This window comes from Ceratotherium simum, chromosome 22 (assembly GCF_057802395.1).
Source record: "Ceratotherium simum simum isolate JZ-2026a chromosome 22, ASM5780239v1, whole genome shotgun sequence".
Taxonomy (NCBI): Eukaryota; Metazoa; Chordata; class Mammalia; order Perissodactyla; family Rhinocerotidae; genus Ceratotherium; species Ceratotherium simum.
In genome coordinates, this window is record NC_141921.1 from 1,004,528 (window position 1) to 1,076,616 (window position 72,089).

The 72,089-nt window shown below is 46.3% G+C and overlaps 1 protein-coding gene across 1 annotated transcript; it reads left to right on the forward strand.

Moving 5' to 3' along the window:
• The first annotated feature begins 29,269 nt into the window (after nt 1-29,269).
• Nucleotides 29,270-31,234, forward strand: JUN (Jun proto-oncogene, AP-1 transcription factor subunit). The gene has a single exon (XM_004438616.3). It carries the CDS (start codon nt 29,484-29,486, stop codon nt 30,486-30,488), a length of 1,005 nt encoding a protein of 334 aa, XP_004438673.1. The 5' UTR covers nt 29,270-29,483; the 3' UTR covers nt 30,489-31,234.
• The last annotated feature ends 40,855 nt before the right edge of the window (nt 31,235-72,089 follow it).

A 72,089-nucleotide genomic window follows, 5' to 3' on the forward strand; every position in this document is an offset into this window, starting at 1 on the left:
TCCAGCTCTTTTCTTTAGACCCGTTGACCAAGAGGAAAGCTTGAGCAGGAAATCCAGGCCAGCAACAGAAGAAATTTATTCACAAATATTTATTAAGTGCCAGGCATTGTACTAGGCCCTGGAGATACCACCATGACCCAGACCCAGTCCCTGCCGTCACCAGCCCCAGTCTAATTGTTACCAGGTGGGCTGGCTGGATTTTTCAGGTTCTTGTTCGGTGTCACAAAGGAATTTGTGAGCTAACACAAGCAGGAAAGTTTTAAGCAGGAGTTTAATAACATAATGAGGAGTCAGACAGGTAACAGGTCATTTTAATATGAGGCGAGGAGCCGTTTCCCAGAGTGCATCACAGAGGAGACTCTTAAGTTGGGCGGGGGTGGGGTCGGAAGGCATTAGGAAAGACTTTCTCAGACTGCAATCACTGCCCCTTCCCTTCCTTCTTCCACCGTTCTCTACGTATTTCTGGAGTACCAGCATTGTGCTAAGAGCTCAGGGTGCCATTGGTGGTTTTCAAGGGAGAGCGGGTCACGGTGTCATGGTGCAGTGGTTGAAAGGTCAGGGTTACAGCACTTACTCTGTGCCCCTGGGTGATTCATAGAATTTCTCTGAACTTCCGTTTCTTTATCTGTAAAGTAGGGATAATAATAATATCTGCTTCATAGAACAGGGCCTGGCCCAGGGTAGGCATTAATGAATGGAACCCATCGTATTGTTTAGTTGTGGTTCACACTCTTCTTCTGATCCTCGCAACAACCCCCCATGTGGTTGGCAGCGTGGGTAACTTCATACCCATGTTACAAATGAGGAAGCTGACTCGGACAAAACAGCAGGATCGGCCATGTCTGGTACATGTTCAAGATCAGGCCCCTGGGGAGGAGTGGCCTCTTGAAATAGGGGAGATAGTGTGACCTTCACCTGCCCTCCCTGAAACCCCAGATGACTGACAGAGACTGAACTGTCTGGGGAACTTCCTTTGACCTAAATCCTTTTGCTGTACGGGAGCAGCAGCCAGAAAATACAAACAGCCACACCCTCAGCATTTTTGCCTCAACTTGCCTTTCATGTCGGGGGATTTCTCTTTCAAGGACTACGTTCAAAAAAGGGAAAAATATATGCTAATTGGACACCTACTAGTGCCAGACAGTACCCCAGGCATGCTCACGTGGGTCATTTCACCCCATGTGAGCCACCCTATGTGTTCAGGGAAAGGGAGAAAGGCAGCAGGAAGAGGAGGAGGCAAGAATCAGCTTACCCCACCTGCTCTACGTAATCTGACTTGACACATGTGCACATACCTGAGTGTTCCTTCTAAAACACACATGTGCTGATGTTACTCCAACCCCCCTGCTTAACATCTCTCAGTAGTCTTTGTACCAAGTCCACACTGTGGAGAGGCGCACTCAGCTGGCTACTAACCACATCTGTGGTGCCCACGTATCTCCTGCCCTGTGCACACGATGCCTTTTTCCTGGAATGCCCTTCCCAGCTCCTCCCTTTCTTTCCTACTTTTACTTGGTTAAATACTGTTAATCCTCAGCTCTCAGCTTTAGATGTCCCCTCCTCCAGGAAGCCTTCCTTGTCCACTCTGACAGGACTAGCCCTGTCTACACTCTATTGTAAGAACACTATTATCTGCGGGGGGTATGTTCCAAAACCCCCAGTGGATGCCTGAAACCACAGATAGTACTGAACCCTACATATACTATGTTTTTTCCTAAAAAGTACATCGAGGATACACTGGACAAAGGGATGATTCACATCCCAGGTGGGACGGAGTTGGACGGTGAGAAATTTCATCATGCTCCTCAGAACAGCATGCAGTTTAAAACTTATGAATTGTTTATTTCTGGAATTTTCCATTTAATATCTCAGACTGTGATTGACCACAGGTTACTGAAACCACAGAAAGTGAAACTGTGGATGGGGGGACTACTGTATCTGTCTAAAGATCTGTCCCACTAGATGGTGAGCTCCTTAGGGACAGGGACTGTGTTCTGTTCCTGTGTCCTCAGCACCAAGCATGGTGTGGGTCATAATAGTCATTCAATAAATGTTTACTGGATGGATGAGAAAAGGTTGAGCATGAAAATTATCCCCATTTAACAGAGGAGAAAACGAAGTCTCAAAGAGGGCAAAATGCCTATCTGAAGTCAGACAGCTGGTGAGTGGGCAAGTCACCCTACAGCTAAATCCCTCTCGATCCACTCAGTCCTGTTTCACTATTACACTTATATTGAATATAGTACAGCCTCCTTCTAAGTTTTCTCAGCAAAGTTGTTCCTAGCACTGTCTTTCAATATTGCAGAGAAACAGGACTTGGGTCCTGATTATGTAATAATTATAAATACCAGTTATCACGTCAATGGTTAGTCCCAGGTGCAGACTTTATTATATTATAAAGACATATTATACCTCGTGATATCTTAGAGAGGCCAACACCATGATGTCTATTTAAAAGAAGAGGAAGCTGTTTCAGAGAGGTTAAGTGATTTGCCCAAGATTCCACAGCCTTCAAACCCAAGTCAGTCTCTAACTCCTAAGCCCAGGTTCTCGCCACCCCCCAGGCAGCCTTCTGACCATGGCTGTGGCGCCACCTCTCATGAGGCCTTCCGCCCCAGCGGGGCCGCAGTTCTCCCCTGGTGGATACAGAGGAGACTCCACCCACTCTCAGGGTCCTCTGGGCTTGGCATTTTTCTCTGGCCACTCTTCTCTTCTCTTGGGTTCCAGCATCTGCACTGGCTCTGCCTCTGGGGAAAAGACAGGGCATGGGAAGCCGTTGTTCTTCCTTGTTCCCAGTAAACGGCCCCCTTGAGAACCGGGCAGGTAGGGGCAGAGCTTCCCATACTCAGGTGTCTCAACAAACAATTTAGCAATTACACACGCCCTTGGCCAGAGCTCCCACAGCCTTTCCTGACTCCTAGGAACTGCTCCCCAACTCTAGGGTCACCCCAAGAGCTTTCTCAAGGTGCTGGCATTGATTTATTTGTTCAATGAATATTTGAGCATTTATTACATGCCCGACATAGCTCTTTTAGCTGACAGTGTTCCCCTTGGAGCCCTGGCACTTCCTCAGCTCTCTGAGATAAGGACATTCCCCAAACCATCTAGACTAGACAAGTCATAAGGGCAGGGGCTGCATCTGGTTTGTTTGTCACTCTGTACCACCCCCGAGAGCTGTGCCTGACACATGGGAGCCCCTTATTAAATATTTGTTGAATGACTGAATAGCTAAATATTAAAGATCCATTCATCTCTCTTTTTCTTTTTTTTTTTCTGTGAGGAAGATTGGCCCTGAGCTAACATCTGTTGCCAATCTTCCTCTTTTTGCTTGAGAAAGATTGTCACTGAGCTAAAATCTGTGCCAATCTTCCACTATTTTGTATGTGGGTTGCTGCCACAGCATGGGTTGATGAGCAATGTGTAGGTCTGTGCCTGGGATGCCAAAGCAGAGCATGCGAACTTAACCATTATGCCACTGGCCCGGCCCCCCATTCATCTCTTAAAAGTTGCTTCCAGTCATCCACTTAGAGATAGGAATCATGGCGTGTTAGAGTCAAAGGGGACCATAGAGGAAAGAAACCTACTTTAATTCCCTCATTTTACAGAAAGGGACAGCTTTCTGACGGCAGAGTCTGAAGTACAACTCAGGCCTCCTGACTTTTGCCTAAGCACCGTCTCTGTATTGGGACCCTGCTCCAAACCCATACACACTTCTCATTTAATTCTCCCAGCAGCCATCTGGGGCCCGGAGCAGGGGGGATGTGGGGGCGGTGGGGGGAAGCATTGCCATTGCCAGATAGCAGAAGAGAAAGCTGGGGCTCAGAGAGGGGAAATGGAGTATGCCCGAGGTCACACAGCCAAAATCTCGGGCTTTCTCACCACAGCCCATGCTAAGAGCTCATTCTCCACCAGTCCCTCCCTACTGCTCCCTCCTTTTATGAGGTTTCAAAGAGATTTGAAAAGACAGGCAGGCTCTACGGTTGCAAAGACCTTCATCTTTATATTCATTCCGCTTCTGGAATTTTTGGTCAATCTGTCTGCCCAGTGCAAAAAATTAATACCATTCAGGTATTGAACATTGTCATTTACTCTTAAAGGGGGCTAGTGGCCCAAACGCTTGTCTCAGAGGTCAAATGTTCTCACATGACACTGAGGACATCTTGTACTTTTTATGGTGGCACAGGGTGAGTGGGGACCAGGGGTCTTTGGAAGACTGTTAGAGCCCATCTCAAAGGGACTCCATGCACACCAGGTCTCTCTGACCACAGGTTTGTCCAGGCCACAGGTCCTGCCTTCCCTGTCATAGCTGGTGCCACCTCAGCGGCCACCTGCTACGGTAATGGTGGGGGAAGGTCTTAAAAGGAGGCCAGGCACTTTAGGAAAAAAAGAAGAAAAAAGGCCAAATGAGCAAGGGTGGCATGTTGTCCCCTCCGGGCATCACACTCAAGTGACCTAGAGTGAAGATTTTTATCTCTGGGGCAAAGCAGCTCAGTTACTCAGGAATGAACAGATAGAGCATTTCTTTTTCTAAAAGAGCAGGGGCAGAGTCAGTATGCCAGTCTCCTGGTCCGCGAATTAGAGATAATTAACAACTTTCTTGAAAAATGAAATGTCCCACCCATAACTTTAAAATGCCAGTTTTAGCCTGTTGTGTGGACAGGAGCCCCTGCCGGGCTCCACCCCAGCTGAGTGGTCTTGAGCAAAGAGCCCCACCTTCCTGAATCTGCCTCCTGGTCTGAACAGTGGTGCTAATGGGGGCAGGGCCTGTGGGATTAAATGATGTCATGGACGTAAAGCACCGAGCACCAGCCCTGGCACACAATGGGTGCTAAACAAATATTAGTTCCTTTTTTTTTAAAGAATGGGGAATGAATTGTGCTTGGAAGTGGAAAAGTCATCGAAAAGCCAGGGGCCCTCCAGTGAAGTCAGTTTCCACCAGGGCCAACCAGAGCCATCTCCCAATCATTGGTTCAGGAGCAGCCCTCCCCGTGTGACTGGCCTCGCACACAGTGGCTTTGTATGCTTCCTCTCCTGGGCTCCTGGAGCCAGGCCTTGCCAGCAAAAATGCATTTAGCCACTCAAAAACACAATCATGCCTACTCACGCAGCAGGCACGTCAACATGCCTGTTGACATGTGCACACAAATGCTAAAAATGCAGGCAGTGCGATGCAGCCTGATAAGGCATGGCTCCCTTCCACACACACTCAGTGGAACCGTAGAGCAGAGTGGAAGGAGCAGGCACTTTGGAGCTGGATGAATGTGGGTTCAAAGCTGTTTCCTTCTCTTAATAGTGGTATGATCCGGAGCAAGTCGCTGGAAATCTCAGTTCCTCATCTGAAAGATGGTCACTACAATACCTAGCTTTTGGTCTTGTTGTGAGGATCGTATAAGACAATATATGTAAAAGAACGGTCTGATATGCTATAGACAATTCAAGATATTTATTGCAGAAATGCCAAGAATCTGAAATGGGAGGAGAGCAGGAGAGTTGAGTGCTGGGTTCACCTTCTTTATGGTGTTTTACCCAAAGAACTGGTCTCGTGTTTCTCAACGCCTTTGGGGCTTTTTGCCTGTGAACAGTAAGACCTTAACCGTAGCTGGCTTTGCTCTATTATGGACCTCAACAAACGAGCCAGCAGACTATCTGAGTGTGAATGCCATGTTTCCCTTCTGTGTCTCCCCACACCTCCCCGCCATGACCCCCAAATGCCCATGCAGAGCTGGGATAGCAGGACTTCAGTGAAGGCTGGGAGAGGAGGATTGGAGTTCTCTTCCCCTGGACCTCTTTCTGTGGCCCTAACTCCCTGCCCTCCTTCCTCTTCCTCTTTGAGCCTGGTTGGGTGAGGTGGCCAGCAGTGAGCAGGAAGGGCAGGGACAAAGAGGAGTACAGGAGCGACACTCCAGATCTGGTACAGATATTTTGGAATAGGAAACAAACAAAAAACTTGCAGAAAGAGACACTCTCCCTCTTTCTCCTCCTCATTATCTGAAACACTGTCAGGTAGAGAAGGAAGAAAGTAAAGCAAAGCAGTCCAGACCCAAGACAGGTGAGAATTGGAGAAGCATATTAGCAACCATTTCCATAACACAGAGAGCTTCTCCCAGCTTTGTCCTATTCCACCTTCCCACCATCATCATGAGGCAGATACTGTTAGCCCATTCTACAGATGGTAAAACTGAGGATAAGAGAAGTATAGCCATTTCCCTGAGATCACACAGCAGGGAAATACCACCTATGGGGTTCAAAACTGAGTCTTCCTACTCCAGATCCCCAGTTCTTTCTGTTGTGGGGGTCATTTCTCTGTAAGACAAAGAAGAGAAATCTGAGTCATTGGCCCACCTTGAACGCTCCTCTGTTCTGCCTTCACTCTGACAAGCCGTGTGCCCAACCAACCCACGTGGTGCACACGCAGGACTGTTCACCTGTTCATCAAGCTGCACTCTTAGGATTTGTGTACTTTTCTATGTATATGTTATACTTATTTTTAAAAAACATAAACAGAATTTTTAAATCTATGGGAAAATCACTTTTCACTAGAGGCTTTCTCTAGTTTTTATTTTTAATATGCAGATCTGGTCATGTCACTCCCCCCTAAAGTCTTCTTGTGGCTCTCCACTGCTCTCTAGATGGCTTACAGTGCCCTGGACTGCCTGACCCCTTGCCTGCCTCTCCAGTCCACCACCCCCTACTTTGTGCAGGACGCATAGAGGCAAGGCTTTCTTTCCTCTGTTCCTTCTTCCTAGAACTCTTCCCCCTTTTGGTGTGGCCCCTTCCTGCTCCCTTATGCTTCAGGCCTCAGTTGAGATGATCCTTCCTCCAGGAAGCCTTCTCTGACCACCACCCTTCCAGGGCCATAACCCAGACCTTCTGCTAAGCCCCACAGCTTTGGGCTCACGTCCACCACAGCCTACCATGCTGAGCTGGAAATGCCTGTTTCTCTGTGCCCCCACCAGTCTGTGAACTCCTTGAAGGCAGGGACTGTACCTTGTCATTTCTACTTCCCAGTACCCCGCTCAGCAGGGCTCAGCAAATGTTTCTGGGTCAAAGGATGAATGAATCAGCCCCACCACATTACAGGAGGGTTTATTTTACTCTTTACTTGAAACTCTGGTTATTCAGCTGTGTGTGCTCTAATCTGTGTTTGCCTAATCTGAATTCCCTGGAGGACACTGTAGTGGGTTGAATTGTGTCCTCCCAAAAGACACGTCCAACCCCAGGACTTGGGAATGTGATCCTACTCAGAAATAGGGTCTTTGCAGATATAATTAAGGATCTCAAGATGAGATCATTTTGGATTTAGGGTGGGCCCTAAATCTGATGACTAGTGTCCTTATAACAGAAAGGAGAGGGGCATCTGAGACACAGAGACACCCAGAGAGGAAGGCCGTGTGAAGACAGAGACAGAAATTGGAGTGATGCTGCCACAAGCCAAGGAACGCCAGGAGTGACCAGAAGCTGGAAGAGGCAAAGAATGGGTTCTCTTTTAGAGCCTTCAGAGGGAGTGCAGCCCTGCTGACACCTTGATTTCAGATTTTTCGGCCTCCAGAACTGCAAGAGAATAAATTTCTATTGTTTGAAGTCACCAAGCTTGTGACATTTGTTACAGAAGCCCTAGGAATCTAATCTGAGCAGGAACGGAGCCTCTCACTGCCTTGATAGCCTGCCAACCCGCCTGCCCCAAGATCTTCAACCTCACCATGCACACAGTAGGACCTCCATGAAAGCCTCAGAAGGCCTTGTATCTATTTTTAGCTGGCTTGCCTACCCAAAAAGTTGACCAAAGCTAAAGAAAGGTTATCAAAACACCACAGTCACATGAAACAGTCAGCATGGAAGGTACCAGCAGATACTCGTGCTCACTACCAGCTAGCCACTCTACCCACTGTCTCATGGAGTCATCTCTCATTCAACACAGTATTGGGTACCTATTCTCAAGGCCCATTTCACAGAGGAGGACACTGAGGTGCCGGGAGGTGAGGTAACCTGCTTGAGATCTCACAGTGAATGGTGGTATCAGGACTGGAACCCTGGACTCCCTGTGTTATTTTTCCCTTCACTAAGCTACCCAGCTTTATGACAGGGAGGGTGAAGGGAAGGAGAGGCCGGGTGGAGGAGAGTGATTCAGAGCTAGCAGACTTTGTGTTTTTGTTTTCATAGTCTGGGAATAATTAGGTATCACACCTCTAACTTTCAATTTGTCGTGGTAGTACTAAATTTAAACCTTGAGTGACCTTTATTTGTGATCAAGACATATCCATATGAGCAAAATCAATCATATTGTAAAGTTGCCACAGAATTCTGGACAACCTGCAACTACAGCACAAGACACAGGTGTGAGAGCAGGCATGTCACTCTCTGCCGCAAATGAAACAGCATTGGTCCCGAAGGCGCATGTGTGAAGGGAACGGGCCCCTAATGACCCCCTAATTCTCCTCCTCACCACTTGTCACCCTGGTTTGGGTAAGAGAAATGCTGGTCAGTGAGCCATCCAGGCCTGAATCACCTGGGACATCTATGCAGGCTCTTCCCTGCCATCTCAGAGAGAGCTCACACATATTCATGTATTCAGCAAACACTTATTGAGCACCTACTGTGTGTGGGGCTCTGGGGATACAACAGAAAACAAAGTCTGTTCTTATAGAGCTTACATCTCCTCTGGGGAGAGAGGCAATAAAAAGAAAATGAATAAATATATAATATGTGAGTGATGAGTGAGAAGAAAAATAAAATGGAGGACTGAGAGTGATTGGGGGCTATTTCATGTAAGGTCATCAAGGAAGGCCTTTCTGATGAGGTGAGGTATGAGCAGAGGCCTGAGGACATGAGAAAGGAGTCTGAGGATGTTTGGAGGGAGAGGGGTCTACAAGTGCAAAAGACCAAAGCTAGACCGTGCTTGAGAAGGTCCCGCAACAGCCTGGAGGCCTTGGAGGCTGCAGTAGAGTGAGTTAGAGATAGAGCACTAGGAAACCAGCCAGACGATTTGCCTGCAGGCCACGGGGAGGGCCACAGGCTGCTCTGAGTGCTAAGAGGAGCCACTGGGGGGAGTGGCACAGTGGAATAGCAGGTCTGGCTCAGGTGAGGGAAGGATACCCTGTGTGGAGAACAAAACAGAGGCTGGATGGAGGCGAGCAGGCCAGAGAGAAGGCTGCTGCCAACAATGCGGCGGACAGATGATCCTGGATGAAGAGGTGGAGTCACAGTAGAAGGGAGCTGACCAAAAAAGAGAAAGAAAGGGAAGGGAAGGGGAGGGAAAGAAAGAAAGGGAAGGGAAGGGGAGGGAAAGAAAGAAAAAGGGTGAGAAGGAGAAAATAAAAATGGAGTGTGAGGGCCGTCCTGGTGGCGTAGCAGTTAAGTTTGCGCGCTCCACTTCTGCAGCCCGGGCTTCGTAGGTTTGGATCCCAGGTGTGGACCTACGCGCCGCTCATCAAGCCACGCTGTGGCAGCATCATATATAAAGTAGAGGAAGATAGGCATGGATGTTAGCCCAGGGCCAATCTTTCTCAGCAAAAAGAGGAGGATTGACAACAGATGTTAGCTCAGGGCCGATCTTCCTCAAAAACAAAAACAAAAACAAAAAACATGAAGTGTGAGAGAAAAGAATGTGTTTTACATATCAAACAAGAACTCAATCATCAATCATTGAATGTAAGACTCTGGGATGGGGAAAAGGGAAATAGATACTTCTTCTGTGCTAACCGCCACACTAGGTTTTCATATGTCCCACCTCATCATACAACAATCATTTGAGGTAGGAATTAAGAGCCTCTATTTTATAGATGAGGAAGCCGAGGCCCAGAAAAGGTAAGCAATTTCTCCAAGGTCACACAGCCATTATGAGAGTGCCAGAATCAGTGTCAAGGGATTATCTAAGTCCAAAGCCTGCTCTTCCAAACCTCATTCTGGCTGGGTGCAGAGAAGCACATAGACGCAGTCCCTGCCCTCAACAATCTCCCTCACTTACAACAACCCCAGGAGGTCAGAACTCTTATTATCCCTATTTTTAGACATGAGAAAATTGACACCCAGAGATGTTAAGTGACTTGCCCAAGTCACAACAGCTAGTAAGTGGCAGAGCCAAGATCAAATGGTCTTGCTCCAAATACCTTAACCACTACTCTGTGTCATTATATAATGTAGTTGTTTTGAACTTGAGTAAAATATATTTTTAAACCTCATTTTACAGATAGATGGTAGAAAGGAACCAAGTCATCTAAGTCCACCAGACTCCAAGACTTCCTGAAGAACGCACACACACAATATGTTTATTGACATGTATACATAGACGTATAGCTATGGACACACCCAGAAAGTGCACGCATACACAACATTCCAAAGTCAATTACTTCCTAACTTAGCCTCTGTTATCTGGGTCTCTGGAGAAGGTAAGTAATTTACCCAATTATGATGAATTGCCATCTTGTCCATTCCCAAGAAGTACACAGATGTAGTCTTCAAATTACTCTTACAAAGTCAACTGGAACACTCTGTGAACATTTCCTTGAGAAGCTCAGGGAAGGAGTGGGAGTTGGAAGGTTGAAATGTCAAATATTCATCCCTTAGCAATAGAGTACTCCACAAAACACCAATTCCCAAAGACTTGCTTCTCTAGAAATAGACTCAGCCCCACTGGTGTGTAATTCAGTTCCAAGCATCAGAAGGAAAAAGTCTCCTGTTGAGAGGCGCTGTGCTGCAGGGAAATGTGTGGAGACTAACACTGTCCTCTGCCAGTGCTGAGTTCTAAGCCTGTTTCCACCCTTTTCTGGCTATGTGACCCCAAGCAGGTGACAGGGTTCCCTTATAAACAAAGTAAGGATAATATAATACCTACTTCTGAACTATCATGAGGATTATAAAAGATCCCTTAAATAAAGGGTAAAGTTCAGAGTCTTGACCTTTCCACTACAAGGTAGAGAGTCACTAACTTCCAACCAATAGAACCTATAATTACTATCTTTGGCCACCACAAGAAGGAGTTTAACAAAAAAAAAGCAGTCAGATGTTTTCACGCAGAGAGGCAGGCCCAGGCATCATTACCATGTTGCTAGGTGTTGTTAAGCCACCCACCTAGCCGCAGAGTGGGCAGCAATTAATGTAATTAGCGCAGTGGTGAGTGTCCTCTGCAAACAATAAACAGCTCAGCCCTGCAGAACTTGACAGACCTGCTGCTCCCACAAGCCTCCTGACCCCAACGTCCACTGGGGGAGTGGTGCAGTGTAGCTTAGTGGAAAGAGACTGGCTTTGAGTAAGAGAGAACCAGACGTAAATCCTGCCTTTGCTAACTCCCAGCTGTGTAACTGAAGACAAACTGTGTCACCTCTCTAAGCCTTCGTTTCCTTATCTCTAAAATGGGGTTAAATATTTTCGCAGGGTTGTTATAGTTATCTTTCTCATCATCATCATCATTATCATCACCATCATTGCAGAAAACTCCAAACCAGGCTGGTGTTGAACGGGCAAAAGGGTGGGCCCAAACATAGCAGGTACCTAGAGCTGGAGCAGCCCGTTTCTTTTTCTCTGTTTAAATTCAGGGCATGCAGCACAGACCTGAGCGGTTTAGGGAAACTACTGGAGTTTGGGATGCAAAGAATATTGATACCCAGAAAAAAAGGGAGAGGAAGTACTCCTTGATTTGGTTAATTATTTAAGATAATGTTATAAATAATCACCACAAGTGTTATCAGCAATGCTACTGCTTACATAAAACGGAAGCACCACTGCAATCTGGCAGTTGGTAAGAAAAGCATGAAATCTGCTTATAACTTGGATCTAGCAATTCCATCTTAAGAATTAATACCCTCACAAGAGAAGTCAAGTAATGCAAAGGTTACTACGTGTGTGTATGTGTATGGTGAGGTTCTTGATAATCATTAAGAATTCACTAATTCGCCCAACAGTGGCTGAGTGCTTACCGGTTCCAGGGATAAAGACCTTGAGTGTGGGGAGACACACACACACAATTAGGATTCATTGAAATGAAGGTTCTCAGAAGGTCTGGATAGTGAACCAAGAGGGAGAGATCAATAGGTAAAACTGCTAAGCAAAACTGAAGCATAATCCCTGAGACTGATAAGGGAGAGAACCACGTGGATTCCTGGAAACATGCATATGAAATGGTGTTACGTGAAAAGAAATAAAGAAAAAAGAAAACTAATCACAGGACTCAGAGAATGTCAGAGCTGGAAAGGACCTCCAAGAACATCTCATTCAGCAGTTCTCAACTCTTTCCATGGAGACCTTGTGACAAGTGAGGCTCACATATCCTAACAATCTAGGCAGAGAAAAACTAAGTTCTGGGTAATAATTACAAAAATTCCCACTGCTAGCTGACCCTCCACTGTTTTCTCTCCCACTTGAGAAAGCTTTTCAGTATACCAGGGAGTGAGGCTGAAGCTACTGAAGGAATAACCTCGAATCGATTCCAATTTGTTTAAAAATTGGGGGTTGGGAGTCAACACTGCTGTTGAGAACCAGTGATCTGGACCAGGCACTCATGCTGTTGATGGAGAAGCCCAAGGGACCTATCTACCCCATCGTGCTAGTGCATACTTCTTGCCCAGTTGGTATTTGTTGGATGAGTATTGGTGAATGAATAGGCAAATGAGATGACATGACCAAAATTCCCAACTGTGTGTGGCTGAGAACATACACTGATTGAAACTCAGGGGTTGGGAGGCATAGTGGAGTGCAACGTTGTACAATACTGGAGTACACACAAATGCTGTTCATTATGTTTTCCTTAATCTGCTCAAGTGTAACCTAAGAAATAAAACAATGGCCCAGCAGACACGACGGTGTAGGGGGGTTCCCAGTAATAGCCTGAAGAGACATGGAGTTCTAGAATCTTCAGGATATGTACCAGTGTCCAGTCTTCCCTGCTTGAAAGCCACAGCTGAGGGCTCCCCCGTACAGTGACACTTTAACTGACCATCTGGGAACAAAGGATCTTTTAACAAAATTGGCCAAGTGCAGAGCCCGCAGGGGAAGGTCCTCAACACCTGATCACTGATGACGGCTCTTTCCTCCGCTGGCATGCCCCTCCCACACCACCTTCCTCCTGCCACTGTCAGCATCTACATCTTCTCTCTTCAGAGAGGCCCTGCTGATCATCCTCTGGAAGAAGGTCCCACTGTGACTCTTCTTCAAAACCAGAAGGGTAAGGAGGCTAGGTCCACAGGCTCCATGGCCTCCCCACTCCCCTGTCAGATAATGTTTGCATATTCTACTAGCTACCCCACAGAGAATAGTTCCAGGTACAGCCAATTCCCACCCAATTCTTTTCACTCATAATGCTTATTGCTTATTGTGATTTTATATTAATTTGTTTATTATCTCTATATAGCAACCATGACAGTAGTAATTACAGTTAGTATTTATTGGGCACTTACTGGTCAGGCACTCTTCTAAGTACTTTACATATCATTCATTTAATATTTATAACAACCCTCTGAAATAGGTTCTATTAGGAGCCTCATTTTACAGATGAGGAAACAGATCAGAGACGAATCTGGCCGAGTTCATACGCGAGTAAAGGACAGGGCAGTATCAGATCCAGGCGACGTGGCTCCCAAGTTAAGCACTTAACCTCTAGGCAATACAGAAGTGCCATGAGGGCCGAGTTCATGCCTTTTTGCTCACCGTTTCATCCCTGTGACCTTGTATAGTGCCTGATATGGAATAGGGGCTCAATAAATACGTGTAGAAAGAAAGAAGGGAGGGAGGGAGGGTGGGAGGAAGGCATAGGAGGAAGATGTGCTCTTAGCCCCATCATGGCCTTCTCGTGGGTAAAGTAGGGCTGGGACCCACTGATGAGTCCCTGCCTCACTTGGGAGCAACAGAGATGCTGGAGATAGAGCTGAATAAGACACTGTCTCTGTTCTGGAGGTGTGCCTCCACCCTTACCTCAAGGTGGCCCAGTGGTTCCGATGCCCTCAGGTGAACCTGCGAACCCCCTCAGTGGATCCAAGGCTCTTCACCGCCTACAAAAGAAGCTTCAGCCATAATGCAGCCATTCTGCCCCAGAGCCCCTGTGTGGGCCTCGGAGCACACCGATGAATATGACAGCGCCCTCTCTCAAGGAGCTCCCAGGCTAGTGAGGAAGAGGAACCCAGAGACCAAGGAGAGGAGGGGAAAGTAAACGGATCAGACTAGGGAGGGAGGGAAGGAGGAACAGAGGAGGAGATCACATCTCTGAATGAATTCTCCCTCTGAGAGTCTCTGCTCGGTCTGCCCACGAAGCCTGGGACTGGGGCATCGATCTTGGCTGAAAGCTGCAAACCTCAGCCCCATCTGCATATGTGGACTGCTCGCTGTAAACATGACACCGTGACGCACGCTACTGGAAGACAAGGTAAGACTGATAACTAGAGGGATGAGAGCAGGATAACATGCAAGTTGCTTTATTTCACATTGATTTTTCCCAGGACGTTAACATTTTTTTCCACCGAGGGCAGCAGCTGAGCAGAAACTACACTAACACAGTTGAATGCGGTTGCCACCAAAGGATACAGTTCTGAGGGTATTGGACTTAATGCCCTTTCACCCTCCAACCACCTGCTGGGCCTTTGCCTACATGCTCTTTCCAGAAAGAGCTTATTGCGTGGCGTGGCCCATTCTCGGAGTGTTTGCCCTGGCCTCCGTAACTCAGCAGGCTCACTCCTCCTTATGCCTTCCATCAAGCTACCTTCACCAGTTTTAAGATCAAGTCCTATATTTGCTTCAGTCTGCCCCAGCCCTATTCTTGCAAAAAGCCCTGCTATTGTTAACGTGTAACTCAGAACACAAAGTGTTTCAGGAACATATATGTCACATTATAGCAGAATTGCCTGTATCAGTTCACCAAAGGCTTCTCTATTAGTTATTATGCATTCCTTACATCAGTTCTTTGCAGCGGCATAAATGGCAATCACCACACTCACTTTCAGATGAGGAAACTGAGGCTCAGGGACGTTAAATGACTTATTCAAAGGAGATGAAATAGGAGTTGAATCCCAGTCTTCAACTCTGAGTCCATTTACCCAGTCTTCATTGTACCCACAACACTTAGCACATTTCCTAGCACATAGCCAGCAATCGATCAGTAAGTTATTCTGGGAACAATTAATACTGCCCCCAGATCATTCATCTGTCTAACAATATAGTTCATGACTGCCATTTTGAAAAAAAAAAATTGAGGAAAGGAAGAAAATAATTAAATTTTTTGAGTTCCTACTAAGAGCTAAGAATGAGACTAGATGATTTGTGAACACACACACACACACAGAAGCTGTGAGATAGCTTTTGTTCTATTTTACAGATGAGAAACTGATGCTCAGCAATTAAAGGAAATTGCGTCAAATCACACTACTAGGAAGGAAGTGAGTTGAGATTTGAATTCAAGTCTTCCTGATGCCAAAGCCCTTGCTTTTCCACCCTATCAGTGGAGAACGCCTACCACTTGCAGGGTGAGAGACAACTTTCAGCGGTACATGGACAAATCTGTTTATTTTAATGGCTACATATTCACTTTTTATAGTTGTCTAAATATTTATGGCAAGAAATAGTTGTTATCCATTTATAACAGTAATGTATCATGTCCTATAAAAATATCTGTAAAAAAGTGAATTGATTTAAAGAAAAATATTAAGTAAATTGATTTTAAAGATATAAAGGACATAGCAAAATGGAAAAAGTGATGGGTAAATGACTGCAACTTGAGGAATACCACTCTTAATCCTAACAAATAAATTCCTTAATAAAATATTATCTTTTTGCAGATTAATTCCCATGAGCTATATCAGTAGATGCTTTCTAAACCGCCTAGAATACAAAGGAAACTAAAGCAGGCCTGATGCCCTGGCCAGTGTTTTAAGGAATTTAACATGCTACTCTTTATTTCAGCATCTGTGCTATTTGGTATTTCTTTGCAGGACTCAGAAGTAGTTGGTCTAAGAAGTGCTTGGGTTCTCCTAAGACAGAGGAAGCAGTAGAAGGAGACTTAATACATTTTTTAAAGAGAGCAATGGAATTTTCAGGGCCTGGTGAATATTCCCAAATGATCCATATGCTTGATGTTTGTGTTTTGCAGAAAAATAAAGTAAAAGGCCCTAGACCCATCGAGACACCTGTGTTTCCATCTCATCTTTGGCCACTAACTTACTGTATTACTCAGGTAAGTAACAGCTGGGGGCTCACTGTCCCCGTTGGCTAAATGAAGTCATTTTGATTTCCATAACCATTTTCCAGCAATGTGAGACACACCCAATCAAGAATGACTAATTGGCCAAAGCAGCTGTCCATGGAAATTAGGAGGCACCCACGGTAGGTGGGTCCTTCCAGGTCTGCGAGTCTGTGATTTCATGATTTAAATTCCTTGGATTGCAGATGGCCACACAAGTAGCAGTAATGTATACAGAAGGCCACTAAACAGTCTCTAGGTTATGCTTAGAATGCCACACCACAATGTAAACTCCTACCTGCCCTACTAGGCAATGAGTACTCTGGTTCATTAAACGTCCATGCTAATATCACTGTGCTCATTATAATTGTAGATATGGAGTTTGAATTTTTAAGAAATGCATAATGTGACTTTGGAATATATTGAACACAATTTAAACTATCCCTGGTAAGTATTCTCTTTTCCTCACTTTGTTATTTTTTTTAACTAAGAAAGCAATTAATGCTTATTGTAGTAGATTACTGTAAACTCCATCCTTCCACAACCTCCCGTGACTTCCCAACCTCACTGATGCTGGCCTCGGGCATGTGACTTGCTTCAACCAATAGAATGTGGGCAAAATGACAACATACCAGTTCAAAGCCTAGGCCTTGAAAAGCTTCCTGCGTTTCCATTTGCCCCAATCTCTGCCATGAGAGGAACAGATCCCTGGTAGATTCTGCCTCTCTAGGATGATTCTAGAATGAGACACATGGAGCAGATCTGAATTTGACCCTCAGCCCTATTTCTCCAGGTTGCACATGAATACATGCAACTCTGCACAACAGTCAGCAGTTCCAGGACAAACCATCACCACTACTTAGAAAACTGCAGCGGGGCAGGCACAGGGGAGAGGAAAGAAGACTGAATGGGCCCTTAGGAAGGCTGTGCCACCTCAGCTGACCTGCAGACCGACGAGTGGAAAATAAAATACTTAACACTGTATAGCACTCAGATTTTGTGGTAGTTTGTTTCACGACAAAAGCTGATTAATCCACCAATTGCGACAAGTAAATATTTATAGAAATCATATACTTTTAAAAGTGAATAAAATTCCTCTAATCCCACCCCCAACCCCAAGTAAGGTAGCTGATAATAACCATTTGATATATAACTTTCTATTCCTTTCTCTGAGTTTTCCAAGAATTAAATGAGCAAATGCATGTAAAAAGCGCTTAGCACAGTAATGAATATAAGATGTAAGCACTCATTAAACATTGTTTTTATTAATATTCTCATGCAAACAAATATACTCAGATATAGGGTTTTTTAATTTATGCAAAAATGAGACCATACTATACACATTACTCTGCAACTTGCTTTCTTCATGTAATGCTATACCATGGGCTTTTTTTCAGGTCAACTCATCTTTTTAAGGGTAATTATCTCATCTTTTAAAATGACTACATGATAGTCCACGGTTTAAATATACCATAATGTATTTTACCTATTTCCATTTTGTAGATAAAGAAACTGAGACTCAGTTTGCTGAAAAGGCGTTTGTCAAACTATTTGCCGCCCTTCCCTATCAAGCCCTGCGACACACTTTGGCCAATCAAAGGTAAGTGGAAGTGCCAGGTGAGCAAAGCTTTAAGAGCGATCCCGTGGTATGGCCTCTCTCTCCTCCCTGTGACACACAGCAATATCTCAGACAGGGGCGGCTCCTTCAGCCTGGGTCTCAGAGTAAAGAGTTAAGGCCTACATCAGGATGGAAATGTAACATGCACATGAAATAAACTCATGTTGTTTTAAGCCTCTGAGATTTGGGGGGGTGGTTTGTTGCCACAACATAGTTTAGAAAATGCTAATACGGTGTTTCAAGACTTTCGAGTGTTTGGATGTTCAATGCAAATATTCATCATCACTGGTTTGGCGAAGCACCAACATGCAAGTCAGTCAAGATGTGGGTTGACAGAATAACAGGAAACAATCTCCTCCCTAACTGCATTTTTAAAAATTATCAGTAACCCTCTCCCCTACTGCCAATGACAGAACATGACAGCATCACAGAGAAGATAAGGCTGGGGCTACTGATGTAGCCCAGTAGGTTGAGGACCACCCTTGTTATGTGGGAAGCCTCCTGGATAGGTCAGGATCATAAGAACGCTGGCCCAGTTTCTCCAGGTTGCAAACGACATGCACCCGAACTAACTACATGCACACTAACACCACACTAGAGTCGGCAGTTCCAGGAAAGCCATTGTCACTACTTAGAAAACTGCAACGGAGGCAGGTACAGTGGAGAGCAAGTGGACTGAATGGGGCCTGAGGAAGGCTGATTCTAGCTTCCCTGTATGTCAGCTCTGGACCTCAGTTTGCTCAGAGGACTTTTGTGAGGATCCAATGAGGGACAGCAGGTACAGTTATAACTAATAAGAAAAAAAATTTATTTTGATTTTTATTATTACAAGTGTAATACATGTTTATTGTAGAAAGTTTTAAAATAAACAGAAAAGCATAAGGAGGAAAATGGAAATTACCCAAATATCACAACTGTTGATATCTTGATGGTTAATTGGCCATATTTCCTCCTAGGTAAATGCAAACACATATTACAGTCCAAGGCATTCTGTATGCATTTATTAAGTATGTATACTACATACTTAATTAATATGTATATGTATAAGTATACATATATGTATACTTATTAGTACTTATAGTATACATACTTAATCAGTATGTATACACATTACTCTGCACATTACTGTATGTAATGTATACACATTACTCTTAATCAGTATGTATACTATATAGCCCTCCTCTCGTGCTCATCCTCTCCATTCTTCCTTTCCAGGTTACCTTTTGGTCCCTCTAAACATGCCCCATATTCAGGACTTTGTACATGCATGCCCTCTTCCTAGAACACTCTTTCTCCCTCCACTGTCTCCTCTTCTTCTGGGTACTCCTACTAATCCTTGAGGTCTCAGTTTATTCATCACCTCCTTAGAGGACAATTCTCTGACTACCACCCTTGTCAGATGTCCCTTTGTGTGCACCCAGAGCATCCTGTCCTTCTTCCTCATAGCATTATCATTCTGGACTAGTCTTGCCTCTTTATTATCTATTTTCCTTGTTATACCCCAACTTATGGGAAGGTACTGTAGCTTTTGTTCATCAATGTTTACCAGTGGCTGGCCCATAGTAAATGCTCAAAAATGGCTGAATAAATGAATAAAATATTTAAAAATATGTGCTACCTATATTTCTTCTGAAATCCCTAAAGCACCTGTCATTTCTCAATAAATATCCACTGAAAGATGAAGCATAGAAGAGGATACAAGACATGGCAACATGTCTCATTAGAATTTATAAATTAGATGGGAAGAAAACATTAACAATAGGAAGGCTCAGTATGTAATTAAGTGCTATGTTCTTTGCTTTTGCCTCCTCTACTAATTCTCTTCAAACTGGAAAAGGCAGAACAAAATCCCTAACCTCAGTTCCACATTTTTTTCTCTCATTGAGGGTATCCTGCAGTACCAGGTGGAATAAGAAGACACTAGCAGGGGCCGGCCCCGTGGTGTAGTGGTTAAGTTCGGCGTGTTCCACTTCGGCGGCCTCCGGCGGGTTCGCAGGTTGGGTTCCTGGGTGTGGACCTACACCACTTATCAGCCATGCTGAGGCGGTGACCCATATACAAAATAGAGGAGGACTGGCACAGATGTTAGCTCAGCACAAATCTAAGATACTAGCACCTTAACACATATACTCCAAAATCTCAGTGCTTCAACACAGTAAAGTTGATTTCTCATTCAGGCAAAGTCCAATGTGAATATTCCTGGTCAGTGGGCAATCTTCCATGTGGTCATTCAGAGATCCAGGCTCCTTCCATCTATGGCTCTGCCTTTCTCTATGTCCCTTATATTTAAACAGGAGATGGGAAGAGATAGTTTTATGAGCCAGGCTTATAAGTAGCACACATTACATTCATCCCCTTTGCGTTGGCTAAAACCCAGCCACATGGCCACACTTAATTACAAAGGAGGCTGGGAAATTTAGTTTATCTGCATGCACAGGAGGAAAAGGAAAAAGAGTTAGGTAAACACTTTGTAGTTCTTCTACCACAAATGGTAAGGGAGTATGTAGTCTTAAGTGATCCCAAGTACAGGTAATTTTGATTTATGGATACTGAAAACACTTGTTATTTTGATAGAAGAATGTCCATCTAACTTAACACTGGACATAAGAAAATATCATCCCAGGTTTTCAAATTTTGAGAGTAAAAAAAGGGTCAATTCCAAATTTGAGAAACCACTAATGTTGGTGACCACCCCCAGACAAATTCTAAAAGGGAATATCTAAAGATGGCTTTTATGAACTTTGAAAATAAAGTGATGATTACAACAAGTTACTATGGGCTCACTAGGAATTATCATAAACTAACCCAGCATAGTGTCTGGCACAGAGTAGACAATAACTATGTATTGAATGGATGAACTTCAATTCTACTTTTAAGGCAACTATCCCATTGATAAATAACTGTAACTTCAGAAAGTTCTTCCTTAAGTATAGCAGAATTTTCTTCTCTAACTTCTAACCATTATTTCCTCTCTAATGTCTAACCATTCTGACCTCAAAACCTACAGAATAAGTCAGCTCTCCCATGTGACAGTTGCACAACTACCTGGAGACTTCTATATGTGCTCTCATGGTCTTTTAGTTTTCCCCCTGGGTAAATATTCCCAGTTCCTTCAATTCTTCTCCATGGGACATAGTTTCAGGCTTCTCACCATTTGGCTAACCTTCTCTGAGATCTCTGATTGGTCAAAACTGCTTTCCACAGTTTCATGTCCACAGTGTTCCCAATGAGGTCCAACCAGCAGCATTCAGTAGAATTATCACTCCCCAGCTCTGAGTATCACTAGAAGTATTTAAATAGTGAGGATGCTGCCAAAGGGATCCTGCATTGGGAAAATGGCAGGACTTGGAAGACAACCTCTAAGGACTCTTGCCACTTTATGACCCCTTAAGTTTTGTGGAAGTTTGAGTGCTGAAAAGACATCACCACAAGGGTGATGGTGTGTACAACAGATACACATTCCTCCTTGACAAAAACCTAGTCCACACATACTCTCCAACAACTCAATTCACTTACATATTTGTATTTCAATTTTCTTCACTTCTGCCTCTTTACTCCAATTGTAATGTGGATGTATATATCCAAGCTGACAGCCTGAAAAAAAAAGTGGGTGGGGGGTGGGGAAGAGAATGGAACAGTCCAAAATTGGAAACCAGTCTCAAGCAAATGAGAACTAATCTTGTGGAGAGTTGATCCGAGAGAAGGACTTCCACAGGGGCTCTGATGTATAACAAAGATTTATTGAGCACTGTCTGTGTGCCAAGCACCGTGCTAAATGCTGTGGATACAGTGAATACCAAGAGATATTACTATCCTCCCTCTTGAAGCTTGGCCTCTAATTAAACGATGGTAGGCAATTAAACGAAGAAATATGGAATAACAAATTAAGATAAATTCTATCGTTACGAGGATCAGGTTTCCATCTGGGGACATTTGCTAGAGTAACACTCTTGTCCACTTTCTCCCCACGAGAAGTGAGTTATCTGATTGCTGAGTTCAGAAGAAAGACCCAGCATGCCCATCTCAGCCATTTGATCTCTCTTTTCAAATCAATCTGACCACAGGATATATACACTCACTGTCCATGTGGAAGAGGCCTGCCACTGCCCACCTTTGCCAGGGACCAGTGGGGGTAAGTTTAATTCAAGGTGAAGCACTAGGAAATCCACATGACCTCATGTCTGCCATGCCCTCGCACCTGTCCTATATCAGCTATCAAGTTGACATTTCCATTCATCTGACTCCTGTATCTAGTTTTCATCTGGTACTGAACTCAAGAGGGAAAGAAAGGGGTGTTATCTATCACCCTCCTGAAATTCCAACAGCTATAAAGAAAAAACATAGGGCCTTATGAGAAAGTATAAGATGGGAATCTAATTTAGATGGGGGGAAGGGTGCAATATGAAAGAAAGCCTCTGTGTCATTTAAGCTAACATCCAAAGGAAACAGAAATTGACCAAGGAACAAGGAAGAGGTGAGAGGGCTCGTATCAAGGTTCTTAGGCAAGAAACAGTTCATCTTGTTTGAGGAACTGAAGAAGTCCAGTGTGGGAGTCATTAGGGCTGGTCACCTAATATTTGCAGCTCTCTGCCTTCCAGGCAAATTGGATTGCACTTCCTGGTCTCCTTGGTCCCCTGGTCTCCTGGTGGGGCCATGAGAATAGTTTAGCCAATGAATTGTCAGAAGTGACATGTGACATTCTCTGGTAAAGGTACTTAATTGCCTGGCTAAGGCCCTTCAAAGCTCACTCTCCCTCTACCACAAGATCTGTAATGTTCCTGAAAGAGGGTCTCCATGAGGCAGTGTCCCAGAGGAAAGCAATGTGACCAAAGACCCTGCCAACCCTTGATGGACACAGAACAGGAGCAAGAAATAAAACTTTGCTGTCTTAAGTCACTGAGATTGGGAATTGTTTTGTACTGTAGCATAACCTAGGCTATCCTGACCGATACAGTCATAGCCAGTGCGGCTGCAGAACGGTAAGTAGGGGAGAAGTACTAGACACTCCAGGCCGGTGAGGCAGGAGAGCTCGGATCATGGGAGATCTCGTAGGCAAGGTAAAGAATTTGAGTTTCATCCCAAATCCAACAGGATGTGCTTAAGGTTTTAGCAGGAGAGTTTGACATGTTCCAACTTTTGTGTATTATAACAAGGTACTGTTGCTATTTGACTATTAAAACCCCTAATTTCACTATAGAAAAGGATATTTAAAAAAAATCCATCCACAAGCATTTACTGAGCACCTTCTATCCTTCCTTGTGCCAGGCACACCATTAAGCACTGGAGATACAAAAATGAATACGACATAGTTCCTGAATTTGGAGTCAAGGGATGTAAGAAGACATTTACAAGAATACGTGATAGACATTCTCTGCCTCAGGTATGTACCCACTGTGGTGAGAGCCAAAGAAAATCATAACTATTTGAGGGTAGGGTGGGAGATGGGGTAACAAAAAACTTAGAGGGGGCAATTATTTGAGCTGGGTCTTGAACGCTGAGTAGGAGTTTGCTGGGTGGCATTTTGATTAAGGATAAAAGTAAATGGAAAGACAGGAAAATGCTAGAGGAATGGGAAATGTTTAGGGTAGCTGAGACTCCTAGGAATGGGGGGAATGTATAGTGCAGGATGTGGCAGACTACACTACTATTGGCAAATACTTGCTGCCCCTCCCCCTGACATCAGGTTTGGCCATGTGAACTGCCCTCAGCAGAAGCTTTCAGTGCCATGCTCTTTGCTCTCTGCCATAACAATCAGCAATGTTTCAGAAAGGGTCCTAGAGCAAAGATCAGGTGTGTGAAGCAGACACAGCCAACCCATAACGACCCTGCAGTATGAGTGAGAAATAATTCTGTGGTTGTCATCCAGTAAGATTTTCAGATTGCTACCACAGCGTAACCTAGCCTATAGAGATGTGCATTTCAAGCTCTTGACTTCCAGGCACATAGTAGGATTGCACTTTAAGTAAGACATGGACATGTGACTAGTTTTTGACCAATAATATGTAAAACAAGTAATGTATGTCATTTCTGAGGAAGCTTTAATGCCAGTGTGAATTCACCATGCTCTCTGTCCCCTGCTGGAGTGATTGGGATGATTGTGGAAGCATCTATCAAGATGAAACCTTCTTCAGACTCGGTCTCAGAGTGAGTACATTAAGCAGAGCCCCTCTGACCTTGAACATGTAGTATCAGCAAGAAATAAAGTTTTTTTGTTAAGCCACTGAGATTTTGAGATTGTTTGGTATGGTGGCAAACCCAGCCTATCTTGACTGATATAAAAATTGATACCCAGACATGGTTAATGTAATAACAACAATAACATAAGTAAACATCTGTTTAGAGGGCAGTAACTAAGTACACTGCTATCAGATGGCGATCTATTTGGTGAACATATCACCTGTGACAATCTAGAAGGCATATCATGAACCTAATGAACTAACGCACGAAGCTGTGAAACAAAATGTTAGTGGCATGTGTTGGTGGCTGTTAGATGCATTTGGAAATTTATCACAAAAAAGAGATGAGCTCAGAGAAGATCTGGCCAGTTTGCAGGCAGGAATGAAAGAGAGTAGGGACAATCTCTAAACTCAGAGATTTGTAGGGTTAGAAGAGGCTATTGTTTCTCAATCTCAACTAGTAAAATATAAAATTAAGAAATGTTTTCAGGGCCGGCCCCGTGGCTTAGCGGTTAAGTGCGCGCACTCTGCTGCTGGCGGCCTGGGTTCGGATCCCGGGCCCACACCGACGCACCGCTTCTCCGGCCATGCTGAGGCCGCGTCCCACATACAGCAACTAGAAGGATGTGCAGCTATGACATACAACAATCTACTGGGGCTTTGGGGGGAAAAAATAAATAAATAAAATCTTTAAAAAAAAAATGTTTTCAGCAAAAATCAGCCTTGAAGTTTGGATCAGGTCAAGGGTATGGCCTCAAACCTATTGTTAAATGGATCAAGTCAAGGGTACGGACTCAAACTTATTGTTAAATCCTGTGGATAAATTAGGATGTCACCAGCATATGCTTTCCATTGGACAAAATGGCTCTGGAAAATGGAAGAAAAGTGTGACTCTCTCACCAAACCCCAAAGCACTCAAAACCAAGTCAGGAGAGAGAGAGGGAATGAACAAGAGAGAGATCAGCAGGCATGAGAGCAAGACAGCAAAGAAATATGGCAAACCATAGAAGTATATATAAAAAAGAACTGGTTCTTGGCACATGGAATGCCTAGAATCAAATAGATAGAAGCCTACATTTTTGGGAGAATTGTCCTGCCAAAAGAACATCAGCTTGGACTAAAGGAGACTGCATTTGAGACTGAATATCACTCTATACCCCTCCCCCAATTTTTAAAAGCTTATTTAAAAAAGTATTTCCCTATGCCTGTTTTAGATGTAGAAAAAGACGACTCTCAGAGGGCAGAGCCAGGGGTCATGGAAAACAATGGATAGGGCAGCTACACTCAGGGAGCAGAATCAGGGTCTAATCAGGGTGTTGGGTAGGGGTCCTCCACATGTCTGCTCAGTGGACTAGTGTCTACTGTGGTCTCCCATTCCTTCACTTTCCAAACCGTGTGTCCATTGCATTATCCTGTCTCTCTCCCACCATCACATATTGAGGGCGTGCAGGGTGGATATCTTGCCTTTAGATGTAGAGTCTACTACGCATCACACGGACCTGAAAAGTCCTCAATACCCTGTGACTAAATGAGTCTTTAGAGTTTTTAGGGTAGATGAGTCTAGATGAGTCTTTAGTGTCCCCCTTGAGGAAAGAATGAGGGAACTTGCCTGTGGGAGGATGGTAAGCCAAACATTTGGTGAACAGAAAGGGGACTGCTAAGAGTCATCTGTGTTGTTCCCCAAATATTCCTGGCTCTCTCCCTTTGAGATACTTGGCAGGATTACAGAGGGGTAAAGTTAGGCATGGCCACCTGACTTGCTCTGGCCAGTGATACATGAGCAAAAGTGTAGTGTGTCACTTCCAGGTGGATGCTTTAAGAGCCCTTGAAGGATCTGCCACCCTTCTCTCCCCCAAGCCAAGACAGTAATGAGAACCGTGCGTCAGGAGGCAGCCTTCTTCAGCCGGAGCCCTCGAGGGACCACAGCGAGCAGAACTCCTCTGCAGACCCACAGTGGGCATGCAGCATGAGCAAGAAATAAACTTCCCTGGGGTAAGCCACTGAGATGTGAGGCCTGCTTGTTAGGGCAGCATAACCCAGCCTTTCCTGACATACTGGAAGCCAGAAATGAGGCTGGAGAGCAGGAGCCGGACTGCGAAAGGCCCCTTCTCCCAGGCAAAGGCATCTGAACTCTCTCCTGGTTGTATGGGGAAGCCAGTGGAGGCTTCCAAGCAGGGGCGTTAACATGAACAGATCCGTTATTTTTTGGAATGAAATATGCTATTTCTCAACATAAGGAGAAAATCAGCCTACTAAACCACATAAGGCAGAGAGGAACACACAGAACCCTTAGGCAAAAGATATATATTTATACAAAGCCTAAATCCTGAAGTTTCTAAATACAGGAGCTCTGAAAGGAGGCCCTGAAAGGAGTTACGGAGGTTCAGGCAAGACAATTTCTTCTATCCTACCATCTAAGCGCCATTTCTTCTGCAGACAACTAATACTTTACAAGAAAATCTCCCAGAGCAGAGAAGATACAACAAGGGAAGGTAACAGACCCGACTTCAATTTCCAGCTCCCTGTGTGACCTGAGCAAGATACTTAACCTCTCTGGGCCTACTTCCTCATATGTTAACTCCAAGACAGTTGTGGGGAGAAATGGCATAAATTGCAGCCGAATGCCTGGCTGATAGTAGGTGTTTAATACATGAAATGTATTTTTATTACTGCTATCATAAAAGTTATTAAGAACATCAGCTCCCTGATTACAAAAGAAAACGATTCAGGGCAACAGTATACAGAATGTTCCCTCTTTGAGGGAAGTAACTGGATCTTGTCATCACTGTATCCCGTCCCCGCCCTCACCCCCACCCCAGCTCAGGGCCTGGCTCACAGGAGCCACTAGGGTTTTCCTCTGCTGTCCCTGGCGAGAGGGGAGCGCCTGGAGTGAAGAAAAGTGCTCAAGACTTCCCTAACGCTGCTGCTGCTGCTGTAGGGCTGCTGATTCTCAACTCTCAAAGCCTTAAGGCTTGCGGCTATGAATCCAAGGATTGCCCCACGTTCTGAAGGGGAAAAGCAGCACTAGAACTTAGGGACGTAAGCTGCTCCAAGTCCAGCTTCAAGCCGCAGTCCTCGACGGAAAGCCCAGGAAAGAGCTGACTTCTGCCCCTTTCCTCCTCCCAGGAGGAAGTACACCTGGTCCTTCCAGATCACACTCGCACGTCCTGGCATTTCACTGAGGCTCTGGGAAACTCCGAGGGTGGGCAGGGAAGGGGCGGTCTGTGGACCACCGGCTAGCCCGGGAGGCGATACTACACTAGCTCAGCCCAGTGAGGTGGAGCTCACCGGCCCCCCCGCAGAGGAAGGAAGTGAAGCTCCCAGAAGTTCGGGGATTTGCTCCCTTCACACCGTGGCAGCACGGGCCGCGACAGAATCCACGACTCCCGGCCTCGGGATGCTTTCCACTATACACTTCTGTCCCTATGGGGTGCGGGGTGGGGGAGGATAAAGTAACAAGCACAGAAGAGGAACCACTTCCATGTGTCTAGCGCTTCCTAGAGGCTACACAGCATACGGGCCCACCTCCGGGCCGGAACGGGGAGACTCTCAATCCTGGTTCTACCCCGGCCCTGGCGGGACTCTGGCGGGCGTCCGCCGCCCTCGGAGTTGTTTTCCCGGAAGCAAATCTGGGCGTGAGGAGCGTGTGTGCGTGTGTGCGTGTGTGCGCGCTGTGCGGGGGAAGGGAGCAGATGCTCGCCGGGGTTCCCCGAGTTTCGGATTCCCTCAACTCTCATTCCCAGCTGAACGCAGAGGTGCCCCTAATTCCACCCCCATGACAAGCCTGCTCTGGAGGCAACGCCGCGACCACGCACCCTCTCCCCGCAGTCGGGGGTGCGGCGGGACTGCGCCGGCACCCAGTTTCGAGCCGTGCACACCGCCGGCTCCCGGGCGCAGCCGGACGGCCGCCCGTGAACTTGACCGGGGGACAAACTCCCGGGCGTCTCAACGCGGGGGGCCGCCCTCGCGAGGCCGCCCGGAACGGGAGCCCGCCTTCTCGCGCCCATCCCCACCGGGACTGAAGAGACCCCTTAAGGGCGTGCTCCCGCCCCGGAAGTGCGGGGGGCGGGCCCGGGCCTCAGCCTCCCGGCCCGCGCGGCGCCCAGGTGCTGATGGGTGACACCAGGGCCCCGACACCTGGCCCGTCCCCAGCCTTCGGGTCCCCGCACCCCCGGCACCCCCGCCCGTAGCCCTGAACTTGAGCCCGCCTCCATCCGAGGCTGCGAGCGCCGCGTCCGCCCCTCGCGCGGCGGCCACCATCACAGTCAGTCAAACCCCAAGACGTCAGCCCACAATGCACCGGGCGGGCCGGGAAAGACGCGCCGGGGGAGGGGCACCGGGGAGGGGGGAGAGGGCGCGAGCCGCCGGGAGGGGGAGGGGGAGGAGGAGAAAGAAGGGCCCAACTGTAGGAGGGCAGCGGAGCATTACCTCATCCCGTGAGCCTCCGCGGGCCAGAGAAGAATCTTCTAGGGTGGGGTCTCCATGGCGACGGGCGGGCCCGCCCCCCTGAGAGCGACGCGAGCCAATGGGAAGGCCTTGGGGTGACATCATGGGCTATTTTTAGGGGTTGACTGGTAGCAGATAAGTGTTGAGCTGGGGCTGGTTAAGGGCTCAGAGTTGCACTGAGTGTGGCTGAACCAGGGCGGCGGGAGTGGCGTGCGCGGACTCGGCGAGACGGGCAGTCGGGACGGCGCTGGTGTCCGCCCCGCACATCTCACTTTCTTCTCCATTTCCTCACCAACTGCCCAGAGCTAGCGCCTGTGGCTCCCGGGCTGGTGTTTTGGGGAGCGCCCAGAGAGCCCCTTCTCCAGCCGCCCCCAGGAGGAGAGCCCCGCTGCCTGGGCGCTGCTGACAGCGCGGAGAGCGGCGACTGTCGCCCGGGAAGTCCAGAGAGGGGCTGCAGCGGCAAAGAACTTTCCTGGCCAGGAGGACAGGGGACAACTGGCCCCCGGGTCCCGGAGCGAACTTTTGCAAAGCTTTCCTCCGCCTGAAGCGGCCGCGGCGGCGGAGAGGAGAGAGGGGCGACGCGCGCTCCGCCTCGCTCGCACCGGTTGCTGAACTTGGACGAGCGCGAGCCGCGGCTGCCGGGCGCCCCCTCCCCCTCGCAGCGGAGGAGGGCACGGTCGTCGGAGTTGGGCGGCGGAGACCCGCCGCCGGCCGGCCGCTGCGAGGTCCGCGCTGATCGGCGCCGCCAGGAGCGCCGCTGTCGCCGGGCAGCGAGTTCGTCCGCGGGCCCGAGGCACCGCTGCGCCGGAGCGCGCTCCGTGAGTGACCGCGACTTTTCAAAGGCGGGCAGCGCGCGCGAGCCGGCGAGTGAGAGTGCGGGCGGCGTCTTCACCCTGCGTTCCCTGGAGCGAGCCGGGGAGGCGGGCGCAGCGGCGCGGGCGGCCGGCGGGTGCGCGCGCTCCTAGAGAAACTTTCCTCGCCCAAGGCCCGGGAGGCGCGGGTGTCCCCGCTTGCCAGCGCACTGTTGCGGCCCCGAAACTTCTGCGCGCAGCCCAGACTAACCCTACGTGAAGTGACGGGCTGTTCTATGACTGCAAAGATGGAAACGACCTTCTACGACGATGCCCTCAACGCCTCGTTCCTCCAGTCCGAGAGCGGCGCCTACGGCTACAGTAACCCCAAGATCCTGAAGCAGAGCATGACCCTGAATCTGGCCGACCCGGTGGGCAGCCTGAAGCCGCACCTCCGGGCCAAGAACTCGGACCTCCTCACCTCGCCCGACGTGGGGCTGCTCAAGCTGGCGTCGCCCGAGCTGGAGCGCCTGATAATCCAGTCCAGCAACGGGCACATCACCACCACGCCGACTCCCACCCAGTTCCTGTGCCCCAAGAATGTGACCGATGAGCAGGAGGGCTTCGCCGAGGGCTTCGTGCGCGCCTTGGCCGAACTGCACAGCCAGAACACACTGCCCAGCGTCACGTCGGCGGCGCAGCCCGTCAGCGGGGCGGGCATGGTGGCTCCCGCGGTGGCTTCGGTGGCGGGCGGCAGCGGCAGCGGCGGCTTCAGCGCCAGCCTGCACAGCGAGCCGCCTGTCTACGCCAACCTCAGCAACTTCAACCCGGGCGCGCTGAGCAGCGGCGGCGGGGCGCCCTCCTACGGCGCGGCCGGCCTGGCCTTTCCCGCGCAGCCCCAGCCGCAGCAGCAGCCGCCGCAGCCGCCGCACCACCTGCCCCAGCAGATCCCCGTGCAGCACCCGCGGCTGCAGGCCCTGAAGGAGGAGCCGCAGACGGTGCCCGAGATGCCCGGCGAGACGCCGCCCCTGTCCCCCATCGACATGGAGTCCCAGGAGCGGATCAAGGCGGAGAGGAAGCGCATGAGGAACCGCATCGCTGCCTCCAAGTGCCGGAAAAGGAAGCTGGAGAGGATCGCCCGGCTGGAGGAAAAAGTGAAAACCTTGAAAGCGCAGAACTCGGAGCTGGCGTCCACGGCTAACATGCTCAGGGAACAGGTGGCACAGCTTAAGCAGAAAGTCATGAACCACGTTAACAGTGGGTGCCAACTCATGCTAACGCAGCAGTTGCAAACGTTTTGAGGAGAGACTGTCGGGGGCTGAGGGGCAACGGAGAAAAAACAATAACACAGCGAGACAGACTTGAGAACTTGACAAGTTGCGAGAGAGAGAGAGAAAAGAAGTGTCCGAGGACTAAAGCCAAGGGTATCCAAGTTGGACTGGGTTGCGTCCTGACGGCGCCCCCAGTGTGCACGAGTGGGAAGGACTTGGCGCGCCCTCCCTTGGCGCGGAGCCAGGGAGCGGCCGCCTGCGGGCTACCCCGCTTTGCGAACGGGCTGTCCCCGCGCGAACAGACGGTAGACTTCTCTTTAACATTGACCAAGAACTGCATGGACCTAACATTCGATCTCATTCAGTATTAAAAGGGGGGAGGGGGAGGGGCTTACAAACCGCAATAGAGACAGTAGATTGCTTCTGTAGTACTCCGTAAGAACACAAAGGGGGGTGGGGGGCGGGAGGGAGGTTTGTGAGAGCGAGGCTGAGCCTGCAAATGAACTCTTTCTGGCCTGCCTTCCTTAACTGTGTATGTACATATATATATTTTTTAATTTGATGAAAGCTGATTACTGTCAATAAACAGCTTCATGCCTTTGTAAGTTATTTCATGTTTGTTTGTTTGGGTGTCCTGCCCAGTGTTGTTTGTAAATAAGAGATTTGGAGCACTCTGAGTTTACCATTTGTAATAAAGTATATAATTTTTTTATGTTTTGTTTCTGAAAATTCCAGAAAGGATATTTAAGAAAATACAATAAAATATTGAAAAAGTACCCCTCCCCCAACCTCTTTTCTGCATTATCTGTAGATTAGCTATCTAGGCCGAGTTGAAAGAGTTAAGAATGTCAATTAAAATCACTCTCAGTGCTTCTTACTATCAAGCAGTAAAAACTATTCTCTACTGGACTTGAGAAATAACTGTAGCTAATGCTGTTATCAAGTTATACTCTTCCCTCCCCCAAGCGTCTATATAGAGCTGCTTACAAAGGGTAGTGTGGTTTCAGGAGGCTGAGGGAAGGGAGGTTGTGGTGAAGAGGGACAGCCCGCTGGGGAGTCAGACACTTTAAAGATTATATCATGTGGCATGTGCTGTGACCATTTTTGACATTAGAAATTTAACAATAGATTCTTATTTTCAAAGCAGGAACGGTGGCAGAGTTTTACAAAAGATGTGTCTTTCCAATTTGGACTCTTCACTTTAACAATTCCTAGATAAAAGAGATGGTCTTTGCTTATGAATATTTATAACAGCATCCTTGTCACAATAAACGTATTCAAATACCAATAACAGATCTTGAATTTTTTTCCCCTCACTACTTTTTTCTTCCCAAACTCTATACTGAGGCTTTTCTTTTCAGTTGCTAGGGTTAACATTACTGCCATCTGAAGTTACTTGGCAATTAAGAAGCAAAGAATTTAGAAAGAGTGAACACAAATTGCAATCTGGATGAAACATTCTCCCAGTTTCATTAGTTCATATTCTCAGTCTCTCTCTCCCCCTCTCCCTCTCCCTCCCTCCCTCCCTCTCTCTCTGAAATAAACACCTATGGCTAGGCAAATTGCCAGTATAGCAGTTTACCATTTTGGATCCTTCTGTAGTTTATTTCTTAATTTGTTTCTAAAATAATCAACCTTATTTAAGTAATTGTTATAGACTCATTCTCAAAAGATGATAATCTAGATACTATGGAAAAGATTCACAAGAGAAATGATGAACATAATCATTACCTGTGTACATCAAACCTTAGCACTGGGGAAATGGCAAACTTACATTCTCTCCACAGATTTAACTAGGAGATCAACAAGGCAGGATTCGACAAGGAGCAATTTTTGCTTGGTTGCTTTTCATCCCAAGAGCTGGTGTGATTATCAAGCAGCAAAAGCAATTTGATATCCAGGAATATTTCACAAACCACTAATTGAGGCAGGGCTCTTTGCTCATTAGCAGTGCTCTCCTACCCAACAGGTCTGAGAGTGCTAATATCCTGCCTGTGGCTGTAAATCCAAAGACAAGGAATTTCTCCTTAGGAGGATGTCCAGGAGTGGAAGAGACTGGGCAGGCTTGTTAGCTGTCAGATCCACTCGTTGAAATAACACTTCTTTAACAAAGGGTTACTGGGAGCAGAACAGAGTTTGCCAAACAGTGAATTTGCCGATGTCAGCAACCCGGAAGGTAAGTTGATTTTGACCATATGTAGGAATAGTCAGCAGAGGGACAATAAAGCACTTTGGGGTGGGGCTCTGTGGAAGCTAAACAAGAGCCAACTAGAAAAAATAAGCAGGCTGGGGAATTAATTACCTGCAAAGGTAGACTAAGCCCAGACAACAGTGCAGCCCAGGAAAGCCACACCACTCCCCAGGTTGTTCTAGACTTCAGTGTCAACAAAAAAGCCTGAAACTCAGCCCTAAACCCCGCTTGTTTGTTTCGACTAACATTCTAAACTATATCCCTGAAATTCTAACCATTTTAACCAAAGGGGTAGAAAAAACAACTGTGGTAGAGGAAATTAACCAATGACTTCCTGTAAACTTTGGAGACAGGAAATCTGCTAATTATTTGTAGACGCTCAAAGGTTAATTTTATTATGGATATTCAATGAGTTATTCTTTGGGTAACACTCATAGTTGGAGAAAATGGTGCTAGTGGCACATAAAGCCATTAATCTTTTAATTTGTTATTTATGTACATATATATATAATAATTCAATCAGAGATTCTTAACCCTTTGTGTCCATTGGGGCAGAGAGTTCGTGAACTCAATGAAAATGCCTGCAAAATTGTGTGTGTGGGTGTGTGTGGGTGTGTATGTGCATGTACACACACACTCCCCTGGGGAGAGAGATCATTAGCTTTTATTTGGTTCCCACAGAGTTCCGTGACTGAAAAAGGTTAATAATTCCTGACTGCATGGCTACATACTCATTACGAGAAACCTATCTTTTTGTGAATCTGAATCCCAGGCCTTTTACCCCTCCATGCTTCTGCTTGTGCTCATCCCTCTGCCTGGAATACCTTTCCTTCTGGCTCAACAGATGAATCCTACTCATTCTTCAAGGCTTGACATAAGCGGCACCTCCTCCATGAAGCCTTCCTTGCTAACTCCATCTTCAAGTGGAATGAATATTCCCCAATGAGCATCCATAACATTTTATCAAAACTTCTATAATAGCACTCATCAAAGTATTATCATTGTGAACCTCTGTGTCTCCTGGTCAGAGTGCTATCCTACTCATCTGTGGACCCAGACTCCTTGTACATGCCTGCCTGGCACATAGGAGATGTTCCATAAAATAAATGTGTGATGATTGAATGAACAACTGAACTGAAACCCTCCTCCAAAACAATTCCAGGTCTCAATTTCTTCTAGTGAAGTACACCGCATCCATTTCCAGGTGCACAACTCCAGGGGGATTGAAGACCTCCAGAAAAGTCAAACCCGGCCAATCACCAAGTTTGAAAGCCTAGTTCTCAATGAGTGCTCTTAAAATAATTAATGTGTTAGCACATTCATGCTTCTAGCCGCACAGAACGTCCCTTCCCTCTTGCACTAATGCAAGTGGGCATCCTCTTCTGTCAAATGGCTCTGCCTGAAACATTAGGCTTGGAGGTGGAGATAGGGAAGAATAATATGCGATCATGAGGCAGGCACAAAAAATAGTTCCAGATGTGGCTTTGTTAAAAATAACCACTTCATTGGTATGGGGACTTTCCGTTTGTAAAGTTAATGTATTTCAGGGGTCCAGAAGTTAATACCCAATATTTGCTTGACAGAGACAAGGATCATGCTAATGTATCTATTCCCTCATGTCTTTGTATTGTTAGGGAAGATGTTGAACTAAGGAAAAGACAATGCCTTTTAGTCTGCCCTGCCCCTTGCCTCCACCACCCACTTCTGTGTGGGTCAAGTGGAATCTCACAGAAGAGAAGAGAGTAAGAAGCTGGGTAGCCCCAGAAAGTGACTCTATCCCTTCCTAACTCTGGAATCTGGCTCCAGTTTTTTCATTTTGGGCTTTTGACATCCCAAAGAAGGGTGCGCCCCTGAGCCTGGGTCTCTTTGAGGCCCTATGCTAAGCATGGGGATTCAATGATGAGCAAGACACAATCCCTATTCTCAAGGAAGTCTCAGTCTGATGAGGAGGAGTGTGGAGATGAAGCAGAAAGAGGTGCTGGATGTGGGGAGGAAGAGCCATTATCAGGGAAGACTTCATGGGAGAGGCGACATCTGAGCTGACCCAGTGGAACTCACCAGGCAGAAAACGTTGGAGGAGGAACACGTGTGCAGAGGCACAGGGGCATAAGAAAACATGGTGTATTTGGGGACTTGTGAGCTGCTTAGGGAGGCTGGGAATGAGGGTGTGAGAAGAAAAGTGAAGGGAGACGAAGCAGGCAAGTTCAAGATCAGGTTGTAAAGTCATATCTGTTCATGCTGAGACTTTGGTTGTTATCCTGTAGGTGACAGGGACATGTAGAAAGATTTGAAGCAGAGTAGAGACATGGACTCTCTCCACTGAAGAAAGGTTCATGCTGGCCACAGTTTGGCTGATGGACTGGTGGGAGGAGGCTAGGTAAGGAGAGCAGAGGGTTTTAATTTAATTTAGAATGCCTGTGTATTTAAAGTAGTCCTAGAGTTAAGGGAGAAATGGGAAGAAGATGGCTTGGTCCAAGCTCCATCATGCCACCTTTCTCCTTGCACAACTTTCTGGCAAGTCAGGCCTAAGAAGGGATATCAGGAAGTTCACCCTTCACCTGTGCTACCTGTCCCATACTTAAGTGTTCTCTCCACCATGTCAATTCGACATCTGAAGGTAAGTCATCCTACAAAATGGTCCAGAGCCCACCTGCTCAGTGTGAGGATGCTCAAATAAACAGATGTGAAAGAAAGAGCCTTCTGACCTCCCAGGGTCACAGTACAGAGCTGGTCCTCACTGCTGTGGTGCCCAGACCTGGTGTTATCTAGTCACCCAGAACTCACTAAGCTCAGTGGGACTAATTGACCCAAACTATACAAACTCTTTGATGCAAACAAAGAGGCCAATGTTTTTATTTATGTTGGGGGAATTGAATAATAACACTACATTCATATAACACTCATTTTATTCAGCAAGCAATATTAAATTCCTGTTTTGTACCAGGCACCAGGAACGCATAGAAAGTGAAATCCACAGGATGCCTCCCCTCATGGAGTTTATAATCTGGTAAGAGACACAGTAAATAAGGAAACACACCCAAGATGTATGATTCTACACTTTGACATGTACAGTGAGAAAGAACTGGGCACGATGAAAGAGAAAAGCAATCTACATTGGATTGGGGCGAAGAAGGCCTTTCTGGAGAGATACTTGAACTGAGACTTATTAGATGACTAAGAGTTCATCAGGTGACGAGCAGAAGAGAAGGGGAGAGTCAGTGTGAGGGGAAGCTTGGGAAAGACTTTGGGGTCCCCTAGGAGTGACGAGAAGGCCTGCATATTCCTGGAGTGGAGGGAGGGAAGGGGACAGTGATGAGCAATGCGCTTTGTACTCCCCAGTTCATACTCGTGTCATTTCCAACGTGCTTTCATCTCTCCTGTCTCCTTGCATTTTCACCACCACCCCGAGTATGTCATTGTTAGTAGCTGTGTTGCACAAGAACGGAAGCTAGGGCTCCCACTGAGCTTTAAGAGCTTTAGTCGAGGTCCCTCACCCAGTGACTGGTGAGGCCACAATTAGGTCCTCAGGCATCGAGAGCCATATTCTTCTCCTATATTGTTGTGGGAACCAGAGGCCCTGATGATCCTGGCTTCCTCACCCAGAGCACGCCCCTGCTTCTACGTCAAGGACCCTGAGGAACTGAATTAGTCATCAGAAGGGTCTTTGATGTGCACAACATCTGAGCAAAGGTAATCAGATAGTCTCCTGGGATATTTCATCCATGCCACAGCAACGTCTAATGAACTCTCTTTGCCCTGCTGCATACTCCGCCTCTCTGGAGGGGCCAGAATACTTAGTTAGTGCTGAGAGGCCCTGGCAGTTTCTTGCTGTACAAACCTCCTTCATGTACACCCGCTAAAAAACATCATCTGATGGTTGCCTCATTATTGCTTCAGAAAATTGGGTTATCAGATCATTAAGTGATTGTCTTTTTAGGTTATAGGCACTTGCTGAATACCTGGACAAAATGTGGGTATTTCCCAGATCTCCTCTGCTGATGGCTAATCTCTTCCAGGGTGTATTGATTTATCGTAGGTTCACGCTCAGAGGGAGGAACTTTGCCTAACCTTATCGCAAGCCTTGGGAAAAGGTGAGGAGGCAGCTGGGCTGTTACATAATTGACCACTCTACAAGTTAGGGTGCTTACAGGGGCCAGAAACAGAGATACAACTTAAACAAGAAGTCCAGTCATGAAACAGGTCCAGGGCAAATATAGTAGCTCAATGACATCATGATGGCCCAGGGGCTTTCCACCTTTTCATTTCACATCCTCAGTGTGTCAAGGAAGTTCCTTGTGGGGACTCAAGACATCTTCAGCAGTTCCTGGCATCATAGGTAAACAAAATAATCACTAGCAATGCAAGGATGTTTACTCTATTCTTTCTCTTTTTATTAGCAAAAGAAAGCTTTCCTAGAAGCTCCCCACCTCCACCCCAGTAGACTTCCCCTTGGGTCCCCCAGGCCAGGAGCAGGTCACATGCCTCTACCCAAACTCATCCCTGGCAAGGGAGTGAGGCCACCATGATTGGACTATAGTCGTGAGTCACTCCTTGGGATCATCTTTTTCTAAGCATGGAGGAGAGTGAACACCAAAAGTAAATTTTAAAAATAAATAAAATCAAGGCTCCGATAGCAAGAAAGAAATGAGAGGGAGGATGGCTTTCAGGTTGGTGGAAATTCATTAGTGCTCTACACCAAATATTTCCAGTTCTCCTCTTGGATACAAGGTAGGGTTGTACTTCCCTATCTCCTATCTCCTTGAAATTGGGTGAGAGGACTTGTGACCTGTGTCAGCCAATGAAATGTGAGCAGTGGTGCCATCTGTCACGTCCAGTGGAAGCCTTAAGTGCGAGTGTGAGATTCCACATGTTTCCTTTTCCCAGCCTTGGCAACTGCAGAAGCACAGAGATGGAGTGTCCATTAACCTGGGTCCTTAAACAATGGTGATATAGATCAAGGTCCCTCCCTAGCCCCAGCATACCTACAGTGGACATTTAACATGAGCAAGAATTAAACCTTTGTTGTTTTAAGACACAGAGATTTGAGAGCTGCTTGTCATTGTAGCATTACCTGGCCTATCCTAACTGCTCCAGTAGGAACCAACAGCATCTGTCACAAGTATAATAAAAACTAACACTTGTACAATATTCATAATAGATGCCATTTTCTAAGTTTCTACTATGTAGCAGGCACTTGCTGGGACTTACAAGGTAAAAGTTAGGGCTGTATTTTATGTTTGAGAAAATGGAAGGTTAGATCTTGTTCAAGTTTATGGAATAAGTGACTGGTGGAAGCTGGAACTGAGTCCAGGTCTTTCTGGCTCCAAAGGGCTTGCTTTGTACACATATGACCTTGCTCCTGAGGAGTACTGCCGCATGAATTTATATCTCATCTGAGCCCACAACCTCCCTGCCACAGGCACTGTTATCATTCCATTTTGCACATGAGGAAACTGAGATTCAGAGAAGAAAACCAACTTGCAGAGCTTCACAGAGCTGAGAAGACACCAGAGCCTCTGTCCTTTCCACTTGCTACCCTTCTGATCACATGAGGAATCGAAGTATTAGAGTTGGAGGAGAGAATGGAGATATTATGAGCTGGAGGAGGAACATGGATTTTGGAATCAAGTGTCCGGGAGTTAAATCCGGGCTCTGCAACTTGTAGCTAGGGAGCATGGAGCAAGTCCCTTAATATTGTTGAGCCTCAATTCCTTCCTTCGTAAACATGAGGCCAGCCGTGGCTACCTCAGAAGGTTGTCAGGAGGATCATATATGTAAAGCCTGTGTGTAGAGCAGGCAAGCAATAAGTAGCCATTGTTCACTATAGACTTGTTAATTTAAGAAGAAATGATCAGGAATCCACCCCCCACACACACACAAGCCAGTGCACATGCACACACACGCACACACACACGCACCCCACCCTAGCTGAAATGAAAACGTGTCTCATTAAGATTCAACGAGGTCTCACAGGGCCTGCTTCTTGGTCATATATGGGCTGGCAGGTCCTCTCTGTGGGCTGGAGAAGTCTTGTTTCCCCAGCTGCACTGGCAGGGGAATGCTCTGCAGGCACGGCATTGGGAACCTGTTTGGCTTGGCTCAGAGGCCTGTCAGCACATTCAGGAAGTGAAGTCAGGGAGAGGCAGGATTTCAGACACAGCCAGCTGCACACAGATGCCCAGGCAGAGGAATGTCTTCTCCAAGCAGAGTGCCTCTCAGCTGGGCAGCCCTGGGTGCTTGTCAGAGAAGCCTCCAAGAAAGGCTCTGGGCCAGAAGAGGAAGAAGCAATCTCTGGCACCCAAGCAAGGGCTGTGACCTCCACAGCAAAGCCGCCAGAAGGGCTATGCAGGGGTCATCTCGGCCATCCCCCTGCCTTGGGCAGGGGAATGACTAAGCCTGGGCTGCCGGAGCTTGCTGGGTGGAGGGGCTAAAGTTTATCTCCCTGGAGTTTTAAAGTCAAGGTGTGGGAGGGGAGAGGAGGCGAGGAGGAGGATAACAAAATGAAGGACTGGGTTAGGAGTGTTGGGGAGCAGAGGGAGAGAGACGGATGGTGCCTGAGAGGATGTAGAATCCTAAGAAGGAACATGCTACCACTCGCCAGCCGTGTTTCCATGTCCAGGCACCAGTGCAGTGGCTAAGACCTGAATCCTAATCCAACGCGGCATCTCCTAGCGTGAGTGAGACAATAGATAATTTCTCTAGGCCTCAATTTCATTAGCTATGAAATGGAGATGATAATATACGTATTCCCATAGGGTTGCTGTAAGGATCAAATAAGATAATGTATGTAAAAGGGCTTACCCTAGTGCTGGCAAATCATAGATGTTTCCATTAGAACTCTGTGGTTGCAAGTGACAAAGAATTCAGTTTAGGTAAAAAGGAATTTTATTGGACTATATAATTGAAAAGCCATCAGTAGAGGTAGCTCAGTCCTCAAATGGGATCGTCAGCCTTGACTTCTGTCTGTCACTCAACTGGCTATAGGAAGAGTTAGCTTCATCCTCCGTCTCCATGTGATGGTGTCCAGCAGCTCGCACTCTCTGTCTGTAGGAATAAGTCAATGGCCACGGCAGTTCCTCACATCCTCCCGGGACAGTAATTCATTGGTCTGATTGGGTCTCACGTTCATCCCCAAACCAATCACCACTGCTGAGGGATGGGGTGGGATATACTGATTGGCTTAGGTGGAGGTCAAGTGCTCACCTCTCAAATCAAGGTTCGGGAGTCCCATCAAATCACATGGCCAGAGAAGACAGCAAGGGAGGCTGAGATCTTCAAAGCGAAATCAAGAGCTATGAAGGAGTAGATGCTGGCGGTCAAACAGAAAACAGATGGATCAGAGTCCAGGAGGGTTGTATTAAATGATATAACATATGTAAAAATACTCTGTAAAAAATAGTTATTTGATATTAGTTGCTGTTGTGATGTTTATTGTAAAAAATGGACTCATCTAGGCCAATCAAAATAGAGAGCCAAAGATTCTCCAGGCAAGACTTTGAACCGTCAAGAAGCCCACCAAGTATGTCCGCTTCTGGTCTGTGTTTTTCTCCATTCACCTGCTCATTGAACTGTATGGTATCAGTATCTACATCAGTTTTTCCACAATTCAATTGTTGAAGTAGTAAAAGTAGAAGAAAATGAACTAGACTTATCATGGCTGAATCCTGAGAAGGAGAATCCAATGTACAAGGAAATATTCTTTTTTTTCCTCCCCACAACGAATCGAAGATCTTCATACCCAGGATCCAGGATGTAAGAAAGATCTCTGAAATCTCCTAGCACTGGTTATAAGCATAAAAAGTGAATGATAAATCCAGTGTTGCAAGTATGAAACACCCAGAAAGGTTGATGAGTATCTACTGTGGCTGAAGACATTTCTAGGAGGAGATATGATAATCAATTCTTGGCATAAATAGTCTTAAAATCTTTCCATGTTAGGATAGCAATATGGGATTGAATGATCATCACTCTATTCATTCACCCCCTGATCATCGAAAGCCTCCTCTGTGCCAGGCCCCTGATAAGCACTGGGGGTGAGATCAAAAGCTGTGGCACTCCACAGAATAACTGCTGAGACAGAGGTAAAGACAGCGCACCTGGGGAACAAGAACCCCATCTGAGGGAGCTCAGCCGTGGCCTCACTGAGGAGCGGATTTGGAATTGTATCTTAAAAGGCGTGAGAGGGAGTTTGACAGAAAAGTGGGGTGATGGTGTTCCAGGGAGAGGGCCGTCAGGGACTCGGGGCCCATCAGCCAAGCATCCACTATCATGGACAGAATAAACGGAGTTCCTGCCTGCTTATGGTCAGGTAAGGAAAAGAGACATTAAAGAGATTATCACAATTACTTTATCAAGCCCAGCACATTGCAAAGAGCTGCCGAGAAGATGTGCAAGCAGCATCACTGCAGATCCTGTGAAGGGGCTCCCAGAGCATCCAGGGGGAGGCAGGGAGGAGCTTGGCTCAGTCTGGTCATCAGGGAATACTTCCCCAGGGGAGTTACCTTTAAACTGAGACCTGAAGGAATTAGGCATATGAGGGTGGGTGGGGAGAGCATTTCCGTGCTGGGCAAGAGCATGTGTTAGAAGTAGCCAGAAGACCAGTGTGGTTAGAACGTAGGGTTCCCTCCAGGAGAGGGGCTGGGGGGAGGAGGAGGCCATGGGCCAGGTGGATCCAGATGGTGCGCAGTTTAACGCGGCATGTCCGAATATAGTACCCAAAGCCTCAGGTCTTAATCTGAGAGGTTAGATGACGGTGAGCAAAGAGAACCCAGGCGTCTTCTGAAACTCACGCACTTCATTCTTAGGGCAGAAGCTCTGATTCCTGACTTCAAGAAATGGATCATGACATTAGCTGTTTATGAAGCTCTTGTAATGTGCCCAGACCCCTGGTCAACACCTTCTGGATTACCCTATTTCAGCCTCTCACCGGCCCTCTCAAGTGGCCATCACAAGTTGTCCCCAGGTGAGGACACTGGGACTCAGAGCGGTTCCAGAAAGCGGCTGAGGTCCCCTGACTGTGGGAGGCAGGAGCAGGCTTCGGCTCTAAAGTCAGGCTCTTGACCAAACTGCCTCTGAAGAAAACCAAAAGCATTCGGAATCTTGTAAAATTCCAATGGCCCAGCGATAGCACCCTCCCTGCGTGTACTTTGAAAGATAGTAGGTTTACAATGAATGCTAATTTCTTTTCCTTAACGTGGAAGGTGAATGGGGAACCCCAGGGGCCCTTTTATTTTCTCTTCCATCTGTATCTGGGCTTTATGCCCCTGCTGTTTTGAATTCCATTTCAAATGGAAAAATAACTGAAAACCACTCTCCGCCAAGTCACTTGGATTTAAAGCAGACGGGCAGAAACCTGGAAGGAGTCAGGATTCTCCCTAATATATCACATAGAGCAGCCAGCGCCAATCTGAGAGGCTGTGCTCCATTTTGAAAAGAGAACAGGCCATATTTTGAAAATGGATGAGTAAGGTTCACTGTTGCGACTTGTTTCAAGGTCTGGAGGCCAGGCCTGGTTTTGATCTGACAGGCCTGGGTCTCCAAACATGGCTTATTCGTTTGCAAAGCCTCAGAGAGGTCGCAGGCTCGCCAGGCGCAGACCTGGAGCGGCGCGCCTTTGAAGACGTCCTCCGTGGGTCTTAAGTGGGATTTGGTGCCCATTGTGGAATCAAGGTAATGAGCTCAAAACTAATGTTTTTCATTACGCCAGCAAATCAGTCAGCCCCTCTGTTTGCTCAGGTGTGCGGCTGTGCGCCCCATGCCCTGATCTCTATATAATAACAAAATAAATATTTTTAGAAGGAAGAAAGAATTGAAGATGAAGGAATGTCACAACTGGTGAGGTGGGAACAGTGAGAGAGAGGAGACTCTGGTCTCTTCAAAGTAAGATAATATATTTTCTATCTACTTTCGTTAGTAATTGGTCACCCTCTAGTCCATGGAGAAAGAAAGAAAAGTCCATGGAGAAAGAAAGAAAAATCCATTAATGAAGTGGCAGGATCCGTCTAATTAATTACCGAATACGTCACCACTCCTCTCCAGGGGGCTGGTTCGGACTTGAACGGTGCCAGTAGATGGCGCCAGAGGGCAGACGCAGCGCCCCCTGCTTCTCAGGGTGTGAAGGATTTGAAAAGCCCAGCCTACCAATTCGGCAGTGACAAGGATGTGGGCGTCGTCCGCCTTCAGAGGGGACCGAGCATAAACACATTTTTTACAGAATAGGGAAGCATATGCGCTGGAAACGTTCTCGCTCCACCAGCCGGAGGCCGGGAAGCCAGCGCCAGATGCTGTGTACTGGGCGGCTCTTATTTCAGAATGAAGAAGGCTCGGCAGGTAGGGAGGCCTGGAGAAGGAGCGCCGAATTCCAAGAAGCCCACGCTGCGATGGAGCCGCGGAGAGCTTGGCTCAGGAGGTTGATTCGAGAAGACAATGGAGGCTTACGTTGTTGGAATAAACCCGTTTGCCTTCCCGGAGGAAGCAGTTTGGTATACTGGGGAAAATGGGAAGTTCTAGAGTGGGGCAGAACTGAGTTAAAATCGGACGTGTGTGACTTGGGGCACGTCTCTTTCCTTCACTGAGCAACAGTTTACTCATCCGTGGAACAGATGTAACGCTTGTCGAGGGGGAAGAAGAGTCAATGTACGGAAAACGCTTAGCACAACACTCAATATTCAGCAATCTCTGCAAAACGCCTCCAATCATGGCACTAAAACCCATTCATGGGGCAATCGGGACCACTCCAGGCAGAAAAGGCGACCTTCTCATTTGTGTCACCCCTGTGTCTGATACACACTGATTCTCTATGGGCTTATTGCACGCTTTTGCATTTTATTTATTGATACAGGTCATTAGATAGGGTACTCCTTTAAAGTAAAAGCCTTGAGGTAAGATTCTCTTTGCAACCCCAGAACGTGTCTGGGCCCCTGGAACACGACATCTGTTGAATACACCAGTTTTTCTTACGAGCGAGTTGTTCCAACCCACCAAGCTGAGTGATTCAGATACAGTATTGTGGCCACATCTCACTTTTGTCCTTCACTGTACTCAGCAAAGAAAACAGAAAATACTACAAACCCAGCGATGAAAATTAATTTTGAATTTTTTGTTTCAGCCGAAGACCAAATACGAACCAGATGTTGAGCAGCCATATTCAGTATTGGCCAACTCAACTAGCCAAGACTCAAAATAAAATCCAAGACAGAATTACAATATTAGATGTAATTCTATGATTTTAGTGTCATAGCTTAAGACTTGGACATGTGGCGTTCAAGTCTATGCAGGCTAGAGAGAGAGATGCAGAGGGAAAGGAGGAATGTCCTGGATAGAAGCAAGGGATAGATGACAAGGAGCCAGCAGGGTCAGGGATGCTAATGGTGGCTAGTACTAAGGAGGAGATGGAGACCACAGGGCTTGCCTATCATGAGTCAGATGGACTTGGTCACCAAGTAGCCGTTTAACTGGAGCAAGTTACTTAATTGCTGAAAGAGTCAATCTCTTCGTTTGTAAAATGAGGTGTGTTAGTCAGGATAGGTTAACCCATGCTGTGGTAACAAATAAACTCTGAAATCTCAGTGACTTAGCACTCACCCAAAGTCTTGTCCAAAGGCAAGTTAGTGGAGCCTTCCACATCCAGTGACTCAAGGATCCCATTTCCTTCTATCTTGTGACACTACCATCTCATTGTGTGGCTTCCAATATTACTGTGGCAGGGAAAGAGAGCTGGAGAAGACACACTAACTCTTAAGTGCCTTAGTGCAGAAGTGACACATGCCTGCTCAGAGCCCATTGGTCAAAATTAGATACATTGCCCCAACCCAACAGCAAAGGAGACTGAGAATGGTGGAGGATCACGTAGATATTTGGGGAGCACTATATATGTCTGCCCCCTGGGGTAATAATTAAAATAATTAAATCAGAATTCGATTCTGTTGTGTAAGACAGAACAGCCAAAAAACAGTGACTTTAAAAAGTTGGAGATTTATTCCCTCTGTGGTAAAAGAAGTCTGAAGAGAGGTGGTGTGGCAGCTCTGCAGTCTTCAGGAGCGCAGGCTCCTTCTGCGTTTCTGTTCCACCACTGTTTGCATCTTAAAGTTACTTCACGGTTACAAGGTGCCCTCCAACTGTCATGTCCACGTTCCAGCCAAGATGAAGGAGGAAAAGATCAGGGCAATGAAAGACACCCTACCAGCTGTAAAGAGCTTTCTCAGAAGCTCACCCAACAACTTCCATTTATATTTCTTTAGCTGCTCCCAGTTGCGAGGAAGTCAGGGAAATGTAGTCTTTAACATTTGTGAATGGGGTAATGAACATTGGGTAAGCTACTAACAGTCTGTGCCAACATAAAAATACTCCGTTCATGGTGTTGTGTTGAGCACTTTACAAAGTAAAAAAGCTTTGCCTGGAACCTGACCATTGTATGTGCCCAATAAATGTTAGATGTTGTCATTACTGTTTTTATTAACAGGTCATCATTTAGGGTGCCTGTGCCAGGGATCGTGGTGGCAGCACCTCAAGGACCCATCAAGAAAATGGAGCAAGTCTCTGGTCTTAGTGAGAAGGACTTGGAAGAGCAAAGCAGGGTAAGAGAGCCCCAGACTCTGGGTGAAGGGATTAGGATAGGGGAGAAGGTGAGCGCTCAGGAGGAGGCACCAAGGCAGAATGTCATTCTGGTGGGCTGGGCCGGACTATCAGGAGTGGGGAAGAAAGAGGCCACATGTGGTAGCTACAGGTTTTCCTGGGTCAACTCTGGTTAAGGGAAGTAATTAGCAGAGAGAAGAACTTAAAAGAAAATTGTGGAAAACCAGAAAGCATCGTAGTGACTGCTTTGGTTGGCACCTTGATAATCCAACCTCTCCGCACCCTCAACTCCACGTATGCACTTCCTTGCTCATTGACCTCTCTTTCCATGTCTTTGAGGTCACCTCACCCCTTCACTTGGTTTCTGCCACCACAAACGTCAGCCCTTCTTACTGCTACTGCTTTTTCATTCTTTCCTTCAGCATCTATTTACCGAGTACTTACCATGGCCAGACATGGCCTTCAGCGCTAGGGATGCGGTAGGGAATAAGACAGGCAACACTCCTTGTTTTGTGAAATCTATGTGGCACGTTGGCCTCTTCCCTCCTTGGAATGGTGCCTTCTAGGTAATTCCTCGGCCTGACCCCTGGGACTTTCTCTCTGGTATCCTGCATACAACTCACTCACCACCTTGTTGGTCTCAGTCTTGAGGACAAAACCAGGCCTAAAACCCAGATATGAGAGGGATAACTTGATTCTAAGTCCCACCTTCATGTCCTACTTTAGTGTTGGCTCAGAAACAGGGTAGGACTAAGCCTGTGGCTGGAGGCGTTAGTGGCCTCATCTGGGAGATGTTGGAGAAGAGAGAGCTAGAGTTAACAAGGGTAGAGACCAACTTGTGTAATTCCAAATCCTTAGGCAGAAAACTGAATAGCTACTTGTGTCAATTAGGGTTCTTGGTTGCAAGCAACAGAAATGGACTCTAACTAACTAAAGTAGAAGAGGTTTACTGGAAAAATATGGGGCACCATGAACAAGATTTAAAGGAAAAGCTGAAGGGTCAGGCTTCAGGAGGGACAGAATCCAGAGCAGCTTAGGGACTTTGTCTGAAACCCATGCCTCTGTTGGAGTGAATGTTCCCAAATCTATTTCTATACTTTTTCTCTCTACTCAAGAGCCAAATTCCTGGGAGGGAGAGACATAGGAAGGGAGGCTGCCGTCCTGGCTGGAGTTACATTTCTACCCCTCTTCCTGCAACCCAACTGAGGGTTTCCACCGTGTCTACCAGCAACAGGACCTGGTAGCTCCCCAAAGCAAAATTGGGGTGCGACTACCAGAATGGGGAATGGGTGCCAGAGGCAGATGCCACAGACGTCCACCTCCCCACTTTGGGTACTTCTCCCATTCCCAAAGCTGTGGCTTTAGGAACATTTCATGAGGATGCATAAGAATGTTTCCTCCTGGAAACATTTTCAACTGTGGGGAGCAAGACTGTGGTTCAATTGTAATAAACTTGGTGCTCAAGTTGGGAACTTGGAGTGGGATGGATGGAAATAACCATTACAGGTGATTTAACAATCTAAAAAATAAAATATTTTATTTTTGTATTACTTGGGGTTTTTTTTAGTCTGATCTACATTTTCATGATTATAATTTTATTAATTTAAAAAATTAGTAATATATTCATGTGGTTCGTGCACCTTCTTCCATCCTGCCGCCTGGAACATGGCTGACTCCGTCTTGGGCCTGGTTTTCTGCCATTTAGATCATGAGAACTAAACCAGAGGAATGGCAGAACAATGTGCTAGAAGAAACCTAGGTTCTGATGACTTTATGGAATAGAGACATTATGTTAGCCCTGGGCCACATTGTGCTATATTTTTATGTTATAGACAAATAAGCTCCTATCTGTTAAAGCCATTCTTGTTTGGGGTTTTTCTGTTACAGCCAGTCTAATCTCAACCAATGCTCTGAGATTACAGGACCAGTAAGTGATGGAGCCCTGATTCTAGCTCTGCACTTGTACGACCCTGAGAGTAGGTGCCTCCTTAAATTTGGCACCCTGGGTGCTTCTCTTGCCCCACCCTGCTCAGCTCTATCAGGTTCCAGAGCCCCTGCTCTTTCACATCTCACCGTCAGGACAAGGCTTAAGATGGGATCAACCTATTGATCCATCATCACCGTGAGAAAGTAACTGGTCGTAGTCAGAGATTTAAGAAATACCTTTTTTGATATTAACTATGAGATGTTAGATTTAAAAAGTTTTTGAAGTCTCTTTTCCATAGCATCCCTGCTATTTCAAGAGCTAGCTTTTGTCATTCGCTGGCAGGCGAGTGAAAAGCCCTTCTGAAATCCTCGCCCTCCCGTCTACTTTCCAAGCAGGCAGCCTTGTTTATATAGCATTTCTCCCAGATGAATCATTTGTAGCAAGAGTACGGCTTCCACTTGTCCATGAGAAAGTGTTCAAAACAATCCTTTCTGCTCTGCATAAATCCTCAGGAGGAACAATAGATATTCAAAATAAGACTGCTATTTGTCAGCCTCTCAAAGTCAGGAAACAAATGAAAGTAACATGTGCCATCAAAAATCATTTTGAAAGAAAAAACAAAACCTCCCCTGTAATTGCTTATTTTTTGAGCTCCCACCCTCCACCTTCTTCAAAACTGGTTTTTATATTGTGCTTTCTGCAGAAGCCTTCCCAGTTCCTTTTGCTTTTGATTTCAAGATGTGGTTTTCACATGATGCTTCCTGAAATCCATGCAGAGTCATCATGGGGGGAAAGGATAGGGCTGGTTTAGGGGCCAGAGTTTAACTGCCATTTGCATCTTAGAAATCAGAACCCCCAAATCAAGGCTAGGTGGAAATGTGGAGTCGTTTGTCAATATTGCGTTTATATGCTGAATTTATACAGTGATGCAAAAAGACCCTCCAAAGAAATACATTTTCTGCAGATCCCTGCCAAATTCTCAGAAACAGAGAAAGGGTAGGTGAAGAGACAGGGACTGGAGAAGGCAACAGAAGTGGAGAACGGAGTCTGGATCATGGGTTGTGGATAGACACTGTCCCAGAGGCTTCACATTAATTCTCACAGTCCCCTTTCAAAGTGAGTGTTTTTATCGTCATCTTACAGCTGGAGAAAGTGAAGCTCAGAGAGATTAAGTAACTTGTCCAAGATCACACAACAAAGAAACAGCAAGTGAGGACCCAAATCCATGTTGACCCAAACCAATACCTGTGCTCTTTCAGGTGTGTCTCGCTGCCTGTGAGAGCTCAGTCTGTCTTGTTAGAGGGAAGATCAGCAAGATGTGATGAGTCAGGAAACTAAGGCTCAGGTCCCAGCATGGGGACAGGGGACAAAGCATTCCGTTTCCCTGGGCCTTAGTGTTCTCACCTATATAATGAGAGAGTGGAGCTAGATGTTCTTAAACTGGTTCTGCTCTCTGACAGTCTGGGGTTCCATATTTACTATCATCAAAGGCATCCAACAAAAGAATCAAAATAACAGGAAGGGTGAGCCACAGGCCGGATCCCTCCCTGAGGGTCAGGAGTCCGGGAAAGGCCAGAGACAGCCACCGCAGGATAAATAAACGGGGCTTCGTGTTCATTGCACTGTCTCGTTTTCTCATCACCTTCTCCAGCCCCTGTCTCTACCATCCAGGTGCTCTGTTCCTGGCCTTCCCCCCCAGCCCTCCCCAACTTGTAGCACCCTACCCAGGCTTGGCTGGATGCTTGCAATGCTGAGTTAAAAGGTCTAATTGTTTTTTTATCTGGCCAAATGGGTGGCTCCTTTTAGCAAATTATAGGAAGGTACTTCCCCAACCTGGGTAGACATAGCCCTGAATCGGGATGTGTGCCTTCACCAGCAGAGCATGGACTGACTTTCAGCAGCTGCCTTCCCCACTCAGCCAGATGCCCTGTGCAGTGCACAGCTCTCACAACTGTATGTGGCAGCCCTGGGATGAGGCCAACTATTGATTCATTTCTCTAAATGGAGCTCTATCCATCCAATTATGCACACCAGAGAGGAACCTAAGAACCTTGACCCTTTGCTCGCCTTCATCTCCCGTGTTCTACCCACCGTAGTATTGATTTAGCTCCTGTTTGTCTCTCGGATTTTCCATTGTTACCCATTACCACCACCACCTTACTTTAAAGAGCATCATCTTTCTTCTGAACTGCCACACTCACTTCCTGCCTGGCCTCCCCCATCTATGCTGTCCTCCCTTGTCCTTATTTCCATTGTCGCAGCCGGAAGGTGTATGAACTCAACTAGTTTCATGCTGAGAGCTAGCAAACTGGAGGATCTTTTCAAAATATAAATATGACCATCCCTTTTCCAGCTTGAAATTCTCAGTGGCTTCTCATGACTCTTAGGATAAAGATAAAATGCTCTGACGGGGCCTCTCGCGCCATCGGTCCCCGCCCTGTGCCTCCGGCTTCACCTTGCATCACCTTCCTTTCAGCTCCCTTCTCTCCAGCGTCTCTGGAGAGTAGCCCAGGCACACGCTCTCCCTGCTACCTAGAGCACTGGTCCTTCTGCCTTTGCCTGTTAACTCCTATTCAAGCTTCAAGTGTGTCCAGGGTCGAGCATTATGCCTCAGCAAGGCCTGCCCTGATTCCCTTGACTGATCAGCTCCCCATATGTCTTCTCAGTGACAAGGGCTTTCTTCCCTTTGTGGCACTCGTCAGAGTTACAATTCCACCTGTATCTGTAAGACCATTTGACACTGTCTCTCTCCAGCCAGGCTGTAAGGTGCATGACACAGTGCGGGGCTCGTCGCTGTATTTCTGGTTCCTCAGCCTAGTGTCTGGCACACAGTCTATAGTTGATAAATATGTGTTGAGTGAATGCAGGTTTGTCTGGCTTGGAGAAGCCAACATCTAGCAATGACCACTTTGGACAATCCCCCAAGTGATCTGCAAGTTTAACTTCTCCAACCTGGGGATGTAAAAAGAAGAGGAAGAAGAGAAAATCATAGAAAATTAGCAGTTGACCAACAGCTCCCTCATAACTAGCCAACTCTGAATGCATCTCCTGTGAGGCATCGTGGTTAACTGGTTTCTAGCAAATATTTGTTGAATCGATGGGTAAACTCTAATCATTCCAGGCTGAGATTAGATGCTACATCTGCTAGAAAGTCAATTCTAATGTGTATCAGTCTCCAGAAATAATCTCTCTGTCCCCTATGTGTTCAAGGCATTTCACCCTTCCCTCTCTGATGATAGTTTTTATCCTGCATTAGAGTTATTTGGGTATATGTCTCATCTCTTAGAACACATCGTAATTGTCTAATTTATTCCTACTCTGATCCTCCATCCCCCAAAACCCAGTACAGTGTCTATCCATAATAGTGATCAAATGAGGTTTAGTGAATGAATGAATGAATGAATGAATGCACAAATGGGTGACAACCGATGTTTGAATTAGCGCTCTCACTCTCTCAGGGATACAGACTGTTGGTTTGAGTGTATTTCTGACTTTTCAGTTCCTATATTCTCTTTGAAAAGGCTGGGGAAAGTACTACTTAGGATACTTTCAATTACTTTAAATTAATTAATTGTCTAGCATGTATTAAGACTCCACTGTGAGAAGCTAGGTTTTTGTTTCCCTTCCCCAATCAAGCATTTTCAGTCCAGATGATCTCGATAGCTTTCTAATTCAAATCAGAGAACTTCCAGTACCAGATATATGCCCCAAACATTCCAGAGGTTCCAAATCTAGCTTTGGAGATCTTGTACCCACCATATAATTGTCTAGGTATATGGCCTTATGATATGGAAATTCAATTGAAAAACTGCCAACACTTTCCTTCAGTCTCTTGTTTGTACCAATCAAAGACATGCAACGATATGTGGAAAATCCATCCCTTTTTTCGGGTGTCCTGATTAAAAGGCAGTTTAGATAATTTGTCAGGATGGCAGGAGTCTCAACTGTTTTCTAACCATGAGTTACCATTAGAATTCAAATATGTGTACTGAAATATACCTTAGAGTTACTAAGTTTTAGAGCACAGAGAGGTCTCAGGGGTTATTTGACCTAAATGCCCACTTTACAGTGATGAAACTTAAGTCCAGGGAGAGGAAGTGGCTGGCCAAGTGGGTCATGGAGCTGAGATCCAAACTCAAGTCTTTGAAGTTGAAATCCTTGAAAGTCTAATAACACCTCAAAAAAAGTCTCTCATCCATATATATATATATTTTTTTTTTTTTTTTTTTGGAGAGGGAGATTGACCATGAGGTAATATCCGTTGCCAATCTTCCTCTTTTTGCTGAGGAAGACTGTCACTAAGCTAACACCTGTGCCAATCTTCCTCTGTTTTTTATATGGGACGCTGCCTCAGCATGGCTTGATGAGTGGTGCATATGTCTACTCCCAGGATCCAAACCCGCGAACCCTGTTGAATGCCGAAACGGAGCGCTCGAACTTAACCACTACACCACCGGGCCGGCCCCTCATCCACATTCTAAAGGTGAGGAAGTTGGGCTCAGAAAGCTGAAATGATTTGTCTCAAGCCCTCTTGGCTAATAATATGTCCTCCAGATAACAAAATTGGGATCGAAACTCAGCTCTGTCTAAATCTGAAGATGGAGTTTCCTCCACCACACCACGATGGTAATAAGTCATTGGGGCTTTGTGAAGAGTGCGTTGCTAATGAGTGATGGGTTTGAGACAAAAAGAATGCAAATTCCAGACTAGAAAACTCCAGACTAGAGATGTCATATGCTTCTGCGCCCTCACCTCCCACACACAACCACCACCAGCTCCCTGGATATGTAGACGAGTATCATCTCAAACTATACTGTGCATACAAATCACCTGGGGATGTTTTTAAAATGCAGATTATGATTGACTGGGTCTTGGGTGGGGCCTGAAATGCTGCAGATTCCGAGATTCTCCAGTGACAGCAAATGCCCCTCATCCTGGGACTACCCCTTGCATAGTAAGGCTGCTGAAGATAAGACTCAGTCTTCAGCAGTCCCACTCCTGGAGCGTCAAGCAACAAAACTGATAAGGGTAAGGAAGGGCAGCTGTGGCGGAGCAGTTGGAGGTGGCTCAATGCTTGTGTAGATATCATTTTTTGAACATCTTACAATGAGCAGGGCATAACTCTAAGGACTTTACAGTATAATCACATTTTATCCCCACTATAACCCCCTGAGTAGCTCTTGGTGTCACATTTTACAGTTGAGGAGACAGACTCAGAGTTTAGTCAACTTCTCCAAATTCACATGGTTCTGTCTGATTCCAGGGTTCATGCTCTTAACCATAATGCCAACTTCCTTCACAGTGAGGGGGTCTCCTTCACCCCCAGAGCAAGTCTGAATGGCACTTTTGAGGGTAAGGAGTCTTTGAGCGGATATTGATGCACTGATGTGGATCTCACAAACCCGACGCCAAGATGTTAGAGAATATCTCAGACCAGGTATTGACCAACTTGCTAGAGGAACATGCAAAGGATTCATTCACTCCCAGACAGAAACAAGCATGAATAGCTTGAGTGAAAAATTAGAAATAGCTTGCATGCTCAACAATAGAGGAATGGTTAAATAAAACATAATATATTAGGCAATGGACATACTAATTAGTCAATGGGTATATAGATTTCAGATAGTATATCTGATCGTATAGCATGATCTGAATTTTATAAGAAAAAAGGTGTGTGTGTACATAGGAAAAGATTGGAATGAGGTACTCTAAGAAATTAATATCACTAACCTTTGGATAGTATTATTATTCATTTTTTTTAATTTTATTTTTATGCTTGTCTATATTTCTCATTTTTCTATAAAAGGGTATATCATATGTTTAATTTTTTAAAGAAAAAATAAATATGCAAGAGAAGCCAAGGAAAAGCTGAAAAAGGATAATGGAGGTAGACATGCATTACTAGATATTAAAACAAATTATGAAGCTATAAATATGTCAATTTGGAATTGGGAAATATTAGACTGGCAAATCAGTGCAAGAGAATAAAAAATAAAGTAAAAGGCCCATAAGATTTGTATACATAAATAATTTACTTTTTCTCTTGGAATGAAAAGTCTTTCCTAAAAATAATACAAAACTATTGAATGGCTCAAAAAAATACTATACGTACAGTCAATAGACCATTGAAAAACTAGGAAAAATATTTCCAACATGGAGAAAAATATTTCTAACGTATATGACAAATAAATAGGACTAATTTCCTTAATATATAAAGTGTTCTTATAACTCAATAGAAAAATTGGCAAAGCACATGAACAATTGTTGAAAAACAAAAGCAGGAAAAGAGTGAGAGCATGATCCCAGCTCCAGTAGCATTTAGAGGGGCACTGCCTACACCGTTGTCCACCCTGGTCATTAGGGTTTTTATGTCATAATCAAGGGAAAAAGTCAAGTCAATCTAGAACAGGAACAATTCCATTAGTCACATCTGACCACTAAGGGCCTCGTCAGTAGTGTAGCAAGAGACGGATAGGAAATTAATCCCAGGGTCCCACGGGGCACAATCCAGTTTGTGGCATATAATTGGGCTTATGCTGACTGCCTGATAAATCGTAGCAGGAAGGGAATCAAACGGCATCAAGAATGAAAAGGGAGCAGTTAAAGGGACTTAAATCCAGCTCTTCCTCTAGCTGTGTATATCGTTGGACAACCTCCCTAAATCTTCCTTTCCTCCTCTATAAGATGGATACAATAAATCCCATTTATAGTGTTTTTCTGGGGGAAAATAAGATTGCATCTATAAAGCACTTAGCCCCCTTAGTGAGAACTCAATAAATAGTAACTATTATTACATCCCCAGAATTATTATTACCCCCCATGTAAGCGATGCACAGGGCCAATGCTCCTTGCCTCCCCTGCAGTTCTGCACATAGAGCAGGCCCGTGTGATTACTGGGCTGGGGCGGGCACCACAACCTTGTGGCTGCATGGCCAGAGCGTGGCTTTGCCTCTCGTTCAGAGCCCTGCACCAGCACTGGCTCCCACCTAGGGAACCTCTCAGGACCTCTGTTTCCTCACGTACGGAGAACGTTGGTGGTACAAGCTGTAGGAATCAAATTAAAGGAGATGATGTTTGGGAAAACACCCCTCTGAGCTGTAAAGCTGTCAGCCTCAGCCCTGCCTTCCCCAGTTCGCAGACGCCAGTCCTGGAGGCAAGCCGATCTGACAGAGTTCACCTTGCAGCCACTTCATTTACCTCCTCAGCCCACCCTGCAGGGCTTAGAAGATGTTCTCAGACCAGGAATCTGGTAACTTAGCCAGAACCAAGCAATACCCACGTGTGACACCAAGATCAAGCTGACTGGAAAACTATGGGAAACTCTAGGTTATTCCCCTAAACTGTCACCAGTGCCCCAAACACACACCACAGAGCCCTATTTCCTGTGTCTTCACTGCCAACCACACCAGGACCTGAGATCTCAGGACCAATTAATAGCTACCCTTTATGGAGTGCTTTCTGTGTTCTGAGCCTAATGCTAAGTAACTTACCTGTGGTGTTTCAATTAATCCTCGCACCAGATCTATGAGATAAGGACTCTCATCTCCTTTCTATAGGTGGGGAGGCTGAGCTTACCTTACAGAAGGTACGTACAGAAGGGCGGTCACCCACGGTTCACGAATGATGGACCAGGTCCTTGAACCCAAGCCTGTCAACTATGGTCTTGGTCACTAAGCTGCTTCTCTAGGAATTATTTTGTAGATGTGCCCATGAAGTGAAGTGACCTACCCAAGATCACACCACTAGTAGATACCAAAAGTGGATTCAAATCCACAGCTCTCGATGTCCAAAGTCATGCACGTCCCATGATGCCGTGCTGCCTTTCCCAATCCCATGGACCAGTGTCCTTTTCCTGAACCCAGAGCCTGCTGTTGTCCCAGCCGTTTGGTTGGTGACCTGGAACCATGCCTGACTTTTCTCAGCTCCTTTCCCTGGGGGCTGGGTTCCAGAATCTGTCCTTGCCAATGGGACACCTGCTGTACATGGACAGATCCTTCCCAAAGGTGACAAGTCCCTACTTGGTCCTGGAGAATGGGTTCTGGTTCCCACTGCAGTCACATCTACCTTTGCAAATGAGAAGCAAACTAACTCATCCCCTTGGCTGCTCAGTTGGGTCTCCTAGGTTGCCCCGTTTCTAAGCTGACTTGAGTGGGTCTGAGAGGTCCATCCCCCATCCTGCCTTCTCCCCGTTTCATCCTCTTGCTCCTTCAGGCATGCTAGGGACCCATAGTGCCTTGTACTCAAGCCTGACCCATGACAACTGTGAGCTGTTATTTTTTATTACGTTTGTCCATTTCCAGTTGTAAAAGCAAGATGCTCATTGTGTTATTTCCCACTGCTGTGACAAGCCTGTCCTCTGCACAGCAATGCTTCAGAAGCTTAAATAAAGGGAGCAGGAGTTGCAGACGAAGTATTGTAACTGGCATGAGTACAAATTAAAAATCCTCCAAAGTGTTCAAAGGATGCTACAGCCAGATCAATTTGCAAATAAAGGCTCCCGTTCAAACTGAGGAATTCTGCAGAGGAAAAGCAGACTAAGAAATAGAATATTTAAACACTTCAAATCATTTCCTCGGAAAGGATTTCTGCATCTTGGAGGAGCGAGTCATCTTCCTGTGTGAAGTGTTCAAACTCATTTCCGGTGAGTAATGGGAAGGACGGCCACTGTGCACGTGCTATAGCCCACGGCACTACAGCTTCCTTTTCAGAAGGCAGAGGTGCTGTCTCTTGGGCCCCATAACTGCCCACTTTTCTCCAGGCCGCAAAACAACCAGAGCTTCCGAGGGGCGTCTGCTGACAGCATCTGCCAGCTCTCTATCCAGGGCATCTGTGAGGTCTGTGACTCACAGCAACCTCGCACCGAAGCCACCTCCCTGTGTCTCTGTAGGCTTAGTTGGCTGACATGCGTGCCAGCCCTGAGAGAGGTCTGTGGTGCTGGCAGGCAGCAGTCGTGCATCGGAGAGCCACAAGGACCCAGCCTTAGCTCAGCCTGCAGCAGGACGAGGGGCAATAGCACAAACCAGCACTGATTTGTACGATGAGTCGGCTTGTCTATTCAGTAAGCTGGAAAACGCATCCCACAGGCCTGCTGGGGAAGGCAAATCACACTCTACATGCAGAAGGCTGTGTGCCACTTAGGCCAACCACAGCATTTCAAGAGATATGGAAAGAATAGAGCCCATTGCTCCGAATAGCACTCAGGCAGAACAATGAGAGACCCAGTGTTAGAAACTGCCCTCCTACCTCTGATTTAGATTCATCAGAAAGCCTTCAAATGAGCCCAGAGAAACAGCCTGGGAGGGAGGTGTTGGGGGGCTGTCACTCCCACTTTATACAAACTGAGCTTCAGAGAGGTTCAGTTGCCACTGATGACACCGGTGGTCAGTGGTCCAGTGGCATCTGAACCCACATCTGTAGGACTTTCATGCTCTCACCTACTTCAAAATTCATTTTGTTCTGATAGATTCATACTGAAAGCCTCCTGTAGGCAGTGCCCTGACCTGGAGCCTGACACACTCGTGAGGTGCTGAACGAAAGAAAGAAAGGGAGAAAGGGAAAAAGTCCTAACTCTGTTGCTTTCTACCTGTGTGACCTTGAGCAAGTCACTAATCGCCCCGATGCTTAACTCCGGGATAACTTTGATGAGTTTGCTGGGGAGGCTGTCTGGTGCCGTTTCCCTTAGTGACCCTGCAGAAGCATAGTTTTCTCATTCGCTCATTCTTCACTTATTCCTTCCCTCTACAAACATGTGGTGGCTACTCAGTGCTGGGAATTGAGGCAGAGGGGAAAAAGAAGACACAGTCCCTGCCATCACGATAGTCATGGTCTAGCAGGGAAGAAAGGCCTCCAAAGAGAGTCACACTGCAGTGAGATCGACGGGTGCCACAGGAAGAAAAAGTTACAGCCACAGGAACACAGAATCAGAACAGCTACCTCTGTCTGAACCACAGGGAGGAAATTATAGAGGAGGTGACAGTTGAGCCAGGCTTTGAGGAAGGCATAGGACCTAGCTGCCATGAGTGTGCCTCGTGTCCTGGGCGGGCACCGTCTGTGCTGCTGCTTCACTGGTTTTGAAATGGACAGAGCTTTTCGCTTGCTGGGTGCTGTAAGGGAGCTGGGGGTCCTGCTCTGGCCTGTCCTGTGACGTGCAGAACTGCACGAGGAGGCCCGAGACAGATCGAGATCTGACTCCACCAGCGACCAGATCAGATGTCCGGGTGGTCCCCAGGCCCCTCTGGCTCTAGTTATTCATCTGTAAAACAGTGATTTATGGGTTAATACGGACCCCTTCCACCTCTGACATGGTTTTATTTTACGGTTGAGAGGTTGAAATTAGAGTATTGTAAAAATCTAATTTTTGTTGTAAAATCCCCATCAGCTCAGCTTTCCTTCATAGATATGGAGATACACTGAAGATCTTATCATTATGTAAAAGATTGCCCCTTAGCACCCAACACTTTACAGCTGGGCAGTGCGGCTGCGTCTCCCTACTTTGCTGTTGATGCTTCGTGAAGCCCTGGATGGTTTCTCCTCCATTCGGGTTAATTACAAAGTTACGCGCACCAAGACCACTCTGATCTCTTGAGTTGTGAGTTAGAGGCCCATCTCTGGTCTCTAACGAATTCCAGCAACTTAGGCAGAGATTCCATGAGAACAAAGTCTGTGTCTGCTTATCCCCAGCTCCCAGCCCAGCGTACAGCAAGTACTACTGTTACTACCACTACTACTGCTAGTACTAATAATAATAACAGTAACAGCAGCATTAGAGACAGCAGCACTGAGCATTTGGGAAGCACTGTTACCTGCCCACCTTTGTGCTCTGTGCTTTGTGTGCATTGTCTCACGTTTTCCTTCAACAGTCCCTGGAGGGAGGTACTGTGATCATCCCTGCTTCACAGTCACGACCTTTTAACAAAAAGGAAAAAACATCTGCTCGCAGTCCCACAGCCCTCAAGCAGCAGAGGTAGGGTTTGAGCCCAGACAGCCTCTTCCAGAGTTCGTGCACTTCACCTCATGACCCTGACACTAGCGTCTGCAGTAAACGAGCGAATGCGGGTAAGAAGGGGATAACGACATGGGCCTAGGAGTCAGGCAGCCCTGGGCTTGAATGCCCTGCCACTTACGAGCTGTGACCTAAGTCCAAGTCTCTGTCACAGCAAACTTTTGAAGTGCTTCTCCTTTTCAGCAGCTTTTTTTTGAAATCTCTTTCCAAACCTGCCTCTTCTCAATTAAAGGCACTTCTACAAACAGGGGTGAAATGCCCACCATGGCCAGGTGCACGGCTAGGTACTGGGGAGAGTTGCAGAGGTGGGTGGCACACAGTCCCTGCTGTCCAGGAGCACAGACATTTGGGGAGGTACAGACACTGAACAACGGTTCCCTTCAGCACAAAGGGACACATGCTATGGCCGGATCCTGCTGTAGGACTGTGGGAGCACAGAGGAAGGGTGACTAGCGCTCTAGGCCACTTGAACCATGGCATCTTTCCAGAATTACATCTTGGGTCCCTTGGGCCTACATGGCATAGTTGGGTGATTTATTATTGAATTTAGAGCTGGAGAAGAATTTTGAGATCATTCAAATCCAATCTTTCATTTTACAGGTGGGAAAACTGAGGCCCAGAGACAGGAGGGCCTCCCATCATAGGAAGGTACAGAAACTGGTTCTAGGCCCAGACCTCTGGACTTCCATGTCTCACTAATTTTCAGCAGTTATAAGGTCCCCAAATCTTCCCCCTCATTTTATCCTACCACCTCCATTCATACTCTATAGTCTCATCCAACTGGGTGTAATAACACAGGGCAGAGACTGAATAAATACAAAATTTCTCAGTGGGACACCTGAAATTAAAGAAACATTATTCTTTGGACTCATTTCCAGAAATCTCTCCAGTAAGGACCTTATTTATCTAGCTGAAGTGCCAAAATCTCAGGTAACATTAAAATCTGCTACAGATGAATCTCTTTTGTAAAATGTGGTAGATGGAAAAAGTCCTGGTCTAGGACGTAAGAGGCCCAGGTTCTAAGATCAGCTCTCCCAGTTGCTTGCCTTGAGACCTTAGGCAGGTTACTCCCCTCTCAGGAGCCCCAGCAGCCCCCTCAACTGTGAAGGAGAAGGCTAAACCCCACAGTGGCTCCACGAGCTCAGGGACTTTGTCCACTGCTGGCTCTCCAGGGCCTGGAGCCATGCATGGCACACAGGAGGGACTCAACTCATACTCCTTTACCATGTGAAACGTCTTCAGAGTTACCAGTGTTCAGTGACTAGGAGTCCATAAAATCGTTGCCAAAATCCGAAGTTCGTCTCTGTTCCTGTTTCCCCCCACCCTTTCACTAGAGGCATGAATACCTCCCCCTCCCCGTCTCTTAGCAACGGTGTGGAAGACTTGACTGTTCTGAGCAGTTCTCACGCTGCGTGACCTGGCAGCTGTGGACTATTCTGTGTACTCTAACAGTATCGTTTCGGCATCACTCCCCCTCTGCTGTCACTCCACGGCCTCCTGCTCAAAACCACCCCCTCAGCGCCGCTCCTCACTTGTTGCTGAAAGCACACCTCGATTCCGTCTACCTGCACCAAGCTTGCCTGTGCAGTTGTTCAGGGCTCTAGAAGACTGGACAGAGCAATGTGTTGTAACAGCAGCACAAGGGTGCAGGGAGGTGAGGCAGACAGACACTTTGCAATACTTGCAAATCCCAAATCTGAAACCTTCAGAAATCTGAAACATTTCTAGGGTCTTCCATATGCCACTTCATTGTGCAATGCATTAAACAAAAATTTGTAAAACAAATAATAATTGCCACCATTTATCGAGCATCTCCTGGGTGTCCACAGCTTCACCCGCTCTTCCCTGCTGGATCTTCTCAACAGTGCTGGATGCACCCACTCTTACAGATGAGGAAACTGAGGCTCAGAAATGCCGATGAACTTCTCCAGGTCGCACAACCAGTAAATGCAGCAACCCACACTGGATCTGGGTCTTCTAAATCCGAGGTTTTAAAATTTAGGAGATTCTGGAAAGTGTTCTAAAAGGCCCACGAGAACAGCCTAGTGAGAAGGGAACAGAATGGCACTTACAGACCATCCAGTTCTTTCTCCACCCACTTTAATTCCACTCCTAAAACTGAAAGAACTGGTTTGCTGTTGCTCCAGTATATAAAGCTGGGAGTTACAAGGAGACGCCTAGCACTTGTGAGGCCAAAGAAAGTCCAGTTAGGAATGGACCTTTCAGCCCATTCAACCTAGCTCTGATATTTTATAGGTGATAAACTGAAGCCCAGAGAGTTTAAGAAGCTCACCCAAAGTCACCCATTTGATCAGTAAGTAGCAGAGCCAGCCTTGTCTCTACCAAATCCTATGCTTTTCGTCTATAAGAGAAACAACAACACCTGCATACAAGGCTGGGCTGTGAGGACTAAACGAGATAATGTCTTCAAAGTCCCACTGGCAGGCCCTGCAAATGGTAGCTGCTGTTGACCCTTATCCTCTCTGAACCTAGGTCTCCGTCTGTAAATGGAGTTGGCAAGGGTCCTTAACTCATATATTTGTTAAGAAAATCCAGTGAGCTCTTGGATGTGGCAGAGTTGTAGTGTGTGCTTCACAAACACTAGCTACAGTCTTCTGGGGCTGTCAGGAAAGGCCCTGCAGATGTTCCTATGTGATTGCCCAGGTGGGCAACGTCAGAGGAAGTTCGACAGTGTCTGCCTCTAGCCTCTTAAAGTTAGGAGTCATTATGAAACAAGAGAAAGGAAAAACACAGGAAAAATTTCAAAACTTGCATCTGCATATATGTTTTACCTTCTCAATCTTCTTTTCTTCTTGGCATTGCCTAGACTTCACTGAAGCCACACCCCCCTGCTCTTTATTGCAAGGCTGTCAATTGGAAGGTCACCAAGGGATTGCCACTGGCTGAACTAGGCTTGATTGCCGGTCAGGTGCTGCCAGGTAAAGGGCTCATAGTTTGGGAGGGAGCCGTGTGCATGTGTGTCATGGGCCCAGAGGACTGTGGGTTTCACCAACAAGCCGTGAGCCTGGACTGCACAGCAGGCATTGAAGGCCAGCAGCGGCCAGGGCAATTCCGTTCTTGGCGCACCGGAGTCTCTGCACCTCCTCTTCCCTCTACACCTTCCCTCCAGGCCGCCTTTTCAGGATGAAAACAACCCCTGCCCGTGTGTCTTTTACTTTGCTTCTTCCAGACTCCAAATATTCCACCTGCTTTTTAAAGGCTGCACCATCGGGAGGAGTGAGTGGGAGGTGAGGAAGTAGAGATAGGCTGTGTAGACAAATACGGCCACGAGTTTGGCTGTGGAAAGATGGGAAGAGAAAGGACAACACTAAAGGGAGAGTTGGAATTAAAGCAGTTTTTCTTTATGGAGTGGTGGAAGAGACTGGAGCCCATTCAAATGCTTTTGGGGAGGAGCGAGTAGAGAGGGAAAGGCTGGAAGGACAGCGGCTGAATCAGTAGCATAAGGTCCCTGAGAACGCAAGAGGAGAAGGGGTCTAGCACTCAGGGGCCGCCATTGGCCTCTCCGTGGAGGAGGGACCTCTCCTCTGTTGTGGTAGGAAGGGAGGAGGGTAACAGGGGGCGAAGGTAAGCGCACCCGTCTGCCCACTCGCAGACACAGCAGATCCCAGAGCTCATCACAGTCTTTCTTCCCTCCTCGCACAGCTGTGACCTTCTGCCGATGCTGTCTTGGTGATCCACATCCTTGAGTTGCCATCCTCACCACAATCTGCAAGGTAGGCATTTTTAAAACCCCCCTTTTATAGATGTGCACACCAAATCTCAGGGAACATATGAAAATGCCTAAGGTTACACAACTAGTATTATTAATGAAAATAGTGCTGACACTAATACAGTCCTACATATGTATCAGACTCTATTTTAAGTACTTGACATTTATTAACCTATTCAACCCCATGAGGAAGGTACTATTACTATCCTGATTTTACAGATGAAGAAGCTAAGACACTGGAAGATTAGGTTATTTTCCCAAGGTCAAACAACTTAAAGATGGAGCCTGCACTTGAATACAGGCCATCAGCCTCCTGGTCTGTATTCTTAACCATCATACCATATCATCTCTTGTTGTGGGAAACAAAGTAGTGGAGATTAAATTCAAACCCTCGTTTGTCTGGCTCCAAAGGCCATACTTTGCTCATTATGTCAAGGGATGAGGCTGGGTGAAGGTGACTCAGCCCTTCGAGTTGGACACTCTGCACCGAGATTGAGTTAGGATGCCTGAGGACAGGTAACAGACTTCCAACAGACTTCCTCCAATTTCTCATTGGCCCAAACTGGGTGACAGGGCTCTCCCAAACTCATTAACAGCTGGGGTGCCTCTATGGTAGAAGCTGGCAAGTGGGGAAAGTTTGAGAACAGTATAATTTTTTAAATTTATTTTATTGAGGTCATATTGGTTTATAATATGATATAAATTTCAGGCATACAGCATGTTTCAATTTCTATATAGACTGCATCATGTTCACCACCAAAAGTCTAGTTTCCATCCACCACCATATATATGTGCCCCTTTACCCCTTTCACCCTCCCCCACCCCCTTCCGCTCTGGTAACCACCAATCTGCTCTCCATATCTATGCGTTTGTTTGTTTGTTTATCTTCCACATATGAGTGAAGTCATACAGTATTTGTCTTTCTCTGTCTGACTTATTTCACTTAGCATAATACCCTCAAGGCCCATCCATGTTGTCACAAATGGCACAATTTTGTCTTTTTTATGGCTGAGTAGTATTCCATTGTATATATATACCACATCTTCTTTATCCAGAGAATGGTATAATTTTAATCAATCAGCAGTGTCTGCCACATCCTTGCAAGACAATAGGTGCTTTACCTATGCATTCATTCGTTCATTAATTCAGTAAATCATTTATTGACCATCAATTCTGCCCAGCACCGTGCCAACACTAGGCATACAGAAGTGAAAGTACACAATTTTTGCTCTTTCTGGAGCTTACAGACTGATACTTGGAACAGATGCTTAAACAGACAAGACCATCACCATGTGTGGCAACATCCTATAGTGGGATATGTAAAGGGTGATGGAAACAGAGGGGGATGTTGTGTCTGCCTAGGGGAGGAACTGAGGGGCAGGCTTCACAGAGCAGCCATCACATGTAAGAAAGTGTGCCAGATGAGCAAGAGAACTGAGGGAGTATGACCCAGGCAGAGGGGACACGCGCAAAGTCAGGGAAGCATGGAGAGGTGTGACAAGCTCTGGAGAACTGTTACTAGTCAATGGAGCTGTAGAAGGAGGGTGGGAGATGCAGCTGGAGAGGCAGACAGGGGCAGATCATGTCACAAGGGGTGCTGTTTACCACACGTAGGAAGTGAATCTCTGATCCTCACTACCACCCTGGGAAGCTTCTACTATTTCCAATTTACAGATAAGAAAATGGAGGCGCAGAAGAATTAAATATGCCCTCTAGCCACAGCCAGTAAGAGGCAGAGCCAGGGTTTGAACCCAGGCTGGCCCAAAGCCAAAGTCTGCACTCTGTCCACTGTACCATAATGACCATCTCTGCTGGCCTCTCAAGCCATCACACCCTATTATGTAACCAAAAAAAATAAAAAGCCTTTTTTTCTAAGGTGGCAGTGGCAATGTCATTCCAGAAACTAAGATTTGTTCCCTTTACAAATGAAGGGTCAGTGCATTTTTTCTCCTGCTCATTACAAGGCCTGCTTCCTACCAGAATGAGTAATGAGGTTGTAGCTGTCTGCATTCAGCCATAGGAAGACGCATAATTGTGTTTCTTCCATAATGGAAGAACCAGCTGTGGCACTAATAAAAATGACTGCTTTTCAATTCTTTCAACAGAGTAAATAAAACTCCCTTGTGATTATGAGCAAATCGGTTTCCTACAGAGTTGTCAGATCTGAAGGGGAGTAATGAAGGGTGAGCGAGAGATGGGGGCGAGAGCTTCGTTAGTGGTTCTGCTCCAGCAGTGGGCTTTCTCTGAGTGTGTTCCAAAGGTGCTTTGGGTAGGAAAGAGATTTTTATCTCCTTTCTGGAAATTTCCAAGTCTGGCAAAATAACAGTCCAGTATCCTGGCATGGGGAGAGAAGAAAGAAGGGGGCTGATTTGTTAACAACCACAGTCCCTAAGGCTTTCAAATTTGGGGCACCAACTCTTTCTCCATTCGTTTATTCTATGAATATTTATGAAGTGCTTACTAGTGGTTTACCCATTAATTGAATATTTACTGAGTGTCCACTATACCCAGGGTACAGTGCTGTCCTTTGGGGAACAATGGCGAGGAAGACCCAGTCCCTGCCCTCAAGGAGCTCACAGGCTAATGGAGAGAGACACGTAAACAGTTTGTTACGATTCTTATGATAAGATCTGTATGCTGGAAATAAAAGTAGTGGATTTCTAGAGTTTTTCACTTTCTTGACAAATAGGATAGAAAAGCTGTTTTGCTCCCAGCTTTAAGCTAAAGAGGTACAAACCAAGGCCAATGAAAGATCAATCAGAAATAAAGATAATGTGAGCTTTGAAATGGTAGCAGAGGGAAATGTGATTCTATTTGCAAAATATTGGTGGATCAGATAGGGTCCCATAGGAAACAGATGGGATGCCTAAATTAGGATAAGGTAATGAGAGTTTATTTACAAAGGGATCTGTGTTTACAAGGATGTGGGTGGAACGTAGGGTTCTCACAGGGGCTGTGCAGGAACCCAGGGCTAGCCTCAGGGGTGCTGTTACCACCCTGGGTCCAAAAGAATGAGGGATAGAATTGGCTACAGGAACGTGGAAGAGAAGAGTTGTGTCGAGATCACCTTGGAAAGAGTAGTCACTGACAGTTGAGGGCCATAGTCAGACCAGAGTGACCACACAGGGAAGGTCAGGGAAATAAATACCTAATCACACTCTCCTCCATGCCGAAGATTTTCCATCCTAGGGATCAGGAAAAGCTTCTTGTACTAGAGACAGCACCTGAGCTGATCTTGACAGATGAGTGGGAGTGTGTTAGGTGATCAAGGGAATGAAAAAATCTCCAGACAGAAAAAACAGAGCGAAAGCAAGAAGGTGGGATGTGGGCCGAAAACAGACCATGAGGGACCTTCTGTTATGGATAGAAGTTTGGCTTTTGTACCCAGGGCACTGGGGAGCCAGTGAATGATATTAAACCAGGTGACTAGCTTGATCATATTTGATTTATAAAAAATCCCATTGGCTGTAGCGTGGAAGATGGATTGGAGACGGGTGGGTACTGGAGAAGAAGAGACGGGCTAATGCAGCAAGCAGCAGATAAAGGGTGAGAGCCTAGGCCAGGACCGTAGTCGTGGGGATGGAGAGAAGGGGGTGGTTTTGAGATAAATGTGGGAAGTAGAAATGATGGCTAATGAATGGGAGAAGGGTGTGCAGGAGGGGGAGGCATCCAGGCTGACTCTCAGTATTCTGGCTCAGGTGTCAGTGGAGGGTGCCATTTGCTGGCATTAGAAACAAAAGAGGCAGAATAGGTTGGGGAGGAAATGAGACGGCTTTGGTCTGAGGCACACTGAGTTTACAGGCCTGCAGGACATCTGGGTGAGACTGGCTATGACGCTCAAGTTCAGGGGACAGAGAGATAGCTGGACCAGGAGAGAGCTGTAGGACAGGTGAGCTGTAGCACAGGTGGTCGGGCCATGGTAGTACACAAGAAGAACCAGGAAGAGCGTGGAGAGAGAGAGGAGAGGGCTCACGGCCAGGTGACCTCCACACCCCCATCTATAGGACAAAAATGGGAGTGCCTCCTTTGCTGGGTTGTGAGCATTAAGAGAGCAGATGTATGTGCAAGAGCCTTGTGCATAGCAGATACTAAAAATATTTGCAGAAGCAGAGAAAAAGTACAAAGGCTAAGAAACTTGATTTTATGCTGTGTTCAGGGAACAAAACAGCAGCTGCTTCACACTTAATGAACATCACAATATTATCTTTCTGCTTGTTTCCTTACATACCTGTCTCTCCCTGCTACTTGGACTGTAAGGGATGGGAGCTGGATCCCACAGCTGTTTGTATTTCACATTCCCCTAAGAACTCGTGGAACAACTAGCCCATAATAGGTATCCATTAAATATATAAATGTGGCTGATTGATGGTCTGATGGAAAAAAAAGCAAAAGACTCCAAGCTGGATAGAGCCCTAATTACCCCAGCACTTCCCTGTAACTGACAAACCCCTGGTGCTCTCAGGGTCCTGTCCCTCCCCCACTGGAGAGACGTGATTAATGTCCTTTCTCTGCTGGAGAGGGGTGGTCCAAAGATTAATGAAGTCAGAATCCCTTGGAGATACTTGAGTAAGAAATGGGCTGCATTGTTGTCTTGTTTTAATTAATTTGAAAATTATCCTATATTGTTCAAATGGCAACTGACTCATCAAAAGTGGGTGTTTGGAAGTGATAAATGGAAAGTCTGAGGGTATTCTCATTAATTAATTTGGCTGTGAAAATAAGCACTGGCCCACATTCCAGTGAAATAAAAACAGACCAAAAGGTAACCAAGAAGTGGGGCTAGTGTGGAACGGCATAAATTCTGCCCTGGGGCATAGACTCACACTTTTGGCAGCCAAGCAATAGTTTTATATATATATGATTTTCTGTATTTTCCAAATTTTCTACAATGTGCACATGTTATTTTACAATAAAAACTTAATTTAAAAAACATTAAAAAAATTTGTCAGACATATATAACATAGAATAAATAGAGCCTATACAAGTATAATAATATAGAGTAAATTCTATATTTATTTTTCTCTTTATCTATGCTTTGAGACTTTTTAATTGACATTTCATAACTTATTTGTCCTTTTATTGTGTTACGAAGTAAACCAGAGGTCTCTACTTGTAAGCAACAGAAACTGCATATGGCTAATACATACCAGAAAGGAATTTGAGGGAGAATATGAGGAAATGCAAAATTTCAAAAGGAGAGCTGGGAACTCAAATCAGAACGACAAGAAGAGGAAGGAAGCTGTTCCACGGGTCTGCAGGAACTGCCCGAAGGCTCGTCCAGGAGCCCCTGCAACAACCAGGGAACTCAAACAGCTCACACGACCAGTCAGGAAGGGAAGGTCTGGTCAGCCCAGCGGGGGCCGTGTTTCTGCCCACGGCTAGGGGAAAGTAGGGCCAGACCGTACCCAGAGGGCCTTGGTCATTCACCCAAGTGAACTTTACTCCTAGTCCCGAAGGAGATGGAATGGATGCTAGACAAACAAAAACAAATGCCCATCTCATTAGGTAATAGTTTCTCCCCACCAGATTTTTTTTAGATATAATTTACATACAAGCAATAATGTTTCAAATCGACCACTGCTCTGTTGCTGAACAGCTCCGATGGTTAGAAAATCCTTCCATAAGTGTTGATTCCACTTCTGTCTCCCTAAATCAAAAGAGGGGTCAGGATGATGGTGGAACTGGGAACTGTATTCTTTGAAGATTAGTTGAGGCAGCTGGTGGAGGGTGGAGCTTGGAGGTGAGAAGAAGACTCAGGGGTCAAAGGAGCTGTCATCACCACACTTCCACAGGGCTGCTTGCCATGTAGCGAAAGAAGGAGAGTTGTTCTCTCTTTCCCTGGAGACTACATTTAGAACCAATGAGTGGAAGTTCGAGGGAGGTAAATGTCACCTCAACAAATGGTAGAACTTTTTAAGAATTAGAACTGCCCCACTCTGGAAAGTAGGAAGCCCCCTATCTCAAGGGGTAGGCAAGTAGGAATTCCAGCACCAGGGCGTTGAGGTACATGATCTCTAGAGAATTCTTTGAACCCTGAGAGTCTGCAGTCCTATGATCCTTTGTTATTTGCAAATCTAATAAGTGTCCTGCTGAAAGGGGTTCCTCGCCTTTCACGGTGACTCAGTCACATCCCTGCCTCAGACTCAGCTTCTTTTCACGTGGTTTGCTTGCAAACCTGTGTTTGTGGGAGAACTCCCCATGCACTGCTTGCTGCAGGAGGATGCTAGGATGTCCTCAACCGAGCGTGGCAAGCAGGAGAGGAGAGGACAGGTGCAAGCCACAGATGAGGAGGAAGAATTCTTGGGTTTAAGTCCCAGCCCCGCCACTTATATTCTGTGGGATCTTAGGCAAGTCAACGGACTTGGAGATTTTCATTTTATTCATATGTAAAAAGGGGATGATGATAACAACAATAATAATAACAACCGCCTTACAGAGTGGATTAAAAAAATATGTAACCCCCAGTTTTTGTAGAGTCCCAATGTTATTTACATGCACTATTTCATTTAATCCTTCCAAAAATCCTATGATGTGTAGGTTCCATTATTCCCATTTCACAGACAAGAAGACTGAGGTCTAGAGGGTTGAAAGCACTTGCCTACACGTTAGAGCTAAAATTGAAATCAACAGTTCTAGGTCCATGGGCTGAGTCCTTTATAATGCCAAGCCACAGCTGTCAGAATTACCTGAGTGGGCACACATCAGCCTGGACTTCACAACGGGTCTGGAACATGACAGGGACTCAGTAAATGTTAGTTTTCTACTCATCATCCCTGTGACTTAATCTTCTAAAAACTCCAGTTCACCAAAATTCGTCGTTAAATGTTGTGCCCCTCTGTTGCCTTCATCCTCAGGCTGGTCATGAGATGGCAGCCGTAGTTCCAGTGTCAAATCAAGACACCACACAGGGCCCTTCTTGTTCTTTCTCAGGAGCAAGAAAACTTTTCCTAGAAGCCTCCTCTCACATCTTATTTAAGAGAGTTGGGTCCACAGTCTCGTTCTGAAACGAATCACTGGTTAAAGAGGATTGATTAAAGACCCTCGGGCCAACCAGGCCTGCCTCTGGAGCTGATCACCTTCCCAAATCAGCCTTCTGCTTGGAAAGGAAAAGGAGGTAATGGAGCCTGGTAGGCTACCAACTGTCCCCTACCCTCTGTTATCCTGAAGAAAACCAAGACTCAGGGGGGTTTCATTAATCTGTCCTGAGTCCAAAGGCAGGGGCAGGACTGTACCCAGGTGGTTCTCAGGTAAGGAAGAGGCTGGGGCGGTGGCAGGGTAGGGAAAGGATTCAGGAAAGTGGTTCTCCCCTGTGCAGCATATTACAGTGACACGGATCACTTTACACGGCACGGATGACTGGATCCCACCCCTAGAGATTCTGATTCTCTTGGTCTGGAGGCAGCCTGGGCATCAAGATTTATAAAAGCACCCTAGGATATTTTAACGTGCAGCCAAGGTGGGAACCACTGATTTAGGAAGAGAGCCAGTGGAATGTGGAGGGGTGGAGGCCAAAGGCATAGAGTCTGGACTGGGTAACAGAGATCTTGTCTCTCCTCTTTCTCCTCTATAATTGCTACCATTTCTGAAGTCTCCCCATGTTCCAGATGTAGCTATGCCCTCAGCCCTGGACAACTAGCAGGCAGTCAGTAACTGAATGGATCACAGATGCTTTACTCATAGAATGGATAATTTTCATACAAGCTCCACACAGTAACAGTGTTTCCATTTTTATAGATGAGGAAGCAAACGCCCAGAATTTTAAGGAATTCAGTTTCTCTGACTCCATGCTCTCCAAGTCTTGTCCATCCACAGAGGAAATCAGGAGTCTGAGAAGCACAGCTGGGCCTCTGCTCACTCTTTCTGCCCCCCAAAGCTTCTCCTTGCCTCTCTCTCAGTCGGGGACCTCCCTGTGGCCTCTCCCACCTGCAGGGGAACATCGGCCTCCCAGCAGGAGGAGGAAAGGGCTGAAGCTTCCTGACTAAGGCCTGGGCAGGAGTCAGACACAGTCGGCATTTTTGAGAACCCCCATAGCCCTGTGAGCTGGGAGGCCTGGAATCTAGCCTGGTCTCAGAGCCTCACTTGTGGTGTGACCTTGCAGAGTCCCTTCCTATTCCTGGGCTCCGTTTTCCTCATCTGTAACATGAAGAAGTTGGACCAGATTCTTCGAGTCACACACTCAAGTACTTTGGGTTCTAGGTAGATGATATACACCAATAGGGCAGGCTGGATGGGCACTGTTGGGAAACAGCAAGTATACACCCTGTCCAAAAGGGTCGGAATTTATTGAACTACAGCCAGTTGTCACCATGGAGGCATGTGGACTCAGCATTGTGAGAGCTTCTCATTTATTTTTAAAGAAATGCTAGGAAATTTTTATTGTATGTGCAGTCTCCTGCTTAATCTAATGTTAGTCTAATAATAATCATAATAAACTGTGTAGGGGAAAACAAAACATGAATGTGAACTGAATTTGGCCCGCAGGCTGCTTCTTTGAGACCCGTGGGCTAAAGGGTCTATAAGACTTTAACTGTCACATTCTGGGATTCTAAATGATTGGGACCTGACCCAACATTACAAAACACAAAAATTGGCATTTCTGCACTAACTGAAAATTCTTTTTGAGAAGTAGATCCAAATGGAATCTTCCCTATTATTAATTCCTAGTGCTTAAGTAGACATTTGTTTCTGGGGTCCCTGGGCAATCGTGCTGCCTCCAAAATCTGACAATCCTATTTGAAAGAGGACCACCTGCTTTATAGAGAAACAGTGCCCTCTGCTGGAAGAGTCATGCAAGAAACACGCCTTGGGCACCGAGATCATCTGGAAAGATCTTGGAAAGAATGGATTTGTTTGTTTTCACTTGAAATGGATTTAATGAAGAATAATAAATAAAATTTAAATGCATATTTATGGATGGTTTGATGTATGTTAGACAGAAATTGGGCTTTCATGTATCCATTTGGGAGTAATTACTCTTAATCTATAAAAGAGTCCAGGATTAGAGAAAGGAAGAAAATGTTTGTTACGTCAACTGACAGCAATCTGGGATCGCAGACAGGAGAGGACATGGAGGCTAGGGCTCTGGACTGTGTTCTGGAAAATCAGAGCCTTCATAGTAATGTATAGCTAATTTATAGGTTTTAATGGTTACTTTCGCTGCATCCTTTTAATAAACCCTCCCAATAACCCTGCAAGGCAGGTATGATTGTCATCTCTGTTTGACAGATAAGGAAAATGAAGCACAGAGAGTTTGAGTGACCATCTTGAGATTCCTTGGCAGTTAAATAACAGAGACAAGCATAGGCAAGTTGCTTAGCCTCTCTAAGCCTCAATTTTCCTGTTTGTAAAACATGGATAAAAATAGTATCTATGTTTGCAACAAGGATTAAATGCGCATACATGTGCGAGGCACTGAGCACAGTGCGTGGCCCAGAGTGAGCTGGATACCCAGCCTTACTTACCTCCGCTGCGATGTCAGAGCCCATGTCTTCTAACTCCTAACCCGGTGCCTGTTCCACTACATTGCACAACCTCCTGAAAGTCAAAATAGAGACCACAGCACTGCTGCGATTTATAACAGTGGCCTCCAAACTCTAAAAACATAGCCCAGATTTTTTTAACCTAAGTGGCTTTGTCAACAGCTATTAAAGTCTTGAGTTGCATCATAAAGATAGATTATTCTAAATGAGGAAAGTTATGGTTCCTGTGAATTGTACACCACTCACACCATCCTAGGATTGTTGTGTAGATTCCTGAGCCCTACATTTGAATAGGAACACTGCCATCGCCATCTTTGACGACATCCAAAAGAAAGTGGTGAGGGGTCCAGGAACCACATCAGAGAAGATTTGTTGAAGGGGCTGGGGTATTCGGCCTGGGGAAGACAAGACTCAAAGAGCATATTCATTGATTCACTCATTCACTTGTTCATTCATTCTACAGCATTTACTGAGTGCTTGCTCTGTGCCATGTGCCGAGGATACAGCCAGGAGCAAAACAGGCAAATCTCTGGTCTCGTGAACCTGAATCTAGAGAGGATTCATATGGTCAAAGAGTAGAGAAAGGCGTCAGGTGAAGAATTAGCCTTGGTGTGGGTGAACCCATACAGCAGGACCAGGGCAGCTGAGGAAAAAATTGGGACAGAACTCTTCAACTGGCTTGGTGGGGCGGGGCGGGGGGGGTGCTGGCTCGAATGTGTGAACTCCTTA

What these genes read in the sequence shown, in the direction of transcription:
- JUN (XM_004438616.3), top strand. Translation starts at nt 29,484, where the DNA reads ATGACTGCAAAGATGGAAACGACCTTCTACGACGATGCCCTCAACGCC.